The sequence below is a fragment of the Aristolochia californica genome, unplaced genomic scaffold (genome assembly GCF_029961685.1).
Source record: "Aristolochia californica isolate CCGP_79_NKW_82.1479 unplaced genomic scaffold, dmAriCali1.0.hap1 SCAF_8, whole genome shotgun sequence".
In the NCBI taxonomy this organism is placed as follows: Eukaryota; Viridiplantae; Streptophyta; class Magnoliopsida; order Piperales; family Aristolochiaceae; genus Aristolochia; species Aristolochia californica.
In genome coordinates this window covers 7,021,414-7,091,666 of record NW_027182279.1, presented here as the reverse complement: position 1 = coordinate 7,091,666, position 70,253 = coordinate 7,021,414, and the positions used below count along the sequence as shown (strand labels likewise).

At 36.1% G+C, this 70,253-nt stretch overlaps 3 protein-coding genes across 5 annotated transcripts; all 3 read left to right on the top strand.

The window, feature by feature from the left end:
* The first annotated feature begins 22,186 nt into the window (after positions 1 to 22,186).
* LOC137939487 (uncharacterized) lies at positions 22,187 to 23,533 on the top strand. 3 transcript variants are annotated; one of them, XM_068784763.1, is made up of 3 exons: positions 22,187 to 22,500; positions 22,590 to 22,966; positions 23,061 to 23,533. In XM_068784763.1, exons 1-3 carry the CDS (start codon positions 22,288 to 22,290, stop codon positions 23,470 to 23,472), a joined length of 1,002 nt encoding a protein of 333 aa, XP_068640864.1. In that variant the 5' UTR covers positions 22,187 to 22,287; the 3' UTR covers positions 23,473 to 23,533. The 3 variants fall into 3 exon arrangements, with proteins under 3 accessions (XP_068640864.1, XP_068640863.1, XP_068640865.1); XM_068784762.1 differs by having other exon boundaries at positions 22,584 to 22,966; positions 23,061 to 23,532; XM_068784764.1 differs by having other exon boundaries at positions 22,584 to 22,966; positions 23,041 to 23,152.
* A 3,543-nt stretch (positions 23,534 to 27,076) lies between these two features.
* On the top strand, positions 27,077 to 33,678 carry LOC137939517 (uncharacterized). Its single transcript, XM_068784804.1, has 5 exons — positions 27,077 to 27,517; positions 27,611 to 27,744; positions 32,957 to 33,104; positions 33,183 to 33,289; positions 33,411 to 33,678. Exons 1-5 carry the CDS (start codon positions 27,238 to 27,240, stop codon positions 33,450 to 33,452), a joined length of 711 nt encoding a protein of 236 aa, XP_068640905.1. The 5' UTR covers positions 27,077 to 27,237; the 3' UTR covers positions 33,453 to 33,678.
* A 17,914-nt stretch (positions 33,679 to 51,592) lies between these two features.
* Positions 51,593 to 52,554, top strand: LOC137938243 (uncharacterized). The gene is made up of 2 exons (XM_068783235.1): positions 51,593 to 51,997; positions 52,177 to 52,554. Exons 1-2 carry the CDS (start codon positions 51,593 to 51,595, stop codon positions 52,552 to 52,554), a joined length of 783 nt encoding a protein of 260 aa, XP_068639336.1.
* Positions 52,555 to 70,253: the final 17,699 nt, after the last annotated feature.

Genomic DNA, 70,253 nt, shown 5'->3' with positions numbered 1-70,253 from the left:
CATCATGTCATCCCACGTTCTCATGGTGGGTCCCACCAGATCATGCAACCATGGTGGGTCTCACATTGTAACAATTAAATCTGGTCTGGTCACTATAAGATTAATGAGTTTTCCCACAAGTCTATGATATTTCCCACATCCACATCTTCACCAGAGCTTGCACACAACTTAGTGTTAGCATCCATAGAAGTATATGTTGGTCGACATCCCATCATCCATGTGTCTTCTAGCAGATCAAAAACATATTTCCTAGAAGATAAGATAATCCCATGTTTTGACTAAAAGTCCTCAATACCCAAAAAATATTTTAGAAGTCCAAGGCCTTTTGTTTTGAATTCCAGGCATATATTTGGTTTGACTTCTTTTATTCTTTTTTCATCACTTTCTATTAAGACAATATCATCTACATAAACCGCCAGTAATACACTTCCCTTCAAGGTATTCTTTACAAAGACAAAATGATCAACTGAGCATCTATGGAATCCAAAACAGAACATTGTTTGGCTAAATTTATCAAACCAAGCCCAAAGAGACTATTTTAAACCATATAATGATTTCTTAAATTTGCATACCGACTCCCCCTCAACCACAAAACCAGGTGGTTGACGCATATAGATCTCCTCCTTAATATCACCATTTAAAAAAGTATTTTTACATTGAGTTGATATAGTGACCAAGAAGAATTTGTAGCAAGTGATAATAAGATTCTTAACAAATTTAACTTGGACACGGGGGAGAACATTTCATCATAATCAAGTCCATAGCATTGAGTGTATCCCTTTGCGACTAGACGAACTTTAAGACGGGCCAGAAAACCATCTAGATTTTGCTTGATGGTAAAAACCTATTTACAACCCATGAGTTTCTTCTCGAAAGGAAGCAACCCCAAGGTCGATGTTTACTTCTCATATAAAGCATTCATTTTCTCTTCCATTATTGCCTTCCATCCTGGATGTCTTAGAACCTCTTGATGAGACTATGGGACTGATGTGGAAGAGACATATGAGAAAAATTGACAACAAAAAGAGGACAATTGATGCTGAGAAACAAAATTTGACATAGGATGAGAAGTCGGTGGCCTAGTGCAAGTCCTAGGCACCTTTGACAGATCTATGGGCCTAATATCAAACTGTGGACCAAATATGATAGGGGAAGATGTGCTTACCTCAGAGAGATCTTTAAACTCCACAGGTGTGGTATCGGCCGCTGCTTTAGGGGGGGTGAAGTAGATCCACATCAAGTGGCACAACAGGTCTAGGAGTTGCCTAAACTGATGAAAGACTTGGGAGGATCATCTTTGAAGAATTAAAAATGTGTCCTAAAAAAGTAACATCCCTATAGATAAGTACCTTCTGAAGAGAAGGATTATAGTAGATATAACCTTTTTGGGTACAAGAGTAACCCAAGAAGATACACTTAAGAGACTTAGGATCAAGCTTACTCTTTTGAGGGGATGTGACCTGGACACAACATTTGCATCCAAAGACCTTTAAGGGAAGGGAGATGGGGTCTACATAAGGAAATAACAATGAATATGGAAATTTATGATAAAACACTGAAGAGGGCAGTCAGTTTATAAGAAAGCGGGTAGTGAGAATTGCATGGGGCCAATAAAAATAGGGCACATGCATCTAGTAGTGAAGGCCATGGGCTATCTCTAAGAGTTGTCTATTTTTCCTTTTGACTACACCATTTTGTTGAGGGGTGTAAGCACATGGTGTCTGATGGATAATGCCATGATCCTGACAAAATGATCAAAATTCATCGAAGAGGTACTCTTTAGCATTATTGGAATGAAAAACTTGTATTTTTTTACCAAACTGAGTGTTCTCCATGGCATGAAAGGACTTAAATATGGAAAAAAATGTCAGTCCTATATTTAAACAAAAAAATCCATGTGATTTGAGTGCAGTCATCCCCAAAAGTAACAAAATACTTATGAAATGTTTAAGATACTCAATGGTCCCCATACATCGAAGTGAATTAATGAAAAAGGAGCAACACCTTTAAATGTAACACGAGGAGAATATGTAGTCCTCTAGTGTTTGCTGACATACTTCACATTTTAAACCAGACAAGGTTTTCAAAAAAAATAATAATTGTTGAGGTGTTGCTACTGATGAGTGTTCGAATTGGTTGTGCCATAATCTTGCCTCTATCTTAGAAGAGGAAAGTACAGTCATCGAAGACAAGTAATAAAGACCCCCCTGTTCATGACCTCCACCAATCACCCTCTTCTTTGTTAGATAGTGAAAAACACAAGAAGAAAGTGAGAAGGTGATGGAGCAATTGAAATGGTTTGTGAGTTGGCTAACTATAATAAATTTAAGGGAAACAAGGGAACAAACAAGACATCTGTAAGCGGAAGCAAAGGTGTAATAGATGAGGATCTCTTCCCAAGAACTTTGGTTTGGGATCCGTTAGCTATGGTAACATACTTGTCTAATAAACACGGAGACATGGAATGTAACAAACTTTTATTACCTGTGAGATGCTCAGAGGTCCCTAAGTTAATCATCCAAGATGAAGAGGAGGAAGTGGTAGAGATCATATGTGAAGCAATAGTAGCAGCTGCAGTAGAAGAAGATGTAGGAGCCCATAAGAGTCTTCATTCTTTTCAATAATTCATAGTCATCACCGGTTACAGTCTTCTTGCCTTTATGTAACTCAGATTTGTCTTCATTTTTGTCACTATAAATTGAGGCCTGATTGGCAATGGCCTAATCTGGTTTACCACGCAGCTTCCAACAAGTTTCTACTAAACGATTCAGTCCACCATAATGAGTGCAAACCCGGTTATCAAAGCTCTAAGGACCATAGCAAGTGCTACCACCTCTTGCTCGGCCTCCTCTGTAATTTTTATTGTGCCCTTTAGTGGTAGAACATGTACCCCTATTGCCTGAGTACATAGCATATGACACCTCAGTGTGAGAGATGGAAGAATGGTTTGGTATCCGAAGTAAGGTGGCACTTATGTCATTGAAGGATGGAAGTGTCAAGGAACTAAGAAGTTGAGTTTTGGCCACCTCAAGCTATGGTTTGATATTTTCTAAACAGATAGCAGTTGTTAAGGCTTCCTACTGCTTTTCTTGAATCAATATATCATTGGAATAGGGATGAACAATTTTTGACTCCTAAATCGGCCCCCGAAAACGTGCCAAGAACTCATGTAGGTTGTCCCCTTTTTTGGTATTGCACATGCTTTGGACAAAATCATAAAATTAATGTAGGTTCTCAGTACTTGAGTATAATTTGATACAGGTGTTTCGTATCTGTTTGGTAGTCTCAAGGTGGACCAAATTATTACCCACATACTCCTCCATGCTATTTCAACCAACTAATCACAAATGTATCATTATTTAACCACTTAATATAGGAGTTGCCCTCCTCATCTATTAAATTTATGGAAAAGAGAGAAACTTCATTGACATGATGTAATTTGAATACATGAACCCCTATTTATAATAGAGGAAAGTAGTAGAGTCCAATTACAATTAAACTACCCTTGTTCTAATTACACCCAAACTCTAACACTTAAAAGATAAGTCCTAACATAAGTAAATAACTCAACATAAATAGAACACTAACATAACTAAAACACCTTTAAACTGAAACTCTTCTGTGAGACCTGCTGGCATAATAGTTTTGGCTCAGTAAGACTTTTTATTGTGAGAGTCATGTAAGACTCTTCCATATTTGCTCTTCAACAGTTCCCCTCAAGTTGGTGTTTATAACTCCAGCTTGCAATGAAAAAGATTCTTGGTCTTCAATTTTCTTTTGCCGAAAAAAATTCTTCATTGATGGAAAAACTTCGTCTTTTGTGCTCCCCCTTTCTTGAATATTTTGGTCACATAAAAATTAACACAACATATGGAAGAAAATACCTCTTTCTTGTACTTCTTCTTCTATTTCTCCCCCTTAAGTTGGGAGGTAATGGCAGTGATCTCAACTTGACATAAATAACATAGATGTAGTAATAATCTCTTCCATCATGGTGTCCAAAAGATAATTACGAAACTGGTCACAGACTCTCAAACGGTAAAAATGGGTGATAAAACATAAGTCGAAACCAACATCAAAGGATTTTTTACAAAAATAATGCTAATAATCACTAAAGTGGGTAATGCCTGTCATTCACAAGAAAATGATAAAAAACCAAGGGTACCAATAAAAAGTCTCTATGGACTTAAAAACACCCATGTATATATAAAGGTAAATCAACCGAAGCAACACACAAGAGGTTGGCTCAAAGGGGTATGTGAGATTCAAAAAATGATGGTAGGATAAAGGTAACCGAAAAAAGGGTTATGTGGGATATTTTCCTGATATTTTTTTATCAATAAAAACAATTCAAAAAGTGGCACAAAAAATTCGGCTTAAATTCGGATTTTTCAATGCAACAGGATACCAGAATGACCTTTGATTCTTCCAATATGAATATATCCTTAAGTATAGATCAGTTTGACATAAAATTTTCTCCTTCTGAAACTACACTTAAATACATTTAATCCAAGTATAACTTCGCGTCATAAAATATACTTATTTTGAGATAAAAAATCTGATAGATCTTGGTCTCTTTAATCTGGCCGAACTAAGTCCTCTTTCTTCTTTTGCCAACATTATCATTGACTGTTCCAAGATCAATATCTCCATATAAAAAATTCATATCGAGAATTGGTTGAATAGGTAAGAAAATAAACTTACATATCTTTCTTTTGGTATATGATTCTCCATATAAAGTCTCGTTCTTGATAGCATAAAATGGTTCGAAAGTTGCACCTTGCTGCTCAAACCTCTCTTGCAATCTGATCTTTGTTGCTTCAAATATCGATTTCACTTTGTAGATAACTCCGATTGCCAAAAATCATTTTTCATTGGAAATTAGACTCGAATATCTAAACTGCTACAGATAATAGATCAAAAAAGGATCACATTATCTCTATGGGTTGATTGTGTCAACTCACAAAATTTCTCTGATACCATGTTGAATTTATGGAAAAGAGAAAAAACTTCATTGACTTGATGTAAATTGAGTACATGAACCCCTATTTATAATAGAGGAAAGTAGTAGAGTTCAATTACAATTAAACTACCCTTGTCCAATTACACCCAAACTTTAACACTTAAAGACAACTCCTAGCATAATTAAATAACTCAACATAAATAGAAGATTAACATAACTAAAACACCTTTAAACTGAAACTCTTCTATGAGACCTGCTTGCATAATAAGTTTGGCTCTGTAAGACTTCTTATTGTGAGAGTCATGTAAGACTCTTCCATATTTTCTCTTCAACATCTTCAATAGTTAGAGATGGTTTGGTTAGATGTCCAAAGAGATCTCGCGTAATGAGAAATCTCCTAACTGACTGTGACCAACTCAGGTAATTGGACAACCCCCTCATGGGTATAGTGATAATTTCGAGAAGATCAGCCTTACTTCCCTTGTGATCTTTAGCCATCAAGAATGAAACCAGAAACATTTCACTTATACAATGAGAAGCTGAGGTTCAAAAATCAGAATTTTAAGAAGAAGGAAAAAATAAGACATCAAGTCTTAATTATGCATTAAGTCACGTCTTAGATGAGTGAGTAAGCACCTTGAACCAACCTAGTCGATAAATTAATCCAAATAGGAACCAATTCAAGAGAGGGAAAACCAAACCGAACCAAAAGAGTGGAACAAAATCAAACCAATTGAACCAAGGGAGTTGATTTTGTGAGAACCAACCTAAATGAGAATCAACTCAGGAAGGAGGAAGAAGCAACCCAAAACGTTGGTCGACCCAAATGTAGTTCTTGCATTAATCCACTAATCAAGTACTAAATAAGGTAATCACAAGCTGACCAAGATCAACTAGGTAGGAAACTTCCTTACTTAAGGAAGAATATCCAATCAAGAAATCAATTCATGAAGGATCTTCCTTCAAATCATCCACTTCCAAAAATAAAAATGGAAACCTTCCTTTAGTGTCTTATATGCCACTTCACCAAAAAAATCTCAATCCTATCTTGCCTTAATTATTTTAGGCAAGGAAGGATCAAGACAAGGCATGTGAAATTATACCAAACTTCAAGAGATCTCAATCAAATTTGAGGACCTTCTAAAGAAGGAACATTCCTTCTATAATCCATGCGCCAACTAACCATTCAACCCCAACCTTTTCTTTCTTTTTTTCTCACGAAATTTTAGGAAAGAAAATCCGTAACCAATATTAACATAGAAGTACTTCCAATGTGAAAGAAACACGTATCTTTCTCAAAAAAAAAAAAAAAAAAATCCTCTTGTGTCAATGCAAACACCTTCACGAGTTCAGAAAACAAAAGAGCTTGAACTATGATATCAACCTTCATTCTTAACAACCTTCAACACATGTAAATATAGCCTTTCAATAATTAAAAAAACATGAAACCATCAATGGAATAGTAAGACTTCATTCAAAAAATAAAGAACCAAAATTCCACAAGTTGTATCAATCTAAAAACTGATCTCTTTTCCTTAAGATAGCAAAGATTAAAAACATCGATATCAACCAGGCTAAAGCTAATATATAAGATGTTGTAGCTCTATATTTTATAAGAAAATCATTCTTAATAAACTTCCAACTTTCCAAGATATACACCAACATTCATCTCAAGGAAAAAAAAAAACTTATCTTTGTGAGCCAAAAAAGGTTCAAAACCGAACATTGTTCAATTCCTCAACTCCACCAAGAGAATTGATAAAAAAAAAAACTTGATCAACCACCATCATAATTTCATGATTCCAAACCTAAAGCTTTGATAACATGTTAAATTTAGGATCCCATGAGATTTGTAGTAAACGAAACTTGGTTAAGAGAGAGAGAGAGAGAGAAGGAAGAGTTGCACGAGTGGAAGGAGAAGGAGAGAGTTAAAAGAAGGGTCAGCCAAGAGAGAGTGTGAGAGGAGGGAAGGAAGATTAGGTTAAGTGATTCCTATTCTTCCCCCTCAACATGTATTTATAACATTGTACTTCTTACAAATTACATCAATGCCCTTTTACCCTAAGAAGGGAAGAAAAAGGAAAAGAAAAAAAGACATTTTACATCATTGTCAATATACATAGGTTAAATCTTTCAACATCTTTCTTGTGTTTAATGATAATTCGACATGGTGAATGGAGACAAAGGGTAGACAAATCAGGGGATCTCTAAAATTGCAAAGAAGAACTATACATGGAGCACAATGGTAGATGAGAAAATTCTTGATTTTTTTATTTAAGCATATCTAAAATGGAACTGGTAGAAGAAATGATGGAAAAATAAGAATATTTATGTTGTTAACAAATTCAGTGAATGTATGAGTGCATGCATAATAAAAAATTATGTAGTTGCCCAAATGAAGATTTTACAGAGACAATATAGATACTAGAGTATTATTAAAAGTCAAAGTCGATGGGGTTGGGATGATGTTGAAGGATGGCCAATAGTTCATTGACACGTGTGGAATGAATTTGTTTAAGTTAGACTAGAATGAAATTCACATTTATTTTTCAAAATAAATTATCTTGTAGTATTATTTAAGTAGTTTATTATACTTCTACATTTTTTATTTTAGAAACACGAGTAGGTGAAAAACTATGAAGTAAAGTGCTTCCAATTATATAACATAGTTGCCACAATAGTTGGGAAATCAGTAGCAATAGGTACAACTATGCTGATAGGCAAAGATTGTTATAGTTTTCATGAATTTGACTCATTGCATGTTGATAATGTGCCCATAGAGTACATGGACAATATTGTAGAGGATGTGATAGGGCTTGGTCCATCATAACCATAAATTGAAACAACACCATCAAGTCCTAGTCATCAATATTCAACATCTTCTTTTTCTCTTCGTCAATGTCAAAGGCCACGTCCTCATGCTGAATCTCAAGAAGCCATATCTAATTGCCAAATTTTGATATGGTAGTCCTCTCACTAGGTGTTTATTTGTTAATTTGTTTAAAAAATCTATTCCTATGTGTCCTAATCTCTTATGTCATAACCAAGATTGATCAATTTTTGCACCCAAACAAATGACACTACATGAGGGTAAATCAACTATATTCACAAGATAGAAGTTTTTATTTTTATGTCCTTCTAGAACTAGTTCAGCGTTTTCGTTCTTTACAAAGCTTTGTCCTTTTTCAAATGAGACTTTGTTACCTTGGTCAAAATATTGACTACTACTAAGTCATGCATCAACCCTTCTACATAATAGACATCAAATACGAAAGAGGTTGAGGTATCGATTTTACCAATTCCTTTGATAATACCTTTGCTATTGTCTCCAAAAGTTTCATGACCACTATCTTTCAGTTTGTGTTGTATGAGCTTCCTATCACTAGTCATGTGAGGAATGAGAGTGAACTTTCTTGTGTTCTCCAAGGTGTAAAAGCAATGGGAGTGAATTAGTAATCTGAGATAGTTTGTGAAGCACAATAAACCATCATGTGTTTATTGTATGGATGTTTATATGTGCATAGAACTTTACTTTGAAATCATTTCAACACCTTGTATAGAAGAAATAATAAACACAGTTAAGGGCTAAATTAAGAGAAATTGAAAAAGAAGTCAAGTTTGTTCACCCCTTCTATGTTTGTTGCTCATTGGACCTAACAGAGGTAAGGGAAAAAAAACTGATGCTAATATGGGGCATGGATATGTTTTGTATCCTTGCCCCCAAGCCCGATCTATGGGGTCTATTTACATGGTTTACATTAAAATCACATATAGATTTAACACAAAGAAAAGAAATATTTTCATTGTTTGTGTTGTTAAAGGATAATTTAATTGATATATGTAGATTTTTACCTATATTATAAAAATTGGCCCAATCACTAACCCAATAACGTGATTGGGTCTGGTTCAACCCTGTTAAATCAGGTTTGACCTCTAGTTGACCTAACCCCCTCTAGGTTTGTTCCTCATTGGACCTAATAGGGGTAACGAAAAAAACCTCATGTTGATATTGGGGCAGGGACATGTTTTTTATCTTAGTCCCCAAGCTTGATCTATGAAGTCTATTTACATGGTGGACTTTAAAATCATAAATAGATTTAACAAAGAGAACATATTTAACATAGGGAATAGATTACTACTAATCATTATGGAATTTATGTAATTTTATAATTTATTATTTTTCATACACACCATATGAAAGTGTGGTTGAATTTTGAAAACATTAATGAGTTTTTATGGAGACAAACTTTCAGTTTCACTAGGGATGGGTTCTCAAGAACTTGACATTGTTAAGTTTTCAAAAACCTGTTCATGCGCACCCTAGATAAGACCCATACACCCTTCATAAATGGATCACATATACATGAACTAATGAGTCTTATGCTCTTATTTTAAAGGCTATTTTGTTTTAAACAAACCAGATCTCACTAAAAGAAATACCGAGAAACAATTTTGTTTTGAGATGCGTTCACACGCTTAGGGGTGGCATCGAGTCGAGTCGAGCCGAGCTAGGCATGATTTAAATATTTTGAACTCGAGCTAGAGCCGAGCCTTGCCTCGTGCCTAAAATTTTAATCTACCTTGAGCCCAGTAATTTTAATCGAGTTGGAGCTCGAGCTCTAGCTAGTTTAAAGCTCCAACCTACATTTAAAACTTTACATAAAATACATATCAAATAAACTGTACATAAAATTATGTATAAATTTTACTTAAAATTGGGCATGACCTCTGTACATAAAAGCAAATACATAACCTATTCTCCTGAGATGTAACAGAAACAGTTCAACTTTCATAAACTTTTGCTCAAACAAATAATCCATTCCTTTACAAATTTCATAGAACTCTTAGAGAAATGTTATAGGTTCTATACGATGCTAAATAATGTAGAAACCCAAAAACAAAAACAAAAAAAATCAGAGAATATCAAGAACCATGAATATCATGTTCCCTTTTTTTAGGATTGTTACATCTTAATACTCCTAATTTTCAGAATAGGAAATAAAATGACATTTCATTGTAAACATATCAATCACTATAGAAACTTCTAGACTTAACAAACCTATGACACATAATGATGTCATGTCCTCTTATAAATGTCAAGTGCTCTAACAAGATCTTGTTGCTACATCTCAAAAAACTGCCTAAAAGGTTAACAACTAAATTATAAACAATATCAACAGAGCAGATTGTACATGTATGGCAAACTATGAATTCCAATTCTAGTCAATTAAACATCATTGTGTGGACTATTTCCAACTCAACTGGATGTGTGCTCAAAAGCCCATAGCTTGATATCTGGTATTTTAACTAAAGTTGGTTTTATCACATTAAAGTTACCTCTTTGACTGAATGGGTTTTGGGACTAGGTGGAAATTTTGGATCAGATGTTGTATTTCTATTGCATCATATTATGTCCTTATTAACAGAAAATCGTGCAATTTTTTCAATGCAATATGAGGAATCATATGAGGTGACCCTTTGTCGCCTTTTCTTTTTACTGTCATCGGGGAGCACCTTGCATCTATGGTCCGGTTCGCTAAATGCTTGGGTTGGCTTAATCCTATCTTTGATGACCCAAACCAAGATATTCTGCTTTTGCAGTATGCAGATGATACTATACTTTTTGGAGAAGGTACAATGAATCAGATCTCCCACATGAAAGCATTGCTTAACCTTTTTGAACTTTCTTCTGGACAAAAGGTTAGTTGGGCTAAATCATCCATATTTGGGTTCAATATTGACCCCTCGGTTTTAAATTCTATGGCAAGTTATTTGGGATGTAAAATTGCATCCTGCCCCACTCTATGTACATATTTGGGACTTCCTCTGTCACTTCTTTTGCCCTCTAAATGTGTTTGGCACCCCGTCATCGAGCATCTTGAAGGCCGATTCGCTTCCTGGAGAGGAAGATTTTTGTCCAAAGCTGGTAAGCTTGTACTTTTCAAATCTTGTCTCCATGGTATTCCTTCTTATTTGCTTTCCTTGAACCGTTGTCCTGCCTCAGTTCAAAATAGAATTGAATTCCTTAAGAGGAGTTTTTTGTGGGGTGGGCCAAATGGGGAAAGAAAATATAACCTTGTGAACTGGGTTGATGTCTGTAAACCAATTGTAATGGGTGGCCGTGGGATCCGGGATACTGCAATAACAAATTCTGCTTTATTATTCAAATGGATCTGGAAATTTAATATGCAACCGGCTTTGATATGGCAGGATATTGTTGCGGCTAAAGTAGAAAAAAAATTTGGTTGGTGGACAGAAGGTGGAAGATATTATAAGTTATCACCCGTGTAGAAAAAAATTGCACAAATTTTGCCAACATTCAAAAATACAGTCACATGATATACTGGTACGGGTTGTCAGACAAAATTGGTGGATGGGCCCAAGAAACTTCAATATCAGCCATTGTCAAATCTTTCTTCTGGAAAGAAACAAAGATGTGACTATAACCCCTCAAGGAATAATTCCTGGTGAGTGGAACTTGGATCTTTGAAGAGTATTGTCAAATGTCGAAGCTCTTGAAGCCGCAAATCTTATCATGGGTCTATCATCAGTATGACTCAGAAATGCACCTGACTCTCTCATCTGGACTCCATGCCAACAAGGTACGCTTTCTACTGCTTCTGCCTACAACTTCCTACTCTCTCCACTCAACTCAATCCAACCATTCCACTGCCATTGCGTGGTCCTTACTTGCACCCTCTCGAGCGAAGTTTTTTATTTGGATCACATGCTGAAACAAAATTTTGACATCCGATTCGTTAATTCGCCAAGGAACAAATATTCTAGACCCCCTTTGTCCTTTTTGCCAAACCACTTCTGAAATTGCTGACCACATTTTGTTATACTGCGATTATGCCCATACTGTTTGGACCAAACTCATTAAAAAAATAGGTCTACAATATTGTCCTTCTCAAGATCTCTTATCCACAATCGTCATTGTTCCTAAGCTCATCTTCCTAAGCTCTGAAAGTTACTTATCTCATGTTGCGTTGGTCATATCGTCTGGGCCTTATGGAAAGAGATAAATAACAGGAAATTTAATAGAAGCTCCCTTCTGAGAAATATCTTGATTGATAGAATTGTGGGACATGTATCCTCCTGGATACTCATGCGGAAAAAATTTCAAATTTTAAAGCGATCAAAATTGCAAGAGAATTGGCGACTTATAGCAGAAAAGTCTTACCCATCTAACCTTCCCCCCGGCTATGGAAACTTGGTCTCCACCCCCAATGGGACATTTCAAATTAAATTTTGAGTAGCGCTTTTGCCTTCCCTAGGCCTGCCAGATTTGGAGGGGTTATCCATGACAGGAAGGGGAATCTTCTTCTTTTATTTGTTGGGCCGATTGGAGTATCTAACTCAACTACTGCTGAGCTTTTTAGATTGTATAATGGTTTAAAAATTTTCAAGCAACAGTTGGTGGACCCTCTTTGCATTAAAGGAGACTCAAAAGTCGTCATCAATTGGTGCAAGAAGTCGTCTAAACCTCCTTGGCATCATTGGGATTTGTTTGAGAATATTTGTAATTTAATTTCTCAATTGCAGTGTAATTGAAAATACATTCCTAGATCCGCTAATCACCTAGTAGATATACATGCTAAATTAGGTGTTTCCCTCCAACATCTTGTTGTGGAGGAAGGTACTTTTTAGCCAGGTATTATACTCTTTCCCTTTTTCTCTAGCAATATATAGATACCTTTTTACTCAAAACAATCATTAAAGTAGAAACCAGAAATCCATTTTTGGTTTTGAACTTGTAACTTAGTTCAAGAGGTTACCATGCCAACCCATCCTAATCTGAAAAAGCTAGCATATTACATATGATATTTCATATGTATTCATATCCAGGTCAGTAATAGGTTGAATTTTTAGTTGGACATAACATAAAAAACATTTTGTTAGATTATCAGTTTCTGATAGGTTGGATATTAAGATGTTGATTACCATTCAGCCCTATAAAGATATGTTACAAAATGAAGCTATTACCAAACCTCATTCTCCAACAGACAATGGAGTGTTCTACCATGTCGACCAAATTAAGAGTATCATCATTAATGGCATTGAAAAGTTTGACAGTTTCACTAGCAACTTGTAGGAAGATAATAACATTAGAGGGTTAGATACCAGAAAAATATGCTTGATAAATAAAATAATTGAGAAAGATGTGCTCACAATTGAGAGCGCATATTGGATCACATTATTAAATACAACTGATCCCTCTGGCTTCAAAAATGCAAGAAGTCAGAACAATATAATAATTGCAATCACATTAGACCAATAAAGGAATGATTCATGCTATATTGGTGTTGCTAAGAATTTGACATAGAACTCTCCGCCTTTGTTTTTTATGAAAGCCAAAGTAACAACTTACTACCTAGCAAGAGAGAATACGAAAAAGCAACTGTTGCAAAGCAGGTAACTGCTCCAGCAACTCTGTGCTGTAGAGTCCCTTAATTCGCTGCCAAGGATAGCTCATTACAGGCATAAATTAGTTCTTAACCTGTTAGTCTGCAATGTACTATTAATTTAAATATGCCTACTAAATCTCAAAACTCACAATCTCAACCACTATGTTCACATTCGCAACCAAAAGATAATCGCCAAGATACTGGCAGTCTTTATTCTGAACCATCTAGATCAAATCTTCTATTTTTGGCAAAGGCAAGAAACAATATAAGTAATATTGGAATACAATAAATATTTCGCAGATCACATCGTATATTAGGGAAAAATTTTTAAAAGAACTTGGACTGGCTGAAATTTTAGAAGAACTCAGACTGGCAGAAATTTTAGAAGAACACGGAGTGGTAGAATAAGGTTGAATGGAATCAAATTTTAAAGATCAGCTTACTTGTGGTATATTTTGTGACTTATGTTGGCAATGCCCAAGTCGTCAAGAGAGACAAAGATTTGATGACGCTGAAGATGAACATGGTAGAATAGGTTGAGGAACGCTTGGAATATGAAAAATCCCCTAAAAATAGGCAAGATTGCTTCGATTCTATTTTTTGTTGTTGAGAGAAGATTGGATTTCATACTTCAACCGGGGGGGTTAAGCACCTAGCCAATACATCCCAAAAGACCGGCCTGTTAGGAGCGGAAGACATAGGTACTTAACCCAGGACCATAACATCACACCCCACCTTCACGAGCCGACGACCACGACGGTGCAATGACACTGGCCTGACAGCGATAATACCTAGACGCGACCTACCAATATTTTAATCCAGCCTTTGCGCCCGTGCAACGACACTGGCCTGACCGCGATAATACCTAGACGCGACCTACCAGTATTTTAATCTGGCCTTTGCGTGTCCCAGGACTCAAACTCGCAACGTGGGAGCCCGCTCTGATACCAAATGTTAAGCACCTAGCCAAGACATCCCAAAAGACCGGCCTGTTAGGAGCGGAAGACATAGGTACTTAACCCAGGACCATAACGGGGGGGGTTAGGCATGTGGGGTTGTTTTCAAGACGAAACACCTCTTCACGATTCTAAATACCCAAAGATGAAAAACCTGAATTCAAAGCTCACTCCCGTCGCTGTCGAGTCTCGAAAGGGTTTTAATTTGGGGGGGGGGGGGGGGGGGGGGGGGGCGGGGGCGTTAGTCTACAATGAAGCAGAGATGAATTACGTGCGCATTACTCTATTCATTCGATTAGGCCGTTAGTGGTGAATGAGCGCCTCTTCATTTGAATCATGCCAAGTAATCTTCTTTCAGGCCTATTTTTCAAATCGTTCACATGAAGATTCATGCGGGGCACGTCGTTCGCTCCCCCGATGAAAAATTTTCCCTCATTTCGCTCTGTTCACCCTCTCTCTCGGCCTTCCTCTCCCAACTATTTTTTCGCCAACTCTCTTCTTCCTCTCGTCTTCGCATTCCCTTCAGCTTCTTCTTCCTTCTTATTTTCTTCGCATCTCTTCTCACTTCATCATCTTCGCATCTACACTCCCTGTCTCTCTCGGCCTCCCTCTCCCTTTTCCCTCTCTCTTCTCCCTCTCTTCTCACTCTCGGCCTCCCTCTCGCTCCTCACTTCCCCCCACTCCCCCCCCCCCCCCTGAGTTCATTCGATTTAACCCATTTCGGTTTCAATTTCCTTCGATTTTGGCATTTTAGCTTTGATTTCTTCGATTCTAGCTTCGATTTTCTCCAAATTTCAGAAGGTAAGCCTAAACCCTAACTTTTTCAATTGATTTAGATTTTTAAAAATTTTAATTTTTGTGCGTAATTTGTATTGATTGTTGCATAATTTTGTCTTTATAGGGTTTAATTTCTGGATTAGAGTTAGGGTTTAGTGGATTTAGGGTATTTTTCAAGGTATTTAAGGGTTTAGGGTTTAGGTTTTATGGTATTTTTAGGGTTTTTTTAGGGTTCTTGGTTTTTGGGGTGATAGGGTTTAGGATTTAGGGTTTTTAAGGTCTAGGGTTTAGTGTTTAGGGTTTGGGGCTTTTAGTGATTTTAAGGTTTAGGGTTTAGGTTTTGGAACTAGGGTTATGAAGTTAGGGTTTTTGGGTTCTCGATTAGGGTTTAGGGTTTGGGGTGTTTAGTCCGGTTAAAAAAAGGTTGAGTCGCCTACACGAGCGTCCATTAGCCAACAAAACCCGACCCCCCATCACAGATGAGGTACGTTTTATAGTGACTGTGAATTCGGTGAATTTGAACTGGATGAGTGTGTTTTTGCATTGTTTAGTGCATCTGCAATGGAATTAGTTTGATTAATTTTGAAATATTTTAGAATATTGTTAAATAGTTTTTAAGTGCTATGGAATGATCTTGCCATGTGGTGAGGAGATTTTAGTGTTATAAATATCCACCACATAGAATTTTTTTGTTATTTGTGTTTCTGTGTGTCCCTAGTTACTATGACAGGTAAAGGTTGTCTGATGAAATTTTTTCCATGAGGACCATCTTGGATTTAGATTATAATTGGTTGGAAGAAGACAACAAATTTCTCAATCATATGACATCTGGACCTTCGAGGATGACAATAAAATGCTCAATCTCTTGGTTGAGCAGGTCAATTTTGGGAACAGGATGCCCAATGGGGTTTGGAAGCATGAGGTGTACATGAAATGTGTCAATAGGTTCAATGAAGACGCAGTTAATAAAAAATTGTTGATCAGCTCAAGAATCAAACAAGATCATGGATGAAAACTTACCAAATGGTAACGAGCTGTCTCAACACTAGTGGGTTCGGCTGGGATACAGCCACACAACAAGTTACTGCATGTTATTCTCTATGGCAAGACTACAACAAGGTCAGTAAATTATGACGTACTGTAAAACATTTTGTATGTTTTCCGCATTACTAGAACTCTATTCCAAGCCATCTAAAGAATGTTTTATTCTTGTAGGAGCATTAAGATGCTGAAAAGTATAGACAACAACGCTGCCCCCTTTATGACAAGTTGTCTTGGGTAGTGGGAAGCTCAATAGCCATGGGGACAATAAGTCAAACTAGAGTAGACATGTGCAATGATGTCCAGCATGAGGAAGGAAATTCACCCTTGGATGTGCTTCAGGATGTCGATTTAGGTAGGGATACTCTATCAACATTCTTTAGCGAGAATGAGTCGGCACTTAATCAGTCTCGAACTGGTAACTGGTCAACTTCAACTGTCGTAGAAAGAGACCCGAAATGTCCACTGATGACACTTTCATGTTCCTTGATACAATGAAGGAAATTGCCGTAGTATTGTGTGATGCTATCAAACCTAAAGATGGTAAAGTCAGAGAGAATTAGTTCGAAGCCCTCACGGAAATCCCAGACCTGCCGGATGAGTTGATGTTTCATACTCCACAATGGTTGGATACTGTTGAATTTATGGAAAAGAGAAAAACTGTATTGATTTGTTGTAATCAAAGTACATGAACATATATTTATAATAGATGAAGGTAGTAGAGTCCAATTACAAAAAAAACTACCTTTGTCCCAATTACACCCAAATTCTAACACTTAAAGCTAAGTCATAGCATAATTAAATAACTCAATATAGATAAAAGACAAATATAACTCAAACTAGAACTCTTCTAGGACGTGACCATAAGATAAAGATACCTTTGTGAGTCCTTCTTGATCTTCCAACTTATGTGATAAGGATATCAGCTCATGGTAATCATGGTGAGTCCTACTTCTTATGGGCTTGGGCCATCTTGTGGGCCTTCCTTAGTTGTGTGGCCTATCTTATAATACTCTTAGATATGTGGGCCTTCCTTGGTCATGTAGGTTAGGCCCTATCTTCCAACACTCCCCCTCAAGCTTGGGGTGAGAGAACATCAAGAACTCCCAGTTTACTGCAAATGATGTATAGAATCTTTTTGTATAAAATGGCAGTCCTCCAATCTTCCAATACTCCCCTTCACGCTGGTGTTCTCTTCCATGAGGCCCAACTGGCCAATTCAGGGGGGGTATAACATAAATATAATAATAAGTTCCTCCATCATGGTGTACCAACCGTTGACATTTGATATTTTTGATGGTGTATTAAGCTCCTCCATCATGGAATCCCAACCGTTGACATTTTTTATAATTTTGATCGGGTATTAAGTTCCTCCGTCATGGAATCCCAACTATTGACATTTGATATTTTTGACGGGGTATTAAGTTCCTCCGTCATGGAATCCCAACCATTGACATTTTTTATATTTTTGACGGGGACAAATAAATAATGGTATGATGCCACCTCTTCTTCAATAATAATGTCCCCAATGAGACATAATAGTTATAATTGAATATAATACTACTATCTTCCAACACATATAACACGAACCAAATAATAAACTTTTATAAAAAAACCCATAAAATAATCCGATATAAAAATTTCTTCTTAGATGCATAAACTTCATTTGTGCTCCCCCTCTCTTGAATATTTTGGTCACATAAACTTTATTGACAACATCTGGAATAAAATACATCTTTCTTGTACTTCTTCTACAACTGCCCCTCAAGCTGGGAGGTAATGGCAGTGATCTCAGCTTGAACCAAATATCATAGATGCAGAAATAATCCCAAATAATATAGATGTAGTAATAATCCCTTAAACCGGGTAGAATTGAGATATTTTTCTGATATAGTAACTCAAATAGTGATGCAAAAAAATAGGCTTAAATTCAGATTTTTCAATGCAATATGATACCAACATGACCTTTGATTCTTCCGATGAGAATATATCTTAAAATATAGATCAGATTGACATGAATTTTTTTCCTTCTATAACTAGACTTCAATAAATTTCATCCAAGTAGAACTTCCCTTCATAAAATATAATTATTAGAAGATAAATAATCTGATATATTTCGGTCTCTGTCATCAGGCCGAACTAAGCACAATTTCATCTTTTTTTTCCAGCATGACCATTGGCTCTTTCAAGATAAATATCTCCTAATAAAAAATTCAAATCGAGAATTGGTTGAATAGGTAAGAAAATAAACTTACATATCTTTCTTTTAATATGTATTTCTTCATATAAAGTCTCATTCTTAATAGCATAAAATACCTCGGAAGTTGAAGCTTTCTGCTGTTGCTCGAACCTTTTTTTCAATCTGACCTTTGTTGCTTCAAATATCGATTTCTCTTTGTATATAACTTAGATAAAAAAAATTGTTGAATAAGTTAAAGAATATACTTACAGATATTTCTTTTGATATGTATTTCTCCATATAAATTCTAGTTCTTGAGAGCATAAAGTACCTAGGAATCTGAAGCTTTCTACTGCTGCTCGAACCTCTTTTGCAATCTGACCTTTGTTCATTCCAATATCGATATCTCTTTGTAGGTAACTCCGATTGGAAAAAATCAATTTTTTTGAAAAGTAGACTCAAATATCTTTCCATCAATATATACTTTACGACATGAAAATCTCAATATAAAGCTGAAAAATGTAAAAGAAACTATAGGAGTAGGGACTGAAAAAAATACGAACCTAGACTTAGGATTTAGGGTTTAGAGAAAAGGATCTCATTATTTCTGTGGGTTGACCAAGTCAACTCACAGAACTTGCTCTGATACCATGTTGAATTTATGGAAAAGAGAAAAACTGTATTGACTTGTTGTAATCAAAATACATGAACCTCTATTTATAATAGAGGAAGGTAGTAGTGTCCAATTACAATAAAACTACATTTGTCCTAATTACACCCGAACTCTAACACTTAAAGATAAGTCCTAGCATAATTAAATAACTCAATATAGATAAAAGACAAACATAACTTAAATTAGAACTCTTCTAGGATGTGACCATAAGATAAAGATGCCTTTGTGAGTCCTTTTTGATCTTCCAACTTATGTTATAAGGATGTCAGCTCATGGTAATCATGGTGGGTCCTACTTTTTATGGCTTTGGGCCTATCTTATAATAATCTTAGATATGTGGGTCTTCCTTGGTCGTGTGGCCCATCTTATAATACTCTTAGATATGTGGGTCTTCCTTGGTCGTGTGAACTTGGGCCCTATCTTTCAACATAAAACTAAGAAGGACATGTTTACGAAGCTGACAATGGAAAAACGGCCCAAGTGGCTTAACACATTGTTATAGTCAAATGTAGTAATGAGATTTAAGTACACTATCTACTTTGGGAGGAGTGTTTTGAATTTTAATGATGTTTTTTTAATTATGACATTGTAAGACTTATCGTTGATAGATTATGAATGTCGTTATGGTTAAGATTTGGACTTTTATGATTGTTGGGTTCTTATTGTGTGGATGGAGATTGTGGATGTGTAATTGGATATGGTTGTGTAAAGGTGTGATTTAAATTAAGTGTTGATTGAAGATAAATGTATGTTTATGTTTATGACTTTTAGGAAGAAACAAAAATTATTTTTGTAGTCGTCATTGTGCTTGTGGTGATTGTATTTGCAGGTTTCCATGGATATTAAGAAAGACAAAAAAAGGATTGTAAGTTTGTTAGCATTCACATGTAATTTGTACATCATGGGAATATACTATCTCAGCCATAGGAATAGACATGCACCACGTCCTCATGGGATTGGTGGTCTGATTTATTTGCAAAAGGCATTAGAGAAATCACCTGTTAAATTTTGAAAAGTTTACAGGATGAATTAAATTGTATTTCATAAATTAACAAAGCTACTTTATAGTAAAGGATTTTTATTACCCACAAAGACCATCTCAGTAGAAGAACAACTTCTATATTTTCTCCTAATTGTTAGTCAATGACAATCGTATAGTGTCACTGTAGAGATGTTTGATAGATCAAACTGGACTATAAGTAGGTATTTCAATAAGGTGTTGAACACTATTGTCAAACTTCAATTTGATTATATCAAACGGCCTTCAGAACGCACTCACTTGAAGGTTTTAAATAATCCAATGTTTTATCCGTATTTTAAGGTAACATCACTTGGCCTCTAATGAAAATTTTTAGATTAATATACAAAGTTACTTTGTATTAATTGAAATGATATAATTAGGATTGTATCGGGGCTATTGATGAAACTCATATCAAAGCAAACATCTCACTTGAAGAATAACAAAAGTTCTGGAACAAAAAGGGCTATCTCTCACAAAATGTGATGGCAACATATACAGTTGACATGCAATTCACTTATGTACTTGCTGGATGGGAGGGATTAACAGTTGATTCTCGTGTACTGAAGAACGCATTGACTTGATAAGATAGACTCTTTGTACCTAAAGGTAAATAATATTTTTTGTTCAATATCTTTTTATCTATTATTATCTTCAATTATTTTAGGTGGAATATATTTTGTATTGTCGGTAAATATTATCTAGTTGATGCTGGTTATGCAAATATGCCAAGTTTTTTGGCTCCATATCGAGGAACTCGTTATCATCTACAAGAATTTGAAGACAACATTCCTAGAAATGATAAAGAGTTATTCAACCGAAGGCACTCATATTTGAGGAATACTATAAAAGCTCAATTTCAAATGTTGAAAGGTGCTCCTCCGTTTTCTCATAAGATCCAGATAAAATTTGTAATAGCTTATTACATATTACATAATTATATACGTAAAGAGGATTACAATGATATGTTTGAATTGGTAGATGATAATTCAGTTGATGAGCTTGGTGGAGGAGGTGATGAGGTTTGATTAGCAAGTGTAAATGAGGATGAAGATAGTGATGATCTTGCGGATGAAAACAACCTATCAACAAACATGCGGAGACGACGTACATTAGAATCCACAAGAGTCGCACAATTTCGAGATGCCATAGTGACTAACATGTGGAATGATAATTGATGGTTGTATCTTATTGCTTTTGAACAATTATTTTGTCGTTCGTATATACCAAATTAGTAAGTTGATGATTTTAATATTAAATGCACGAACTCATTCTTATATTCCAAGGCATAAACGTTTGCTTTTATGCTGTACATTGTGAATTAAGAGTAACTCGGTTCATTTTCAAGCATGTTTTTTAAGTTTTAATTTTATATATATATATATATATATATGTTATTAATAATTTATCCTAGTTTATTAATAAAATAATATATTTATTTATTTACTATATTCATTAATTTTATTACTATATTAAATTATAAATTTAAGACCGGTAATTAAAATATTGTTAAAGATCATTTGATCAATTATTTTGGTTTAATTATCTCATTTTTATAATTAATTAAAATAATTATTTTTTATTTTGTAAAAAAATATTATTAATTAATAGTACGTAGAAAATCCATCTTCTGTTATTAATAAAATAATTTTTTATTTATTCAGTTCAATTAATTAATTAATTAATTAATTAATTATATTCTCTTATGTTATTTTTTATTTAAATTTTTTTATTAATTTATTCTAGTCATACGTATTTATTATATTAATTTATAATAAACTGTAATCATTAAGTAATATAATATAATTTTTTATTAATTAGTTTATTAATATATTTTAATACTATACATTAAATCACTTATAAGTGTAGTAACCTTATTTATTTTGGTTAATTATCTATTTAAGTATATTATAAAAAGTTATTCATTCTCTTATTTATATCTTATTTTTTATTTGAGACACTAATACTTGAATCTGTTTTCCAGTACACTTAAACTTGTCCAAGCTAATACCCAAAGATAAATTAAAGTTGAATCAATTCATTTAAGGTGAATTAAAATCTTAAATTCATTTTCAAGTTTATTGTAAACTAACCCCTCGTTAATAACCAATTATCATCCTTGATGAACCCAATGCCCTACTTCATCCCCGCTCGCCGTCCTGTCGGGCCAGTAAGACTTGTTGTTGACTGATGATCTTCAGATTCGCTCAGAGTTGTCCGGTCGTCAACAAATACATCCAAATTTTGCGAACCCACTCGACCATCGACATCGATGGCCGCCGTTGCAGCGTCACTAACCTTGTCACAGTACGTCCAAGTTTTCTCGAACAGAAGATTGCCCACAGTTGCGGCTTCACCAAACCGGTCGCCGAAGATAACCGTGCTCACGACCAGCCACTGCTCGCCGCAACGAAGACTGTTTAACTTTACACCAAGCCCATCTCTTAAAAGCATTCAGAATCATCAAATTGTTCGTTTCTCTAAGGTAATGACTTCATTTCATAATGCTTCTACTTTCTGGACTCCTAGTGATTTACACTATATGGCAGTAACTTCTTTATCTTCTAGAATCAGGATCCACCTGTAAATTCAACTTCGTGTGTTTCTTTTACACCACGAACATGCTCGGGGACCGTTAATGTTCGGGATGAAGTTGAAATTGCCAAGATTGAATCTCATTTTGTCGAAGTTCTCCTGCGGATCGCCATTCGGGTTTTGCCATATTTTTGGGTGTTTGTAGTGTGTAGGGCAGCTCACGCTGCCGCGGGTTCTATCCGGGCATCCAACTTCGGTCTTAAGGTGGCAACCGCCCTCCGCGGGTCTGGTTGGCCGGACGAGGCTGTGGTCTTCGCCCTTGCTACCCTTCCTGTGATCGAACTCCGTGGAGCCATCCCTGTTGGATATTGGATGCGTCTTAAACCTCTTCAGCTTACCGTCTTGTCGGTTCTCGGGTCTGTTTTCTCTTCTTCACTAAATTTCCTGTGCATCTGCTTTTGATGTTTTGTTTTAAATTCACATTTTTTAGTTCTTTACTTTAAATCGCAGTAACATGGTTCCGGTGCCCTTCATAATTCTCTATTTGAAGAAATTTGCGGAATTTTTAGCCGCGAAAAATGCCTCTGCGTCGGCACTTCTTGATTTGTTGCTTAAGAAGGCCAAAGAAAAGGCTAGCCCGGTGGAAGAATTTCAGTGGCTGGGATTGATGCTTTTTGTGGCAGTGCCTTTTCCGGGGACTGGCGCTTGGACTGGGGCAATTGTTGCATCCGTTCTTGATATGTCATTCTGGTCTGCCATGTCTGCCAATTTTTGTGGCGTTGTTTTGGCAGGTCTTCTAGTTAATTTGCTTGTAAACCTTGGTCTTAAGTATGCTCTGGTTACTGGCGTAGTTCTCTTCTTTATTTCCACTGTGATGTGGAGTGTTCTTCGAAATATTAAGAAATCACTCTTCTCAAACTAATTAAAATGATTAGACTGGTATACTTTTATTTCGAGATTGTTGTTGTCAATGTTCTTTTAGCTTCCCTGTTTGTTTGTTTGTTTTGCCAAAATTGGTTCTGATGATTAAGATAATTTTGCATTAAGGGAGGATGCATATTATCCCGACATGGGTACTTTGTCCACAATCAAAGGCTTCCATATTATATTTTACACGGATGCAGATACCTAATGCTAATCCTTGAACTGTCTGATCACACATTTTTAACCATGTAAAGATCTCATCAGTTGGAAAACACTGTATGCTTTAGACTTTGCATGTCAACCACGAGCGGTTGAATTTATTTACTCATGTCATCCTTCTGACAGTTAAGAGTGTTCGATGATTGACATGTTTGCCATGTTTTCACATTGTAGCAATGTTGCACTATCAGTCATAGGTTGATTTCTAATTTTGTGTTAGACTGAATTTTCTTTACGTGTATGCAAAAAGCAGTCTCAATTGGATGTCTGTTGAAGTGTAAACCTGTCCTATAAAAAATAGTCTAAAAGTAACAAGTCGTGAATTTCAGTGGAACTGTAAATCAAATAGCACTTAATAGGGATAACATGATCGTTCATTTCTAGTATTTTTTTTTTTGTTTTTTTTTTTTAAATAATGTTCATTTCTACTATTGATATACTTCATCCTTATTCCACTATTTTCATTTCCACATGGGTTTTCAGTAATTTTTTCTGCTAAATGTTGTCTTATAAGATTCATTTTCTCTCAACTTTGACATGGAATAATACATATGAAAAACTAAAATCTGAAGTGAACCATGCACTGGATGAACTGATGAGTATTGCACTGTAATCTTCAATCATACATGAACAGGATAGGCCGTAGGTAATACATAACGTGAAGGTGAATCTGATTGCTCCTTTCATGTCATGATGAAACTTTTTTATACGGTCTGATGCATTTGGTGAAGTACATACTCTATCAATGTATTGATGAATAAACATGGGATGTCAAACAACTAAAATGAGGTAGATTTACAACTCTTCTACTGACTTACATTCTACTTGGCTCATGATTTGGCAACTATCATTGGGAGAATACGCTTTAGGGGTATTTTGGTCACTTATGTTCAGGGGTAGTTTGGGCGTATGTTCGCTCTTCTATCTTGGCTCATTACTTGTCTTTATATGTGTTTACTTTACTGTTTTATGTACTGAAAATTGAGTAGATACATATGTAGAGTATGAAAGGGCAATGATGTCCTTGTACTCGATTTCTTCTTAAATAACATTAATGAAGGAAGAGAAGTCTGAGTTCAACCCCTAACTTTGCTTCTTTCAAATTGCAGCAGCCTCCTTCTGCCGCCTCTGTCTTTCTCTTCTTCTTTCTCTTATTCTCTCACCTTAACCTCTCAAATTCTGTTACTTTTCAACCTTATTAAGCATTCTTGATTGTTTTACTTCGAAATCCAATTTGGGTGTTTTCTCTGTTTCTGAAACTGTGACATCAAAAGACTGTTATTCATTCCCCCCTTTACGTCTATCTGTAATTTTTACCTGTTCATGTCATGGTATTGTTGTTATTTTAAGATAGCTTAATCAGGACATGTTGTGTTATTGTTGCTTGTTAGAAATGTTAGTCTGTAGTGTGGATAGTAGCTTCAGAAAATGTCATTGAGTCAGGCTGTAGGTCGTTTACTTCTAAGTGGCTACAGATTGGATCCGTGGGGTTTAGGTGGATAGTCAGAAATGTTAGTCTGCAGTGTGGATGGTAGCTTCAGAAAATGTCATGAGTCAGGCTGTAGGTCGTCTACTTCGAAGTGGCTACAGATTGGATCAGTAGTGTTTAGGTGGTTAGTCAGAGATGACATTTGATGGAGGTTTGAAAATGGGACAACAGCAAATGAGGTGATAGAATTCCATTATGTCATTGAATTGGAAATAGGATACATGCCCAAATCTATGGATTGTGAATGTTTTGTATCATCATGCGAAACTTTGCCTTAATTATCTTAAAGTTGCTTTCTTTGTTTGCGCATTAATTATACAACTCAATTCTGTATTCCTATGTAAGATTTTTCTAGAAGGAGACGAGTCAAATTTCTATCTGAGTGAAAGTTGCTTCCTCTTGTTTGATATGTGCAGTGTTCAATTTTTTTGGAAGTACATCACTTTAACTCTCAGCACTATTTCAAAAAAAAAAAATCACCTTAACTCTGTCATGGATCTCAACATGGCAAATCTATGTCTCAGATCAGCCATCTTCTGAAGAAAAAATTGACATCCTGTTATGGGCCTGTAACATATGAAAGTGATGCAGAAGACAAGAAAATGAAGAGAAGTAAAGCTTCTTTCCTCTTATGGACTTTCAAAATCCCTTTTCATGGGAAGTCTTTTTTGCACTTGTTATATTGGATCTATGAGTGTCTGAAACTAAAGCTAAAAAAGAAACAAACATGAAATAAATACTCTGTTTTCTGGATTAATCGAGTTGATGGGTAGCATTAGGTTGCATGTAATTTTTACTGTTATTTATATGGTCTCAGGAAGAATTTTCTATGATTGTCTGTCTCAGGCAATAATCTTTTCAAAAAGGAAAGTTCAATCAGTAGGACTTTGAATCTTGTAGACAACTAAAAGTTGAGCTCGACGAAGGTTACACAAAGCTTTCATAGTTATTCAGGATTTGGTTAGGTTTCAGGAAGAGTTTTCCAAGATTGTATATTCTCAGGCAATGATATCCGGCAAGTAAAGTTCTAACCAGTAGGACTGTGAACTTTGTAGGCAACTAAAAGATAAACTTCATAAAGGTTACACAGTTTTTATTAGTTGTTGAGGATCTGGTAATGTCTCAGGAAGAGTTTAGTAAGACTGGATCTAGTAGGTTTTCTCCGCGGCAGATTTTCTCACTCAGGTTGCATGCCTTAAAAAGATGTTAATGCTGGTTTCCTGATATTATCCGGTCATAGTTGTGGCTTGCTTTCTTTTTCTTAGCTTGATTTTCCTACTACATTATAAGGAGAAAGGAGATGGCTGATGAGCACCTTGAAACACCAGTGCATACTGCACTAACCTTTGCCTTGTGAAGTCTAATGAAAAGGTTTTAAGTCTTTCGAAGTCGATCCTAGGGTAACTCCTTTGGAAGTCAAAACAGAAAACCATCTATGTCAATATCATTTACTTATGGCTATCAGCACAAAACCTATTTACTGTAAGAGTGTTGGTTGCGTTGTTATGTTGGAGAGGCACAGACAATGAATGAATAGGGGGAGTTCTTATTCATTGCCCTTGCTGCTTGGCTGATCTGATTTTAGAGCATTCATATGATTGGATGAGTAGGCTTGAGGCGCCTGATGACATTTTTTTTGACTTAGTTACTGTGAAGTTTGGTCTAATTTCATCTCAGAATGATTAGTCTAATTTAGGAAAAAAATTTTAATTAATAAATGTAATATTTTTGTATGTATTAATCTATGTGAGATTATTCTTCTCAATAGACTATTCTAAATAGATAATTTAATCTATATAAGATTATTTTTTAAAAATGACCTTGTTTCGTAAGTCGGCAGGACCATATTCCACGCCCGCTCGACTTTCCGCAGATTCGGTAATGTTTTCATATTCAAATTGAATAATTATTTGGGTTTGGGCGGCTTGCGGGCTGATGATCCCTCGAGATGCCTGAAAAGCCAATGCCCCTCGGCCCCTCTTTTATCTCTATTAGACTAGATCCAAGAGCCACATAAAAAGGGTAGCAGACAGAAGAGCAGAAGCAGGAGCGACCATGGCAACGCCCGTTTGCTATTGCCATCATCTAATCACACCATCGACCTCCTCCTCCCTCCCGCCCTTCTCCCCACTATTGCCTCCAAGAATACGTTTCGACTTCAACAAATACTTGTCGAGCAGCAGAAGAAGAATTTCTTCCTTGTCTGCAAACAGATCTATCCGCGCGTCCAGCAGCAGTAGTAATGCTGACTCTTCTTCTCCTCAGTGGGACTGGTTTAAACCTACCCAAGGAGCTCCAGCGCCGTCCCTCAGCGACGTCATCTGGCCGTCAGCAGGTGGGGCTTTGATTCATTTTTGGTTCTGGAGCTTCTTCTTGTGATGCGTACTATTGAATAAAAAATTCGGTATGATTGTGCTTTCGTACACAGGGGCATTTGCAGCCATGGCTGTGCTGGGGAAGTTGGATCAAATTCTGGCAACCAAAGGCGTTTTCATGACAATTGCTCCTCTGGGTGCGGTCTCTGCAGTCCTGTTCGCTACTCCTGGTTCTCCAGGTGCTCAGGTACTGCTTCAATTTCTTCATTTTTGTCGTCTCCTTTGTTCCGTTTATTCCATGTACTATGGATTGATTCTGGGCGTTAATGGGAGAACCTGATTAACATACCTCGATCTAGCGAGCGGTAGAATGTTTGCTGCAAATTGAGATGGGAAAGCGTGAAACAATTCGCACAAAGGGGTTTTTTAAACTTTAAAAGATTCTTTTAAGGGGTTTGAAAGTGTGCCTAATGAAAGTATTGTAGAAAGTAATTTTTTGTGTTAATATATATGGTAAAGTAAAGTGGAAAGTACATACGAAATTTACTAATAAAATATTATAATAAATTTAACCATATTTTTATTTAACTTTTTTATTAATAAGTTAAGATTGATTTTAACTTGTCTAAATTAATAAATAATTTAAAATTACATTAAATTTACTTATTTACTTAATTAAATAAAAATACTTAATTTTTAAATTTTTATAATATCCAAATGTTAATCAAATTGTTACTTTTTAATATCTAAATTCTCACTCTTAAATAAAAAAGAGGGTATTTTATTATACAAAATTACTTTTATAGATTTAGTTTTATAAGATAGTTTTATTTAACTAAACTAAAATATATTTTAACTTGTTTTAAATTAATAACTGATTAAAAATAAATTAGGATTATTTATTCAATTAAATATATAAAAATAAAATAATTAAATAGATCTTTACTTTTATAATATCCAAATGTTAATCAAATTGTTTCTTTACAATATCTAAATTCTCACTCTTAAAACAGTCATTAAATATAATATTATAAATAAAAAAATTTATATAAATTAAAAAGGGTATTTTTAATATAAAATTACTTTAATAGATTTAACTTTTATTTTAGATAGTTTTTTTACTAAACTAAAATGAATTTTAACTTGTTTTAAATTAATAAATATTTTTTAAAATAATTTTAACTTATTTTAAATTAATAAATATTTATCAAATAAATAATTAAATAATTAATTATATAAAAATCAAATGATCTAATAAATACTTACTTTTATAATATCCAAATACTTAAATCAAATTGTTACTTTTGTAATATCTACATTTTCACTATTACATGATATCTTTTGTTCCCAATACATATATTGCAAAATGTAGTAATGTATGCAGAAATTGGGACCACAATCTTAAAGATGAGATATGTTCTCGACTCATGTAGATTAAGTAATCTTGGGTACCCAAATTTGTTTGGATCCTAGAGCTCTTATTAATGTAGTTAAGTTTATGCTACCATTGTGTATCCAACTTGTTTAACCCCTTTGATAATAGTGATGGCATCCACAATAGTGACATGCATCATTGCAAAAGAACTCTTTTTTGGTTTTTGTTACACTAGCTCAAATGGGTATTCAGAGTGAGAACAACTACACTTAGTGATCCTAGAGTGATCAAACTCTAGTTTGCCCCATATTTCCCTAGTTGATTTATAGGATAACAGTGAATCAATTGCTTCATGGTATGCTTGGGAATCAATTTGTCATTCACTTTTCGAGATGGGAGATGGGGCCATCATAAATGAACTCCTACATTTCGAAACTCTCTAACTAAATGAATACATTTGTTCTATACTCCCACAATATTGATCTCTATCCAACATTGTAGGGTCAAAGGGATCATGGCCTGTTAAAAATATAATACTATCTTAAGTTGCTATTTTATTACAATCTAAAGGGAGAGTGGTTAATGTGTTGACAAATTCTGAACTGAGATCTTGAGTATGTAATGTGAATACTAATTAGGCTATCAGAATACATTTGCTTTGATATCACTTGATAGCTGGTAATGAAGAATAAGCTTCGAGGGGAGGGGGTGAATAAGTTTGTTGGTTTTTTCGTTGGTGATTAACACTGTCACTTTGAGGTTTTGTACTCACTCATTTTGTAAAATCAAATGTTTAATTTTGATTTTAAGTTCAAAGTCCAAGACAGAATGATAAATCACACAAAATATAGAGTATTTATAGTGCTTCACAACTGGAACTCGAGTTACTACTAATCTACTCCCAAGGTGTTTGCATTTCAAAATTAATTCACTATGTTATAGAGCGCAATAACATTTACCATTAATTGTCACAAAGGCCAATTGCAATGCTACACACACAAGGATTGACATCACATAATTAATCATAGTAGCCTATTTACAATGCACACCTTCATATAGATTTACAACACTTAATTTTTTCGATATAGACCCATAAAAAGATTTTTTTAGCAATTAATTAGGTATTCTTGTCTAGTCCTCCAAAAGAAATTTTCAGTAGCTCCCTAGGCACTCTTGCATAGACCACCAAAGGGAATCTTCAATAGCTCACTAGGCATGCTTTCCTAGATCTATATAGGGATGTCAACAACACCGAGACTTACTAGACCCTCTATCCTAGACCACAAAAGGGGTGCTACTGTAGTTTTGCCTACACAAAGACTTATTGTAGTCATAGCGGCAATCAAAGCTTTCCAACTTATATTGTCAAAGGGATTTTAACAACCAAGTAATACAAGTTTGACCCACAAAAGGCTTATAAAAAATTATTCCTCAGTGACAAATGCTTCTTTATACAATTGAGGGTAGGGGCGGTCTTGTTTGCACAAGGCTTGACCAATGTTTGCAAGGGTCACTTGCTTACAATTTAATCTTTTACAAAAGTTTCTCAATTAAGCAGATTTTATAAACAAGCACAAATAGATAAGCACAACCATTCCTATGTGCCTACCCTATGTAAATAACAACTCAATAAATCCTTAAGGGCATGTTTGGAACTCATAGAAAAGAAAAGGGTAGAAAGTTTTTTTTTTATTTTTTATTTTTTATTTTGACAAAAAAAAATCACCGAGAGAAGAAAATAAGATAGAACGTCATTTTCTCTATTAGTTAATAAATTTTATCTCACAAAATGATGGAATTTAGAGAGAAAAAAAAAGAAATAGAAACTTGAGAGAAAATTTTAATCATGAAAATTTTAAAATATTACTAATTTTCTTTTCTTTCCATTTTGCGTATATATCTAAACAAGTGAAACTATATTTCTCTAATATTTTCTCTCTTGTTTTCCATGGTCATCCAAACAAGAGAATTTTTTTTTTCTATTCTCTTTTTCTTCCTTTTCTTTTCTCTCCACTTTTTGTGTTCCAAACACAGCCTAAATGACTTGATTTTAAAATTTTAAGTTCATAAAAAATCTTGGATGGGATACACTCTAAGCAACTTAATGTAATACTTTTTTTTTTCAAAAATTCAGGCTCCACAAGTAATCATTTGGAGAAAGTAATTTAATTTAAAAGTAAGAGACCCTCGGTTAAGATTTACTTTACCACAAGTATAATTAAATGATTTCAAAATACATGCTTATAGATACTTCGATTTTGATACAACTCTAGATCTTTAAAACAATGTTAATGCCACTTTAGGTTCTCTTATTACAATAAATAATGTGATATTAAAGTAATACTACAAGGATTCTAGTTAGGATTATGCTAAATAAGTAAAAAATTAGTTTCAGAAACATTTAGCTCCTTGGAAGGCGGCTTCTCAAATCTTTAAATTTGAACTACAAGATCAATTTCAAAGTTTAGAAATCTTTGAGAGTGGTGGTGGAAACCTTAACAAGTCTAAAATTTTTGTGCGGAAACAACTTAAATAAACAAGTTCTTAACTTTTAAAAATTGAATTGTTGCGCATGGAAAGAGACACTTCGTCATTTTGTGAAGGAGAAAATATTTAAAATTTTGTTTGGAGATACTACTCATATAGATAGGTTACTTAGAGATTTTTAGAGACCTATCTTTATCGAATTAAAGCCTTGAATCTCTTTTTGTAGCTCTTCTGGGTTACATCATTCAAACGCATGAGGGTCATTCGATCAGTCTTCCATAATTGGCCTTTTTTTACTTCAATCGCTCAACCATTTTGAATTGGCTTTTCAAACGAGGGATCAAGTGGTTCTTTATAACAACTTTTCCCTTTCATTGTCATTCGAATGAATCCTTGTTGGACAAACTGTCTTTTTGGTTGTGTCTTATTTTCTTCTTTTCTCTTCTAGCCTCTTCTGGGTTGGCCGTTCAAATGTTTGGGCAAACGGTCTTTAACCAAGTGCATTCTTTTTCCTTGTCGATCAAACGGTTGGCTTCACATCATTCGAATAGATGATTTTACCTTGTTTACTATGCTAAACATTTTTCTCATAATTCAAATGCTAGCTTGAATGATTTCTTCATCAGATCTTTCTCTCTTAACCAGTTGAGCATGTGTTGCTAGGTTGGTCAAATACTGTGTTGTCTGGTTTGAGTTGCTTATACTCATTTTTAGTAAACTATTCAAATGCGTCTTGGTGGTCGAACCATTGTGTTGTCAGAACTTGCTTTTGAGTTTTTTGTGCCGTCAAGCTTACTTAATTCATATTATTAATTGTTTAAGTGTTTGTTATAATTAAAGTTAATGAGGATCTTGAGACAAACACTTGTTCCACTACAAATACCTCGAAGGTATATGTAGTTTATGAGGTAGGTGGAAAGCAACATTGTTAAACCTAAGCCGATCATCGATCAAAATAAGTGATCAGGATCAATTGAACAAAGGTTAACCAGGTTTGCCTTGTTGTTGATGTTTGACGATGATGTAAAATTTTTATAGTTTTAAAAATCGGGAAGGGGTGGGATTCCCCTCCCCACCTTGAAAGACTAGTTGAGAGGGGGGGCTCTACCCTCTCTCATTTCTTTTAGAGGCAAGGGATGAGTCTTTGCCTTCCTCAATCAATAGAGAGCAAGCTGTCTTCCCTTTCCTCTTGTTGATAAGGAGGCATTCCTACCCTCTCTTTCACCTTGTGAAACTCTTATATAGGCCACTTTGATTATGGAGCAATTGGTCAGTTTGGTTTTGAGTATGATAACATTTGAGAAAGTACATGTAGTCTTCCATCCACCCCTGCAAACTCCCCAATACATTTTTAAAGTTTCTCTTTTAGGCAATATATTAGGGTGGGTGTTTTTCGTATATGATGATTTGAAGAAATCCTTGGATGCAGTCTAAGATTAGTTGAAATTGTATAAGCACGTAACGCTTATGGAGGCGAATAAGCATCTGCCATGTAAGAATAAATATGTTAGCGAATCACATATTAATTTTTTTTTTTTTTTGTTGTATTCTAAATTAAATTCTAATTAAAAATTTGTTGGTGGTGGAGATTGTATAGAAATACAACATGTTTGTGGCTCAGATTGGCTGCGCTGCCATCGGTGTTTTTGCCTTCTCCCTACTGGGAGCAGGCTGGCTTGCCCGAAGCACAGCTCTTGCGGCCTCTATAGCTTTCATGATCTATACCCGCTCCACCCACCCACCTGGTAAGTCCGAAATAATAGACCCAATTGAGGATTCTCCACAAATACTGATTTTCATGGTGTTTGGTATGATGTGAATAGCTGCCAGCTTGCCTCTCTTGTTCATCGATGGCCCCAAGCTACAGCCATTGAGTTTCTGGTACGCTTTGTTCCCTGGTGCAGCTGGCTGTGTCATCCTCTGCATCATTGTAAGCCATTCTTCTCTTCTCATTTCATCACATTTTGAGGTTCTGATCAGCTTTTTGTTTTGCTTCTAAGCCTGTCTGCTGATTTTGTTTCAATCGTTACTTTTGGGTTGGACCTTGGCAGCAAGAGATGGTAGGCTACTTGAAGGACAATTTCAAATTTTGATTACTTTCTATGAAGAAGATAACAATACTGAAAAGCTTTGGTTATTCAATTATTTATCACTTCATATTAATGACTCCAAAAAATAACTCCCATTGAGGTTCAGCCAGGGAGAAGGAGAGCAGTGAGCTTGGAAAATTGCTGTTATTTGCTTTCCAAGAGAATGTATTTTCTTATTTGTCATTTTTGTATTTGGGTCACTTTTTATAAGACAATATGTTCAAGTCTATTGTTTGTGGTTCCGGGGAAATGCTCGCTGAAGAGAGAAAAGGTTAAGAACCTAAAAATACTTACAAAATAATGATAAAAAAAGAAATATAATGAGCTAGAAAATTTTAAAACTTGACAATTGGCTATTTCATAGTCAATAAGAAATGTCATGAGTCTAAATTAAACTAAATACATGACATAATTAAAAATTGTCATATAATATTTCATCCTAATTTGAATTACAGAGTTCAAATGTAAATTCAAATGTTAAGCTTACCTACAAACAACTAATAATTGAGTCGAATTGTAAACATGGGACAAATTCTAGTTGTATGGTAATGAGAAGTACAAATTATACATAATTTTATATTGTCTTAAGTGTTAAGAAAAATTATTGGTTTATAAAGTTGAACAATAGGCCTTTTAATTGGTTAGTCATTTTGGGATGAAACAAGAATCAACCTTAATAGTGTGCTAGAGTAGGATGTCTACCTAGACTTTGGCCCATTATTGTGCTAGAGTATAGGATGTATACCTAGACTTTGGCCCATTATTGTGCTAGAGTATAGGATGTCTACCTAGACTTTGGCCCAATATGCACTATTGGGGAAGAAATCGGAAGAAATGGAGGCGGCCGATTGGAATTTGTTGGATCGACAAGTTCTGGGGATTATTCAGCTAACCCTGTCGAGATCGGTTGTGCACAAAGTCAGCAAGGTGAAGCTGATTGCGGGTCTCATAGAGACTTTGTCAATTATGTATGAAAAACCTTCAGCAAATAACAAGGTTCATTTGATGAAAAAGTTATTCAATTTGAAGATGGCAGATGGTACGTCTGTTGCACAACATCTGAATGATTTTAATACAATCAAAAATTAATTGTCATCTATTGAAATTGAGTTTGATGATGAGATACGTGCACTAATATTATTGGATTCATTGCCAAATAGTTGGGAAGCCATGAGAATGGTTGTCAGTAATTCTACAGGTAAATCAAAGTTGAAATATGATGATATTCATGATTTGATTTTGGTTGAGGAGGTGTAAGAGGGATTTAGGCGAGACCTCGGGTTCGAGTAACACTATTGCTACTACCGTTGCAAAGAGCACATCAATTTTGTGGCATTGCAGGCTTGGCCATATGAGTTAGAAGGGCATGAAAGAACTTTTGTCCACATGCAAACTACCAGAACTGAAATTAGTTGATCTCAGTATGTGTGAGAGTTGCATTATGGGGTAACAAAAGAAGGTTAGTTTCTTGAAAAGTGGCAGAACACTGAAGAAAGAAAAACTAGACCTTGTGCACACAGATGTGTGAGGACCTTCCTCAGTGGCATCCCTTGGAGGTTCTTGTTACTATGTTAAGTTTATTGATGATCACAGCAGGACGGTATGGGTTTATTTTTTGAAGCATAAATCTGAAGTATTTAATGTGTTCAAAATTTGGAAGGCCATGGTTGAGACAGAGACATGCTTGAAACTGAAATGTTTGAGGTTTGATAATGGTGGTGAGTATATTGATGGTGGGTTCAAGGAGTATTGTTCTGCTCGGGGTATCAAAATGGAGAAGACCATTCCTGGGACACCACAACAAAATGGAGTTGTTGAACGTATGAACAGAACCATAAATGAGCGTGATAGAAGCATGAGGTTGCACGTTGGATTACCACCTACTTTCTACGCAGATGCAGTCAGTACTGTAGTCTACTTGATAAATAGAGGGCCACCAGTTCCGTTAGATTGTGGATTGCCTGAGGAGGCCTGGAGCGGGAAAGAGGTCAAATTTTCTCACCTTAAACTTTTTGGTTGTCTTTCTTATGTTCTTGTTGATTTTGATGCTTGTAGTAAACTTGAGGCTAAGTCAAAGAAATATTATTTCATTGGCCATGGAGATGAGGCATTTGGCTATCGTTTTTGGGATGATTAGGGTAGGAAGATTATAAGAAGCAGGAATGTGATTTTCAATGAGAAAATTGTGTACAAGGACAAGTCCAGTACAACTGCTGAAGCAGCTCCTCAGGAGTCCGAGTTCGTAAGATTGGATGACCTACCAGAGGCCACAGTGCAGTGCAGAGATGTGAGTGACGGGGAGAGTGGGTCCAGTGCAACCATTCCTATTATTCCGCAGTCAAATCTAGAGCCGTCCACTCTTGCAGCTGCAGTTCGTAGGTCAGTTAGGACTATTAGTCCTCCACAACATTTTTCACCTTCTTTGAATTATATTCTGTTGAAAGATGGTGGAGAACCGCAGAGTTATGAAGAAACCTTGCAAGATGAAAATTCTAGCAAGTGGGAGTTGGCCATTGGAGTTGACAGAACTTCCACAAGGGAAGAACCCTGCTGATATGTTAACAAAGGGTGTTACCCTTGAGAAACTGAAGTTGTGTGCGCAACTTTAGTTGGTCTTCTAGCATGAAGACAGAGGCAGTGGGTTGCAGAAGTGAAGGATATCATGTTAGAGGAAGAGGGCGATACAGTGGGTGAACCAGTCTCCAAGTGGGAGAATTGTTGAGTACTGTGGAGCTTGGCCCACACTCGAGCGGGACACGGAGGACCATTTTGTTTTCCCTAGCATGTATTGTACTCAAGAATTGAATGAAGGGCCTTTCTTATGTTGATAATTTTTCTCCCTTGGGACTTGCAGAAACAGAGGTACCTTTTCTCGGGATTTTTAGTATCTGCGTCGGTGTGGCCAGCAAGAAGAAGCAGTCAGAAGCTTTGTTCTGCTGCCGGAAGAGGCAAGTCGACGTCGTTGTCATCGCCGTTTCTGGTGCTGCTGTGCGAAGCTGTTTCTGCACAGAGGAGCCTCAAGAGGCTGAGAAGGGTGACGCTATTTCTGAATAGAGGAGGCTCGAGAAGCTTCATTTCGCTGCCAGAAGAGGCAAGTAGACACCGTTGCCGGTGCTGCTATGCGAAGCTGTTTTTGCATAGAGGAGGCTTGAGAGGGTGAGAAGGGCGACACTATTTTCTGAATAGAGGAGGCTCGAGAGGTTGAGAAGGGTGACGTCGTTTCAGAATAGAGAAGGGCGACGCAAGATGACGTTTCTGTGAGAGACAGTGTCATTGATGTGAGTAACTCGTAGTTGCTGTGAGAGACAGTGGGACGACGTTGTTGCTGTAACTGAGAAGCCTCCTCTTGTATTGTGATCCTCATAAATAATAAAATCCTCTACAGCTCCCGTGGACGTAGGCAATTTTTTGAACCACGTAAATTTGTGTCGTACGTGATTACCTTTATTGTCATCATCGTTTTTACATAACACCTCCTCCCTTTCTTCTCCTTTTTTCATCTCAAATCATTGCCCATTTTGATACCATGTTGGTTTTAGGGACAAGACATAAACACAAGACATCTCAGGAGAAGGAGAGAAGAGAGGAATTCTAGGTCTTGGGAGAGAGGAAAGAAGAAACCAAAGGAGAGAAAGAAGAGGAAAGGAGGAAGATGTGTATGGACGAATTTGAGACAAGAGGAAGAGGCTTGAATGCTCTACCCTATACCTTGAGGTTATATTTATAGTTGTGTGAAAGTGTTTGCAATGACTATAATGCCTTTAGGACTACATATTTCAAAAGAAAAAAAGACATAAGAGGACATACACCTGCATGCATAATTATAATTCTACGATATCTTTATGAAAGTTTTCCTTATTTACTAGTCATGTCACCCCTACACACGTGGGTCTCTTAACACAATTTATACGTAAAGAAGAAAGGCAAGGGTATTAAAAATTCAATATATATGTGCACCGGATATGACATAAACTAGGGCTAAACTCAGCATTTTCAAGATAAGACCAATGAAGGGTTTTAGTGTTCCAGGAATTAGAAATCTTTAACATTTAAAAGCAATTCAACTATCCCACTACATCTAGTGCCCATCTTCTCCATATAGTGGTCACAGCACCCTAACCATCCATCCATCCATTTCCTAGTAAGTGGAGTTCTTCCTGAAAAGATCTAAATACTTCCTGATGGCAATCGATACAGATCTTTTTGTAGTGTCAGATCACAAAGCTGTTTTTGACTCCATCAACATGGCTTTATGGAAGAGGAACCCAGGTTAAGTTAATATTGTTGGCCGACCCGATGGAGCTTCTGGATCTTTTTTTTTGTGATGTGATATCTGTTTCATCTTCTTCCTTGGTCGACTTCGGGACCAAAAGTATCAAGCACTTGTTGCTATCTGCATCACCATAAAAGAAGAAGATCGTCGGAGATCACTTTGCTGGCCATTATCGATGAAAATCCAAACCCACATGGCTCATCATTGTTACCTCTCACATTTTCTGTTTCATGTTCAATAATGACAACATGACATGCAGATGATCCAAACAAGAAATATCATTAAAGTGTTTCAGAGGGCTCAGGTGCTCCACTTTTCATGAATAGCCAAGTGTGACAAACCCCACCATCTCCAGTTAGTTGGCTTCCAATTCTGGGTGTTTTGGAATGCCATCCGGTCATTTTCGCTTTTAGAGCTCAAACGTTTCCACTCCATGAATTTTTGTCGGGCCATCTTCTCACTTCCGTGATATTTCAACTTTTCAACACAGACACAAAGTTGAGGCCAAAAATATGATCGTCCCTGGGATTCGGGATCAAATGCTTCCGGCATCACCACTTTGATAACATTTTGACGGAATCTCTCTTTCACCCAAGGGACAGATCTCCATTAGACTTCTTGCACCTGTGTGGACCAATAGGAAATCGCAGTGCTGTCTTTGCTGCACAGTTGCTGCTAATGGCCTAGTGTCATTCATTGCTTTACAAATCGTACTCTTTATTTACGCGAACCCCAGAGACTATTTTAAGGTAGTTGCCCACTTAGATTTGGATCTTCTGTAAATGCCAAATATAAAAGTGAACACCATGATAGATCCTCAAATATCATAATAAGATTTGCGTGTATCATATTCCTCTCCCCAAATATCAAACTGATGAAGAGAAATATCCTTGGAATGAAGAACAACTTTCGCACCTCAGACGTGACAGAGAGAAGACTGAAATGCAAAGTAATGAAGACGTTGACCACAAATGGGAAAAAAACTTCCACTTAAAGAGCTTGGAAATTTTTTACGATGTAGTGAGATTATTTGCAAGACAAGATCTCTATCTCTTTGCTCCATATGACCTGGGATTTTCAACCCCCCCCTAGTCAGCGTAACATTCTTTAAAAAATTTCATATCCAAAACCTCATTAATAAAATTTTATTTGTATAAACCCAAGTAAACTGTTTGAATATCATTTGCAAATTATTAAGATGATTTAATCGACCTAAGAAAAATATTAAAAACCCATTAATTCAATTATATATTTAATACCCATTATTCAATGTTTTCACTTAAATAAATAATAACCAAATAAATCATTAAAAAATATGTTTTTAGCTAACTATAATTCATAATTTTGCCTCTTTTCAAATATTTTTTTTGTACCTCACTTGGTAAAAACTAGCTATCAAAAGTTGTTAACTAAAATTAGAAGGAACCAGGTAAAGAATATTGTTGTTTGTTAGTGGAATCATATGATTAAAGAAGTAAATAGAATTTATAAATATAAAAAATTTAAAATAAAACACAGATAAGTAAACGGTGTTAGTAGATATCCCACTAAAGAAGGTCACAAGAAATAGTTCCCCCATTTAATGAATTTTCTCGAAATGAAATTTAGTCAATAACTTTTTTATATATAACAAAAAATTATTCAATTATTTAAAACATCATAATTTAATCAAAATCCATGTTAAATGAGAATGCATAAAAATTAAGAAAAAAATTGGTTAGAAATATTTATAAACACAAAATTATTTAAATGTATAATATTGAAACTACAACAATATTTTGAGCATATTTATATTGGTTGACTTGAATTTGCATATATAGCGAAACATGGTTATACACTAACTAATAAAAAAAAGCTGGTATGAATATATAGTATGTGATCCTTGTAGTACCATAAGAAAGTAAAGGTTGTACTTAATAAACCAATGATAGATAACATAGATTGAGAGTAACCTATTTCATGAAATAGGTTTTCAATCGGTTTTGTTTTTCTCAAGGTCTTACTATTTTGTCTTTTACGATATATTGGACGACCAATCTATTATTGCGAGCAAACTAAATGTTACAAAGCTGGCCTTTATGTGAAACATGGCAAATTATGATCGTAAACCCTAACGGTAAACTAAATTAAGCTTACCATGCACCTGACATACAAATATCGTGGATTAGAACTCACAAGTACGTATCAATCTAATATACTTTAGTGTTAGAATTCTTGAAGACCCAGTTTGTGACCCTGGATTGTTGTTCTTATAGTTTATCCCCTTGGGAGGATCTCATTTGGAATATTAATAATATATCCAAAGGCTCAACCCTTTTTATCCTAGTCCAAGGGGCCTTTCCCTCCCCCCAATGTTGATTTGGGACAAAAATAGGAGTGCAACCTTCCACATTCCTAGTGTTTGTTCTTGGAACATTTAGGCTATGTTTGGAACACAGAAAGTAGAGAAAAAACGGAAAAAAAGAAAAATAGAAAGAGAAATGAAAAAAAGAAGTTTATTTTCTCTTGTTTGGATGCCCATGGAAAATGAGAGAGAAAATACAAAAGAAAAGTAGCTTCTCTTGTTTTGATACACAGAAAAAATAAAAAATAAAATATTTTAAAATTTGGATGATTAAAATTCTCTTAAGTTTCTATTTCTTTTCTTTTCTCCGAAAAAATTATCATTTTGTGAGAGAAAATTTATTAACTAAGAGGGAAATTGATTTTCTCTCTTATTTTATTTCCTCTCAATGATTCTCTGCTGCCAAACAACAAAAAATACATTTATCTAAAATTAATTTATTAATCCACAACGATGTTCCTCTTTAAAGGTAAAAAAATAAAAATAAAGCAAATTGGAAGGAGTGTAATAAAATATGGCAAACTAGGGCACAAAGATAGATTATTAATATGTAAGGGGTGAAAATAATTACATTACTTTTTAAGGGAGAGTAATTAATCCATTTTAACACTCAAATATTCCCTTTGAAAGATAGTCTCATGTATGTCAACTTTGTGTGGACTTTGCTCTCTTCCTTTTGTGACAAGGTTTGCCTGTTTGCTCATATAGTAACAAACAGTTACCTCATATGCTCTTTGGGTTTCAACATTTAAAAAGCTGACTTCTTGTCATTATATTTAACCTTTTTTGTTTGTAGGCTTATGATAGTTATTTGTCATAAAAGCTATAAAATGCCAATAGGAAATCCAAAACTAAGATAAAATAAAATTTCGCTAATACCATAATTACTTTTAGGAAAGGAAATTGAAAGAAGTCTTAAAAGACATGAAGAAAAATATGTGAATGTGGACCTGAAAAGATTTTACACAAAATACAATTTTTGAAGTCACAAAAACAAACAATTTAGTGAAGGAAAAGGAGAAGTACATGAGTTAGATAATCTATCTTCACGTTTTGGCTTCACGTTTGTCATTTTATTTTGAGAAGTATTTGGTCATTTACCTTTTCCTCTCTAATTTTCAATTTTCTATTGCCTACTAATTCTCTTATGAATTAGGGAGATACTTATTGACAAATTTAGATTTGCTAGTACATGAGTACTAGCATCAGGTCAATCCCTTTCGATTAGCTAAAGGAGAAAAAGGGTGTGTTTGTGCCAACTAGAAATTGTAGGAAAAAAATATCATGAGAAATTTATTATATTAAAATTTAATCACTTCTTGTTTTAATATTTAATTTTATTATATGTAAAAAATAATTTATTTCTAGTGTAAATATAAATACCATAACTAATTTTTTCATTGTTTCCCATGGCAAGACAAATGCAAGAAAATCAATTAAAGTAAAAATTTACAATAGAAAATTTCCAATGAGAAAATTACTCAAATGAAAAGTAATTAGTTGCACTATTTTTTTCATAATTTAATAATTAGTTAAACCTAAACCCTAAACCTTCAACTAAGTGAAATAAATTATTCAATTTCATAATGTAATAATTTTTATGTTTGTATTTTAAATTAATTTAAAATACAATGAAATATACTTGTATGTAGTTTAAGTTACACTTAATATTTAATATTTTAAATGAATGTGGACATTTTATTAAAATAATAAAAAATTATAAATTTCTTATCAGTTTTTAAACATATCTTTAGGTAAATTTTAAATTTATTGAAATATAAAATTTTGAATTGATTTGATACCTTATTTTATTTAAAATTAAAAATTCGAAGAGTTGATACTTTTTAAAATACATATTTAAAAATAATAAATTCTAAAATATAACATAAAAATTTAAAATAAAATATTATTATGAAAAGGTCATATAATATAGCTAAAATTTGATTATAAAAATTATTTTTTCTTAGTTAAAAAATTATTAATGATACTTTTAAAGAAAATATTTATATGAAAAAAAGATATAAACAACTATTATTTAAAATTTTGATGGAACAATAATTTTATGTTTCTCACAACGTTATTATTAATGAAAATTTAAGAATTAATATGTTGATGCACATTATATATTTGATTGTATTTGATTACAACACTATTATTTAGTACTATATATTAATTCTATTAATTATACTATTTTATTACATGATATTTTATTTTTTTATTAAATTTTGTACCTTATTTTATTTAAAAATTCAAATAGTTGATAATTTCTTAAAATGCATATGTACAAACAATAAATTTAAAAATAAAATATGATTAAGAAAAATATAGTATAATATATCTAAAAAAGGAATTATTTAATTTAAAAATAATTGATGATACTTGTATGGATAAATTTTATATGAATAAAATGATATAAAAAATTTATTATGCAATTCTAGTCTAAAAATAATTTTATGTTTCACACTATTACTATTGAAAATTTAATAATTTGTACGGTGACTTTAATTGATGCACATTACATATTTGATAGTATTTTATTACAAAGTTATTGTTAAGTATTATATATTAAGTCTATTTACTTTATATTTATTAATTAATATTTAATAACTTATCTAACTAAATAATTATGTATAGTTAGAATTTAATTTGGTTTATGTAAGAAATTATAATATAGTCTAAATAATTAAGTATAACTTATAGAACATTTAGGTTAATCTAATTAACTATGTATACCTTGGCGATAAATTAAGTGTAACCTAGTGGTTAGTTAGGTGTAACTTAATGATTACTTTAGCGTAATATGACTTTAAGTTTAGATTATTGATAAATTTATTAATTTTTATAACTTATGATTATATTGTAAAGCTAATTGATTAATTAATTATGTATATCTTAGTGATTACTTAGGCATAAATTATAGATTACTTAGGTTAGCGTAACATGACTTCAAGAGTAGGTTATTGAGTAATTAAATTTGTCAATAATATATACTTAAGTGTGTGATTAGGTTATTATTTATCTTTATTTTTGGAATCAATTTATATTAAGTTATTTTTATCTATTGAATATTTAAAAAAGAGAAATAATTCATGCTAGATTTAGGATATCATGATAAGTACTCAGGCAAGTGAGAGAGAGGAGAGAAAGAAGAAGAAAAGAAGAGGAAGAAGGAGAAGAAGAGGGACGGTTAGGGAGATGGAGAGAGAGAGAAAGAGAGGGTTTGAGAGAAAAGAGTAAAGACGTATTTGAGAGAGAAAAGGGAAGATTTAATGATCTACCCCTTGTTTTGAGCAACTGTTTATAGTTTGTGAAGGAAGGTTACAATGATTACGTTGCTCTTAGGGCTACGCGCTCTCAAAAGGAAAAGACATAAGACATACATCATCTTCTCTAATTATACTCTTGTGCCATCCTTACCTTTTGCCATCTTTTTGACGTGGGAAAGTATTTACCTTAATGTCCCTTTGAGATGTCTTTCAACAGTTCATTGATAGTTGTAATTTGAGTATACTCACATCTAGTTATAATGGAAGAACTACATAGAATCATAATGAAATTAAACTAACCAAGTCCCAGTTATACCCAAATAGAATTTTTAATCATAATCAAAGTAAATAACTACTCAAAGATAAATCCTAGAACAATTACACAACTTTTAACTAAATAAAAATTTATTAAACTTCCTCCTTAGCTACAAAACACTACCATGAGACATCTTTCCATGAGAGACATGTAAGACACTTCCATATTTATTCTTTAGAACTTTCCCTCATGCTGGAGTTTGTCACTTTAGCTTGTGAAGAAAATTTTTCTTGGTCTTCAACATTTATTGATTGGAAATTTTCTTTATAAATGCCAATTCTTCATCTTTTGTACACTCCCTTAGATATTTTGGTCACATAAAATTTGATTACAACAATATGTGAAATTCTTCATTGTAGGTTACCTCTTTCTTGTACTCCTTCCACTTCTCCCTCTCGAGTTAGGAATCATTCTTTTCTTTGTCAAAAATAAATATGAGAGAAGAAAAATAACCCCTAGTTCAACGACAAAACTCCATACACCAGTTTGAAAAGGCCGCTCAAATTTAAAGGTGAACCAACCCAAATTTAGAGTAATAAAAAGAGTACTTTCTTTGTAAGTGTAGCACAAAATTCCACTTGGGTAAAAAGATTAAAAATTAATTTAAGTTGGGGGTTGGGTGCACTCCTATTCTTGTAGGTAGTGAGTTCTTTGATATTGCTTTGAATGGATGAAAATAAAAGATGATTAATGGAAGAAATACCAGAGAAACGCAAAGATAGTAGCACCCATACTTCAAGTGGAAGAGGGTAACAATGTAACACTCATACTTCCAAAAAAGAAGGAGGCCTCATCAAATCGATAGATTAATGAGAGTGACCACTCTTGACACAATAAAGGGGCATGCCTTTTGAAATTTTCTTAAAGGAATCATGTAACATTAAATGAGAGCAATAAATTTACGACAATTGACCAAAAAATGTAAATTTTTGGGGAAAGCTCAATGGCGCATAAGGGTAGTAAAGGGAGATAAATAAGAAAACTTAGTTAGCATAAGAGTCAATGGAAATAAGTTAGTAAAATAAAATAGAACACTCCTATAAAAAAATGTGAGAAGAATGCACTTCTTCTCCCTTGTTTCTCTTTTCAATCTAATTTAGGGTTTCATGCGGGAGGCAAGTTCATTTTGTCTAAAAAACTTTATTGAAGATGAAATTTGAAAGGAATTTTCATCCATAAGTAGTGAACATATGACATACATGTTAGGAATTAGATGCCCTAATTCCAAACTAATGAAAGCAATAATAATAATCGTAGAAGAAGAAAAACAAGCACAGACAAAACAACAAGATTTATACAGGTTTGCCTCAAGGTGAGACTACATCCTATCTTCCGCTGCTTTAGTAAGAAATAGTTTTCTTGATGAAATAGTTTATAAGAGAAATCACACACACTTATAGGTGGTTTTTCTCTAACCTATCTTGGCTACAACTGATGATCTTACTCCAGGTGATAAAACCTTGACAATAGAGCCCCGAAATATAAAGAGAAAATTAGGGCAACTATCAACTAAGCGTAAGGCATTAATTAGGCTTCACAACTTAACAATCTCCCACTTGGAGATAATCCATCATATATATCTCTTCTGTAGCGGCAACAACTTCTCAATCCTTATAGAGAAGTCCAGCTGAAGTTGCACACAACTTTAGTTTATCAATCGTAACAGTCTTTGTAAACATATCAACCGGATTCTGACTCCCTTGAATCTTCTCAAGTTCTAATACTCCATCCTCAAGAGCCGATCTAATGAAGTGGTAACACACTTGTATGTGCTTTGTTCTAGCATGATAAGCAGGGTTCTTTGCTAAATGAATAACACTTTGACTGTCACAATACAATACAATCTTCCCATGCTTGAGACCTAATTGTTCCTAGAAAGACTACAACCATACCATCTCTTTTCGAGCTTCGATAACAATGACATATTCTGCCTCAGTAGTGAAAAGAGCCACTATCTTCTACAACTTAGAGACCCAACTAACTACTGTACTACCCAACGTGTATACATATCCAGTGGTACTCTTCCTGCCATCAACGTCTCCAACCATGTCAGCATTTACATAACCCTATAATCCCAAGTCTGACTTTTTTAACATAAGGTTGAGTCTGCAGTGATTCTCAAATACCTGAGAATCCACTTCACTACTTCCCAATGTTGTTTACTCAGATTACTCATATATCTACTCACAATTTTCACTACATGAGCTATATCTAGTCTAGTGCACACCATGGCATATATGAGACTGCCAATAGTAGAAGCATAAGGCAAATTGGCCATATAGGCTCACTCTTGCTTTGTAGAAGGTGATTGCTCCTTAGATAGCATAAAGTGACTAGCCAAAGGAGTACTCACTGGTTTTGCATCATTCATGTTGAATCTTCTAAGCACATTCTTCACATATTCTTCTTGAGACAATTTTAAGACATCAATATCCTTAGTAATCCTCATCCCAAGGATTTATTTTTCAGCACCCAAATCCTTCATTGCAAACTTCTTGGATAACTCCCTTTTCAACTTATCTATTTCCTGTTTGAAAGCACCTGCCATCAACATGTCATCAACATATAGCAGTAGAAAGATGTAGGAGTCATCAAACTTCTTTCACATAACAAAAATGATCCGGATAACACCTCAAGAAACCAATACTACTTATGAAGATGTCTGACTTCTTATACCACTGTCTCGGAGCATGTTTAAGATCATACGAGCTCTTTTGAAGTTTGCACACCATTTTCTCCTTTCCTTGTGCTTTGAAACCCTGTGGCTACATCATGTAAATTTCTTCCTCCAAATCACCACGAAGAACAGTTGTCTCTACATCCAACTGCTCTAAGTGCAAGTCTTCATTTGCCCCTAGTCTAAGCACTGTTCTGATAGTAGTCAATTTTACTACAGGAGAGAAAATTTCAGTGTATTCAATGTCTTCTTTTTTTTGAAATCCCTTTGCCACTAGTCTTGCCTTGTACCACTTATTGACATCATGTTCATCTTTTATTTGATACACCCATTTATTCTAAAAGACCTTCTTCTCTTTTGTTAACTCGGTCAACTGCCATGTCTGATTGGATAACAATGAGTCCATCTCATCCAACATGGCCAACTCATCCTTGGTTGATTCATCAAGCTGCACGGCTTCCTCATAACTCTCTGGTTCACCTTTATCAGTCAACAAAAAATATAATTCAATGCAAGGGAGTACCTTTGTGGTGGTCTACTAGTTCTGGCAGATCTTCTGAGTTCAGTCACAAGAATGTTTTGATGTATTTTTGGGGGTATGTTTTCTTGGTCTTCTTGAGCACTATTCTCCATCTCAATAATTGGAAGATTTCTCAATTGAATCACTTCAGACTTCTTGGCTTCATCACTTGTGCTTTCAGACTCTATTCTCAACCTGTCTTTATACAAGACACCTTCATTGAAGATCACATCCTTTCTCCTGATAACCTTATGACTTTGGTCATCCCAAAAGCGATAACCAAACTCAGTACCACCATAGCCAATAAAGAAACATGTCTTATATTTAGCATCAAGTTTACTTCCAACAGCAGAATCAATATGAATATAAGAAACACAGCCAAAAACTTTCAAGAAAGAAAGGTTTACCTCTTTGCCGTTCCAAACCTCTTTTGGTATTTTGCAATCCAATGGTGTTGAAGGACCCCTGTTGATCAAATAGGCAGCGGTGCTAATATCCTCTGACTAGAACATATTTGGCAATCCTGCATGTAATCTTATGCACCTAATACGATTGTTCAAGGTCATGTTCATCCTCTCAGCTACACCATTCTGTTGAGATTTTCCAGGAATGATCTTCTTCATCTTGATTCCATTAACAACATAGTACGACTTGAAATCATCATCTATGTATTCTCCCCCATTATCTGACTACAACCACTTCATCTTCAAATTTGTCACATTCTCAACCATTGCTCTCCATCTCTTGAAGGTATGAAAGACTTCATACTTCTTTTTTAGGAAATAAACCCATACCTTTCTGCTTGCATCATCAATAATTCTCAAATAGTTGTTAGAACCACCAAGGGAAGTAATAGTTGAAGGCCCCACACATTTGTGTGAACCAACTCCAATTTTGCTTTCTTTTGCTCTCCAGCTTTAGAAAAGCTAACCCTTTTTTGCTTGGCAAAAATACAGCCTTCACACAAATTATTGTTTATAGTTTTCAACCTTGGTAGCTTCCCTTTAGACTGAAGCACTTCCATTCCCTTTTCACTTATGTGACCGAGTCTGTAATGCAACAAATCAGAATCAATAACAACATCGGCAACTGCAACCGTGTCTATGCAACTAGAAGTGATGTAAAGACTTCCAGTTTTAACTCCTCGTGCAACAACCATGGCTCCCTTAGTGACTTCCAGGCAACACCATTAAAAGTCACATTATGACCTTCATCATCAAACTGGCCTACTGAGATCAAATTACCTAATAGTTTTGGCACATGTCTCACCTTGTGAATTTTCCACACTGACCCATTCGACATCCTCAAACTAACATTACCAATATCGACAATATCCAAAGGTTCTCCATCAACAAAATATACCTTCCCGTGATCTCCAATGACATAATTCTCCATGATCTTGCGGTGTGCAATGGTGTGTAAATAAGCTATTGAATATAACACCCAAGAGTCAATAGGGCTATCAATCGATAAGAGTGAAACATCTTGTACTTCTTCAGTCACCGCATTTGTAGCATTGATTTTTTTTCAACCTTCTTCGTTGCTCTGCAATTCTTCTTTATGTGACCAGACTTGCCACAATTCCGACACTCCACATTCCTTCTGAATTTGGACTTGCTTCTTCCATTCCTTGATTTCCCTCTACCGTTGCCCTCGTTGGAATTCCTCTCGAAGTTTCCCATTGCCTGCAGAGTTGCTGACCGCACCCTTTATAGGCTCCCAACAATTTGGCAGAGACGCCAAATGAATTGAAGCATGAACATCAACATCAAATTTAATTTTAAAATAGATCAATTGATTGACAATCGTGCTAAACTCATTCAAATCCGTTGCCATTGATGTATTTTCTATCATCTTTAAATTGAAGAGTTTTTTCACGAGATGTACTTTATTATTTGTGGAAGGCTTCTCATACATATCCAACAGAATCTCCATCATCCCCGCAGTGGTTTTCTCCGACACCACGTTATGAGCGACGTTCTTTGAACGTGTTAACCAGACTACTCCCAACACCTATCTATCAAGGAGATCCCACTAATCATCTTTAATTCCTTCTGGTTTCATTTCCAGAAGTGGTGAGTGCAACTTTTACTATATAGATAATATTTGATCTGCATCCTCTAGAATGCAAAATCCATACCATCGAATTTGTTGATTCTAACTCCCGATCCTTCTCTACCAGCCATTGCTCTCTATCATGAACCAAAGCTCTGATACCACTTGTTAGGAATTAGACGCCCTAATTTCATACTAACGAAAACAATAATAATAATCGTAGAAGAAGGAAAAACAAGCACAAAAAAAAAACACAAGATTTATAGAGGTTCACCTCAAGGTGAGATTACGTCCTGTCTTCCACCGCTATAGTAATCACTATGAAGATGAAATAGTTTACGAGAGAAATTGTACACACTTATAGGTGGTTTTTCTCTAACCTCTCTCAACCGTAACTAATGATATTACTCCGGGTGATAAAGCCCTAACAATGACACCCCTAAATAAGCAGCCAGGCAGCACGACAGTTGGGTTTATCACTCCAATAGAAGTCAGGATTATCAATCTCAGTGGCTAACGGTGACAAGGTCACCACTGTCGGCTTCTGTTCAGTAGTGCCCTTTACTATTGAGGGTCACTCCTTTGTGGAAGATTCTTTGGTCATACCACTGGCTGGTTTTGACCTAGTATTGGGCATTAAATGGCTGCAGCGATTGGGTCTGATCTTATGGGATTTCCAATCCCTTACCATGAGTTTTACATAGGACAGCCATCAGCTCACCCTCCAGGGCACTAGCACCCAGTGCCCATGCACCATCCAGACACTTTCCGTGGGTCCTTCAGAGCGGGATAACCTAGCTTCATTGTTGGCCGAATATGTCAATTTATTTCAGGAACCTACAGCCCTCCCGCCTATAGGAGCTTGTGATCATAAAATTCGTTTGAAGATGGGCACAAAACCAGTGGTAGTGCGTCCCTACCGCTATCCACATGTGCAAAAAGATGAGATAGAAAGGCAATGCCAACAAATGCTCCAACATGGTATTATTCAGCCTAGCCATTCTCCCTTCTCGTCCCTAGAATTGCTGGTGAAAAAGTCAGATAAAATCTTGAACTTTTGTGTGGATTACCGTGAACTCAATGCTCGCACCATCAAAGATAAATTTCCAATTTTTGTGGTAGATGAATTATTGGACGAGCTACACGGATCTCAATTATTTACCAAGCTGGACTTGAAATCTGGGTAACCATCAGATTTGGGTTTACTCGGAGGATGTCGAAAAAACTGCCTTTCGCACCCACCATGGTCACTACGAGTTCTTGGTGATGCCATTTGGGCTATCCAATGCCCCATCCACCTTTCAAGCGCTTATGAACGAGGTATTCCGCTCTTTCTTATGGAAGCATGTCTTAGTTTTTTTTTACGATAGACTGGTCTATAGCAAAACTTGGGAAGCACATTTGCACCAATTGAGACAGGTTTTCAAAATTCTCCGAGCACATCATTTATTTCTCAATAGAACCAAGTGTGACTTCGCCACTTCCGAAGTAGCTTATTTGGGGCATGTGATCTCTACCTCTGGGGTGAAACCAGACTTCAGCAACATATAGGCTGTCATGGAATGGCCCACACCTCACTCCGTCATAGCTTTGAAAGGGTTCCTTGGTCTCATAGGGTATTATAGAAAATTTATAAAAGAATATGGTCAGCTGGCAGCATCGTTGCACAATTTATTGAAGAAACATGCCTTTCAGTGGTCTCAGTTGGCGGACTCATCGTTTCACCAATTGAAACAAGCATTAGTGTCAGCTCCAGTTCTTCAATTGCCCAACTTTATAGAAAATTTCATAATAGAATGTGATGCATCCGGGGGAGGCATAGGTGCCGTCTTGCAGCACCAGGGACACCCCATCGCTTATTTCAGCCGCCACCTCGCTCCTCACCATCACAAGTTAGCCACTCACGAAAGGGAACTCATTGGTTTGGCCGAAGCCATGCAGCATTAGAGGTCGTATCTGTGGGGCAGACCTTTTATGATCCGGACAGACCACGGTAGCCTCAAATACTTATTGGAGCAGTGCCTTACTACCTCCCCACAACAACATTGGCTCAGCAAATTAATGGGATTCAATTTTCAGGTGGAATACAAACCGGGTTATCTCAACAGTGGGGCAGATACCTTGTCACGCAGAGAACTGGGGGATTCACACCTGCACGCACTGAGCCACCCCAAGTCCCTATTGCTGGACACAATCTGTCAGGATACTCGCCATCATCCATATCTCCTTGCCTTATAAGCTCAAATCGAGAACCATTCCAAGGACACTAACTGGACACTACAGGAAGGTCTCGTTCTCTATAAAGGACTCATATATCTTCATCCTTCTTTGGCGGTCCTTCCCAACATTATTGCCTCCTTTCATGACAGTACACAGGAGGGCCAACGGAAGACATACTTCCGCCTTAGTCGGAATTTTATTGGAGGGGTATGAAGCGGGTCATTGTTGATTATGTTGCTGCGTGCCAGGTCTGTCAGTGGAATAAATCTAAATCCTTACAACCGGCCGGCTTGCTACAGCCCCTTCAACTTCCTTCACAAGTATGGACAGATCTCTCAATGGATTTTATCGATGGGCTTCCTCCTTCTGCAGGGAAATCTATTATTCTTGATGTGGTAGACCGGTTCTCAAAATATGCACACTTTATGGGCCTCAGCCATCCTATATAGCCACACAAGTCGCTAAGCTCTTCATGGATCATATTGTCCGGCTCCATGGGCCTCCGGAGACCATCACTAGCGACCGTGATGCTATATTCACCAGTAAATTCTGGGGGGAACTATTTAAGCTCCACGGCTCCAAGTTAGCCTTCTCTTCATCATACCACCCTCAGACAGACGGCCAGACAAAGGTAGTAAATTGCACACTGGAGATGTATTTGAGGTGCTTTGTGGGGGACACTCCGCGGCAGTGGGTTCGTTGGTTAGCATGGGCAGAGTATTGTTATAATACGTCATACCACACCGCACTGGGTACTGCCCCCTTTCGAGTCGTTTATGGACGAGACCTTCTGCGTCTACAATCTTATGAATCGGGGTCTTCTCAGGTAGCAGTACTGGACCAAGCGTTAGCTGACAGAGATGAAATGCTTGCTCAGGTCCGCCTTCAGCTAGAGCGTTCACAAGCCACTATGAAGCACACTTATCAAAAAGGGCATCGTCCCCTTTCCTTTACACCCAGAGAATTTTTTTGGCTCAAACTTCAACCATACTGCCAACTCTCTCTTGCAGCCATCAAACGCCATGAGCTCTTTCAAAATTTTATGGGCCATTCCAGGTTCTTCACTGTATTGGCACTATGGGTTATCGCTTGAAGCTTCCACCAAACGCCAAGCTACGTGACGTCTTCCACGTCTCCCTCCTCAAGCCGTTCAAGGGAGACTCTCCCCTGCTGCATACCCCTCTACCTTCGCTCAAAGATGGCCAGTCTATGCCCACTCCAGCACAGATCCTTCATGCCAGGCGTGTTAATAACTCATGGGAGGTGCTTGTTCAGTGGACTGACGCAGAATTGGTGGAAGCCTCTTGGGAGACACTCGAGTCCTTGGAGACTCTATTCCTCACTTTTGAGATTGAGGACAAGCTCTTTCTTCAAGAAGGGGGTGATCTTATGGACTCCATAGCATCAAGAGTGGCGAACCGGAGAAGAGGATAGATGGAGTAAAGTTATATTTCAGTATCTTAGGGTTTAATTATAATTTGAAGTTCAATAAGAGTCTAATTGTAATTATGGAACCTTTGACGTTTTCCCTAATCTATTTAGGGCGTCAGGTGAATGAAGAGAGACAAGCATTTGTCAATTAGTATAGACGAGATCGGGTACTCTCTCCAAATAGGCCTAAAGGTGGAGCTCCTTCAAAAGCTTACGTTCCTACATCATTGGGCGTTCTAAAACTCCCAAAGCCTTCTCTTCTTCGTCAGCCAATTTGGAAGCCAGAGGAGATCGCCGGGTGACTCGATCCATGGCGAGAGAACCTAACAGTAGTATTGGCAAGGTGCTTAACAATTGGTATCCGAGCGGGCTCCCATGTTGCGCGTTCGAATCCCGGAGGGGGCGACCTAGCGGAAGAGGCAACCTAGAGGCCAGATTAAAATTACTGGTAGGTCCTTGTGAAAAGCCCTGGGTAGGGCCAGTGTTGCTAGAGAAGGCCGTCGCTAGAGTGGGTCGTCGCTAGAGTGGGTCGTTGTGGCCACCATTTTGATAGTTTTAGCAGCTACAGACAGAGAGGCACAACAATGGCACAACCATCCTTCTTTGTCAAATTTGAAGTCACTAGTTCCATCGCTTAGTTCTCTTTCTCAATTGTCATGTGAATTTTTCGAGCTTGGGAAACATCATCGATCTATGTTTCGACCCACACAAAACGATATTGCTTCTTGATTAGTTAATGTCCTAAATATTTCTCAAACAAATACTATGTGATTTTTGTGGATGATCATACCGGTGTCACATGGTTATACTTGATAAAAGAAAGGTTTGAAGTATTTCTATCTTTAGTGCCTTTTGTACCATGGTAGAAATCCAATTTTATATATTGGATATTTTAGTTTGATATTGAAAATAAGTATTTCCTGTCTCAGTTTCAATCCCTATGTCAACAAAAGGGTATTATCCACTAGTCCTCATGTGCTTATACCCCCACAATAGAATGGTGTATACGAAAGGAAAAATAGACATCTGGTTGAGGTCGGTTGAACAATAATTCTTTCTATGAATGTTCCTCAATTTTATTGGCCATATGTAGTTCTTACTGCTTGTTTTTTTAATTAACCACATGCTCTCCAATGTTCTTCTTGGTTAAACACCATTTTCTATGTTATTTCATAACTCATCTCCATTTTCAATAGAATAAGTTCTCTCCCAAGGCAGTTAAATTTATTGTTAGGAATTAGAAGCCCTAATTCCAAACTAACGAGATTGTGGAAAAAAAAAATATTGAAAAGCACAACAAGATTTATACAGGTTTGCCTCAAGGTGAGACTACATCCTATCTTCCATCGCTACAGTAATCCACTATGAAGATGAAATAGTTTACAAGAGAAATCGGACACTTACAAGTGTTTCTCTCTATCCTCTTGGGCAACAACTCAAGATACTCAGATTAAGATCATATAACCGTAATAGTACCCCCCCCCCCCCCCCCCCCCCCCAATTTAAAGAGAAAGCTAGGCAACCTCATTACAAGAGTGAAATTCCCAAACTGTCCTTAATGAAACAACAGTCAATATATCATGGATCAGATAGGGGCTCCGCCCCCGCTCTCCCGGGAGGGGGGACTTCTGTTATGCACCTAGCCAATACTACCCAAAAGACTGGCATATTAGGAGCGGAAGACATAGGTACATAACCCAAGACCATAACATCACATCCACGCTCGTGAGAACCGACGTCCACGGCGGCCCACTTGCGATGACCTACTCTAGCAACGGCCCATGGTGCTGGAACACACTCAGGTCACCCCTTTCGCATATGGCGGTGGCCCATTGGTGTGGGAAACACACTATGGTCGCCCCTTCTGCTAGGTCTCCCTCTCCATAGTCGCCCCCTCTGGCATTCGAACTCGCGACATAGCGCTAGCTCTAATACCAAATGTTATGCACGTAGCTAGTACTACCCAAAAGACCGGCCTATTAGGAACGGAAGACATAAGTACATAACCCATGACCATAACAGCTTCCCACCCCCTTCCAACCCCCACAGTGATCTTACCGTGAAGGTTAATCCACAACCAACTCAACGTAAGGTGTTTATTAGCCTCCACAACTTAACAATCTCCCACTTGGAGACTAATCCGTCATCAATATCTCCTCTGCAACTGCAATAACTTCTCAATCCATAGAGAGAAGTCCAACTGAAGTTGCACACAACTTCAATTTCTTGATCGTAACAGTCTTCGTCAACATATCAGATCAATTTTGACTCCCTTGATTCTTCTCAAGTGCTAAGACTCCATCCTCTTAAGCCGATCTGATGAAGTGATAACGCACTTGTATATGCTTTGTTCTGACATATTAAATAGGATTTTTGCTAAATGAATAAAACTTTGATTGTCACAATACAACACATTCTTCCCATGCTTGAGACCTAATTCTTCCAAGAAAAACTACAAACATACCATCTCTTTGTTGGCTTCGATCATGGTGACATATTCTGCCTCAATGGTGGAAAGAGCAACTATCTTCTACAACTTTGATACCCTACTAACTGCTGTACCACTCAATGTGTATACATATCTAGTGGTACTCTTCTTGCCATCAATGTCTCCATCTATGTCAGTATCTACATAACCTTGTAATCCCAAGTCTGACTTTCTGAAACATAAGGCTGAGTCTGTAGTGCCTCTTAAATACCTGAGAATCCACTTCATTGCTTCTCAATGTTGTTTGCCTGGATTACTCATATATCTGCTCACAACTCCCACTGCATGAGCTATGTATGGTCTAGTGCACACCATGACATACATGAGATTGCCAATAGTAGAAGCATAAGTCACATTGGCCATGTTGGTTCTCTCCTGCTCTGTAGAAGGTGACTGCTCCTTAGATAGCCTAAAGTGACTAGCCAAAAGAGTACCCACTAGTTTTGTATCATCAATGTTGAATCTACTCAGCACCTTCTTAACATATTCTTCTTGTGATAGTTTCAAGACATCAATGTCTCTAGTAATCCTCATCCTAATGATTTGTTTTACAGCACCCAAATCTTTCGTTGCAAACTTCTTGAACAATTCCCTTTCCCATTTGCAAGCACCTGCAATCAACATATCATCAACATATAGCACTAGAATAATGTAGGAGTAATCAAGCTTGAGACCAATAATACTAATCAAGGTGTCAAACTTCTTATACTATTGTCTTGGGGCTTGTTTAAGACCATACAAGGTCTTTTGAAGTTTGCACACCATTTTATTCTTGTGCTTTGAAACCCTATGGTAGCATCATGTAAATTTCTTCCTCCAAATCACCATGTTGAAAGGTTGTCTTTACATCCAACTGCTCTAAGTGAAAGTCTTCATTTTCCACTAGTCCAAGCATTGTTCTAATAGTATTCAATTTCACTACCGAAGAGAAAATCACAGTGTAGTCAATGCCTTCTTTTTGTTGAAAGCCCTTTACCACCAGTCTTGCCTTGTACTGCTTGCCGCCATAATATTCATCTTTTATTCGGTACACCCACTTATTCTACAAGGCCTTCTTCTCTTTTGGTAACTTTGTCAACTGCCATTTTTGATTGGATAATAGTGAATCCATCTCATCCTTCATGGCGAACTACCACTTGGTTGATTCATCAACTTTCATGACTTCCTCATAACTCTCTGGTTCACCTTTATCAGTCAAAAGAATATAATTCAGTGCAGAGGAGTAACTCTGTGGAGGTCTGCTAGTTCTGGAAGATCTTCTGACTTTAGTCACAGGAATATTCTAATTTACTTATGGGGGTATGTTTACTTGATCTTCTGACTTCAGTCACAGGAATATTCTAATTTACTTATGGGGGTATGTTTACTTGATCTTCATGAGCAATATTCTCCATCTCAATTGTTGAATTTATGGAAAAGAGAAATACTTCATTGACTTCATTAACTTCTTATAATCAGAGTACATGAACCTCTATTCATAATAGAGGAAGGTAGTAGAGTCCAATTACAATAAAACTACCTTTGTCCCAATCACACCCAAACTCTAACACTTAAGGATAAGCCTTAGCATAATTAAATAACTCAATATAAATAGAAGACAAACATAACTCAAACCAGAAATCTTCTATGATGTGACCATAAGATAAAGATGCCAGCTCATGGTTATCTTTGTGAGTCCTTCTTGATCCTCCAACCAGCTTGTGGTTATCTTTGTGAATACTTCTTCATCTTCCAACTTATGTGATAACGATGTCAGCTTGTGGTAATCATGGTGGGTCCTACTTCTTATGTGTTTGGGCCCATCTTGTGGGCCTTCCTTGGTCATGTGGCCCATCTTATAATACTCTTAGATATGTGGGCCTTCCTTGGTTGTGTGGGTTGGAGATCATCTTCCAATAGGCAGGAACAGTCGTGGGCCGACGATAAAATTTAATTGCAGTCATCTTCTTCTTCTTGGGCAATGATGGGTCGTCTTCCCCCACTGCTGAATAGAGTGGCAACTTTTAGACAACGAGTTTCTGAAATGGCAACAGGTTGGCTTCCACGTATAATTGGAAATTAGGATGATCAGAGAGACAACGTCTTCAGACGAAAATTATGGAAAGATGTCTCGGATTTTAAGCAGCAACAGTGGTACGATCTTCTAAAAATGCAACATACTGGTGCCAGCAAAGTGACTAGATCCGGTAGAAACTCTTGACGGAGAAAAAACTCTCGCTCACCAAACGACCAAGATCGACAATGGCCAAAAAACGCACATCGGCTTTTCTTCACGACAGTGGAAACGCATGATACTCTATTGCAATACCAGCCACCAACGCTCTGTGCAAGCAACTCATCGCGAATCAATTAGTTGAGAAGAACAACAATATCTACTTGTTTCGTCGGCTGCTACAAATGGTGGGAAGACTGAATGATAGGATGATAGAGGATATGGGGCTGAATGAAGCAAACTACAAATGACACTAAAAAAAACTAACAGTAATATGACAGATAAAAAAAATAATAACACGAGGAAAGAAAAACAATAACGGGTTTCTTTGAATATGAAAACCTTAGATGGGAGTGCTGAAAATCAAAGCTCTGATACCATGTTGATTTTCAGGACTCCATGGATTTAGCTCATGGAGAAAAAGAGAGAGAGACCCATAGGGAAAAAAACTGGAGAAAGAAGAGGTTATGGACTTGATGTCCTAACCCTCCCCCTGAAGCTCTATTTATAGATTAATGAAACTACTTTACTACAATAATACCCCTGAACTTAGGGTTTAGGGTTTTAACCTTGGAACTTTAACCTAATTACATAAATGCCATCTATATGAGATGACTCTTTATTTACCATCCTACCATCATTGTATCGGCCTGAGGGGCTTCTCCTTGATGATATTTCTTTTAATATATAGTTCTCCATATAAAGTCTCATTCTTGAAGGCATAAAACCACTCAAAATTTGAAGCTTTCTGGTGCTACTCTAACCTCTCTTCCAGTCTAACCTTTGCTTCTCAAAATATTAATTTTTCTTTATAGAAAACTCTGATTGCCAAAATTCATTTTGCGTTCGAAGTTAAACTCAAAGATATTTATGTTAATATATAATTTTTAATATGAAAAGATCATTATGGAGGTACGAACAACAAGAAAACAATGGGTATAGGGACAATTAAAGAGAAAAATGATAGAATACAAACCTAACTAATAGAGATAATAGATCAGAAAATGATCAAATTATATATGTGGGTTGACAAAGCCAACTTATACAACTTGCTTTGATATTATGTTGAATTTACAAAAAAGAAAAAAAATCCCTAACATGATGTTATATAAGTACATTAGCCCCTATTTATAATAGAGGAAAGTAGTAGAGTCCAATTATAATTAAACTACCTTTGTCCCAATTACACCCAAAATCTAACATTAAAAGATAAGTCCTAGCATAATTAAACAACTGAAAATAAATAGAAGACTAACATAACTGAAACACCTTTTAATTGAAAAATCTCTTGTGAGACCTCCTTCAATAATAATTCTCGCTCTGTAAGACTTCTTCAATATTTTTACTTTGCAACATCTCTATTATAAATAAAGACTCATTGTACTCAGTTAAGAACAAGTTAGTGAAGTTTTTATCTTTTCCAAAAATTATAAATGGTAACAGAGTCGGTTCTATGAGTTAACTCGGTCAAACCATAGAGACAATGTGATCATTTTCTGATCTATCATTTCTAGTAGTTTTGGTTCGTATTCTATCTTTTTTTTTCATGTTGTAGTACCTGTTATTTTCTTGGTGTTCACACCTCCATACTAAAAATTTCATAATATACATTATATATTTAAGGAATTATACTCAATTCTATTTTCCAACTCAAAAAATAATTTTAGAAATTGAAGGTTTTTAAAAAGAGAAATCGATATTTGAAGTAACAAAGGTCAGATTGTAAGAGAGGTTGAAGCAGCAGTAGAAAGCTTCAATTTTTTTAGCCATTTTAGATCATCAATAATGATACTTTATATGAAGAATTATATATCAAAATGAATATATCTAATGCTAGTTTTTTTACCTATCCAACCAATTCTCAATCGGAGTTTTCTAGAGGGAGATATCCATGGTCATGTTGGCCAAAGAAGAAAAAGTACTCAGTTCGGCCTGATTAACTAGTTCAAAATCTATCAGATTATTTCTCTCAAAATAATTATATTATGTGAATAAAATTTATCAAATTCTAGTTTTAGAAGGATACATTTTCATATCAATTTGATCTATATTTAAGGAGATATTCACATTGGATTAGACAAGGGTCAAGGTACAAAATGAAGAAAATCAAGAGGTCATAAAAGATTCAAGAATGAATATTTTTATTTCGAGTTAGGTATCAATTTAAATTTAGTTGAATCCATTTTCTTTAAAAAAAAAATTCTTGTTATTTTGAGCTATATTTTTAGAGATATCGATATTAGAAGTATCAAAGGTCTGTTATGCCGAAAATCTCTCTTTTTTTGCCTATTTTCTCTCTTATTATCTCTCCATGCTTTGAGGTGAATTGAGTTTTCTTTTCTCCTAAAATTCGAATTTTTTATCCATATTTCTCTTCTAATCAGAGTGTTTTGGTCAGACTTAATCACTCCATTATGTGCTCATTCAACGTATATCTTGCTTCGATGTAGCTTTCAAGTTTTGTGTTTTTGTTACTTGTTGTGTATCTTCCGCATAGTTAACTCCAAAATATTTTGGTCACCCCAAAAAAAGTTATAGTTGGTCAAATTTATTAAGTTCTACTATTATAGTCTCTCCCTAAGTTTTAAAAAAGGGTCACTTTGGAAGTATGAATGTTGCATAGTCACCTCCTTTCGGTTAAAGTTATTTTCCTCTAGTATTTTTTCAATTTATCATGTTGTGTTTTTATCACTTCAACCAAATGCCTAGACCCACTACCTAAAAGTATTGGAGTGTGCCCAATATCCAGCTTGAGTCAAGTCTTTTGTTCTTCACCAAAGAGGTTATTTGTGTTTAAGCTGACCTTAAAAAGTGAGTAGTATCTTATTTATGCAAAAATTTGGACCATTTTTTTCGTATTTAAAATTGAGCTGAGTGTGTTTCAAACTATGACCATTTTGATTGGTGTACGGTGCTTTTTCATACCTCTAGGAGTGATTTTCTTCCCCCATATTTTTTTTTGTCCAAGCAAGGTTTCTATGTCCTTTTTATCCTTAGCTTGATCAGGAGAAGTAGAAGAAGAAGTACATAAAAGAGGTATTTTACTCCACATATTGTGGTAACTTTTATGTGACCAAAGTACTCAAGAAAAAGGGAAAGCAAATGATGAAGATTTAACATCAATGAACATTTTGGCGAATGAATATTGGATACAAGAATCCTTTTCATTACAAGTTGAAGTTATAAACTTCAACTTAAGGGGGGGAGTGTTGAAGAGTTGGTATGAAAAAGTCTCTCATGACTCTCACAACAAGAAGTCTCACAGAGCTAGAATTATTAAAGTGGAGTTTTATAAGAGTCTCACAAGAGGTCTCATAGCAGAGTCTTAGTCAAAGTTGTTTTAGTTATGTTAGTCTTCTATTTATGTTTAGTTGTTCAATTGTTCTAGGATTTATCTTTAGTGTTTAACTTTGGTTGTACTTGGGAAATTTTACAATGTTGGACCCACCATGGCCCCACAAGCTGGTGGGATCCACCATGAGCTTGAGAGGTGTCAACAAGAGTCATACAAAGTGGCTCTAGCTAAGAGATAAGGAACATGTGCTGGGATTAAATAGAAGATTTGAAGATCAAGTGGGACCCACAAAAATACCATGAACTGGTATCTCTATCTACATGAGGTGGAAGAACATGTGGGACCCACAAGATAAGACCAAGAGCTAGCTCTCTATCTTGATTCACGTCCTTAAAGAAGATGTTTGTAGTTGAGTTAAATTAGTCTCTTAAATAGATAATGTAATCTTATCGTAATAGGCTTATCTTAGAGAGTTCTATTTGGAACGTAATTAGGTGTCCTAAGGTTAGTTGTACATGGACTCTATCACCTCCTCAACTATAAATAGAGGTGATTGTAACTCGGAATTATTCAAGCAATTTACTTCTTTTTTTCTCCTCTCTTGTGTGAAGTTCTCTCTCTCTAATCTCTCTTATTTTCCTTCTCTTCTCTCTCTACCCGAGAGCTTTTCTCTTTTTCTCTTTTTTCTCTCTCCCTTTGCTTGAGGTATTATTCATGGGGTCCTAAATTCAACAAGGTATCATAACTACCAATTTAGGATCCCTATTATGCTCTATGAAGATGTAATTAAAAGCTGCTCATAGAAGGCTCCTTATGAAGCAAGATTGAAGCTCATGAGATAAGTATTTATTTATCATATTATTAAATTTATGCCACTTGTTTTTGGTATTAAGAGGTGGTTTATAGATGTCCTTATGCATGTTTTCATCATATGAAATTATGAAAATATATGCAGCTTGGATTATCTTTGATTAGAAGAGATTATCAAGATAGTTTTTGTTGGTTGCACAATACTGTGACCGAGACCAGTGCATATTGGAATTTTTTTATAAATCTGTGGGAAAAAGATTCCCGGATAAAGAAGGATGTTATTGACCCTTTTATGAGTCATTATCCATTAAAATTATTTACTTAGCTTTTATGCTAAGCATCTCCATTAACCAAGTTGGTTAAAGCCTTCCACTTGGTCATATTTTGATTACTTGATTGGAGAACTATTTTACTTGATTTGCCTACTATGGCTGAAGATAATATGAGTCACAAGAGTGACATACTCATAATAACCATTGTACCCTTATGGGAGGGGGGGGGGGGGGGGGGGGGGGGTATCAAATTTTAGTAACTTGTCCACATCGGTTTCTTATCACAAAGGACCTAGTTGGTCATCTCACCAACCGTGGACCACATATTAATGAGGATGATATATTCTATACCAAATGGTTAAAGGAGGATACATTGGTTATTAGTTGGCTTATCAACAGTATGGAAGAACATGTCTCCAATAATGTCATTCATCTAGAGATGGCTAAACAAATTTGGGAGACATGCGCCAAGTTGTATTCAAGCTCTGACAACTTACAAAGGCCATATGATATTTTACAACGGATGCTTACCATCAAACAAGGAGACAATATAAATGAATATTTGGCCCGATTTCGAGGCTTTCTTCAAGAATGAAAACATGCTCAGCAAACCTCTACATATATCTCTGTCCAAGATAAACAGAAAGAGGCCTTGATAACTGCCATATACCTTGCTAACATTAAACCGCATCTTGAAGTTGCCAAGACTCACCTTCTTAGCTGTTCTGCGGTTCCCACTTTTGATGATGTATGTGCTACACTTCTCCGCATTCTAGATGCTTCTCCCTCTACTATTGAAATACCATCCGTTATGTACTCTGGACATAGGAGAACACCATTTGACCAAGGCTGAGGCCGAGGCAAATTTTATAGAGGAGGAAGAGGAAGAGGTGGAAGACTGGTTTTGACCGAATAGATGGGAAGGAATGCACCCATTGTAAGGGATATGCCCACACTAGAGACACATGCTTTCATCGGAAAGAATTCTCTATATGTGGTAGATTGAACCACTCTTACGAAAGATGTTATAAAGCTAATGAGAATAAAGCTAACCAAGCTTTAATGAGTGATATAAAAGAAGTGCGGTCTACCACAACAACTGCAAAGCATACTTTTACTGATAAAGACTATGAACTATTCCAAAAAATGAAGACCATGATGGGGTCCTCCCCAAGTACTTCTTCACCAACCGCTACCACCACCACTTCAGGTATGTTTTCTGCCTCCTCTTCATCCTAGATAATTGACTCAGGAACCACCGAGCATCTTACAAGTAATAGACATCTACTATACTCAGTTTCTCCATGTCTTTCACATAAATTTGTTACCATTTCTGATGGTTCACAAGTTAAATTTCAAGGGAAAGGATCCACTTCTATTACAACATCACTTCCGCTCACTGATATCCTTTTTGTTCCTACTTTCCCTTTGAATCTTTTATCGGTTAGTCAACTCACCAAACATTTTAATTGCTCTATTACTCTCTCACCGACTTCATGTGTGTTTCAGGATCTTACAACGAAGCGGGTGATTGGTGGAGGCCGTGAATAAGGGGGGATCTACTACCTAGATGTGCCACAAATAAATACTGCATCCACCTACGACCTTGAAACCAGATTATGGCACAGCCGGTTGGGACATCCGTCCGCCCAATCTCTTCATCATATTTTTCCTAAAGCACAGTCGGACCTTCATTGTGATGCATGTCAAATGAGTAAACATCAAAGGTCTACATACTCACCTCGTCCAAAAATTAAAAGCGTATTTTTTTTTTCATTAATTCATACTGATGTCTGGGGACCCTTGAGTGTCTCCAACATTTCTCAAGTGAAATATTTTATTACATTCATTGATGAATTCACTCATACCACTTGATTAATTTTGTTTCAAGAGCATTCTGAAATACCATTGATATTTAAATCTTTTCATGCAATGGTATTCACTTAGTTTGGGCAGAAAATTAAAGTCCTTCAGTGGGATAATGCCCAAGAATACACATCCAAAGACATTGACTCGTTTTGTCAAAAAAATGGCATTATTCATTAGACATCATGTGCCTACACCCCTCAACAAAATGGTGTCACCGAACGGAAGAACCGTTATATTCTTGAGGTAGCTCGGGGTTTACTATATGCCATGCAAGTTCCATACTTTTATTGGCCGCATGCAGTTCTTACCGTATATTTTCTTATAAACCGGTTACCCTCTTCCGTTCTTGGTAAAAAAATCTCCCTACTCTTTATAATTACCTGATGATGATCCCTTTTCACTAACCTTGAGAGTCTTCGGTTGTCAATGGTTTGTCTATATTTCCTCCCCAAAACACAGTAAACTTAATCCCAAATCTGTGAAGTGTATCTTCGTAGGATACTCTTGCACACAAAAGGGTTATGTTTGTTATAATCCTTCTCTTCAGCGTTTACATGTGTCTAGGGATGTCACATTTTTGAATACTCTCCATATTATTCTGATAATGGTCCTCCAGGTTTATCTTCAGTACCAAGTTCTCCTCATCCGGTTGTGCCCCGTGATGCAGAAACTACTCAACCCCTAGAAACACTGGCTGACACCACACTTGTTGAGTTGTTGGATCTTACAGAGGTAATTCCATCTTCTCCAATTATTTTTGGCCCAGAATATGATACTCCTCCTATTGCAGGTAGCAAAGAGCCCAGATCATGCGCCATGCCTTCTACTTCTCATCCCATAACAAACTTTGTGTCTCATCATCGTCTATCCCCTGTTTGTTGTCAATTTCTATCAGTTATTTCCTTCGTACCTATACCACAGTCCTATTAGGAGGCTCTCAAACATCCAAGGTGGAAGGCGGCTATGGATAAAGAAATGCAGGCCCTTGATGAAAATCAGACATGGGCTCTAGCCCCACTTCCTTCAGATAAGAAACTCGTCGGTTGCAAATGGGTTTTTACTGTCACACAATCCGAATGGGTATGTGGCTCGGTTGAAAGCTTGCCTTGTTGCTAAAGGCTATACACAAGGTTATGGCATTGATTATGAAGAAACCTTCTCTCCAGTGGCTAAATTAAACTCGGTATGTTTATTATTATCTTTGGCAGCTAATTCTTCCTGGCAGGTCTATCAACTTGATGTCAAAAATGCTTTTTTGAATGGGGATATAAAGGAGGACATTTATATGCAGCAACCGCCTGGGTATGTGGTTGAGGGGGAGTCTGTATGTTGACTACACAAATCTATTTATGGTCTCAAACAGTCGCCTTGTGCATGGTTTGAAAATTTTAGCCAAGAACTCATACGGGCCGGATTTCACAGATGCTATGGAGATCACTCTGTCTTTATTAAAGACACACCGAACTGCAAGATAATTCTAGTCGTATATATTGATGAAATTATTATAACTGGTAGTGATCCTGAGGGCATCCAAAAGAAAAAAGAAAGGATATGTACTAAATTCAAGACAAAGGATCTTGGACTGCTCAAATATTTTTTGGGTATTGAAGTACTACAATCCAGACATGGAATTATATTATCTCAAAGGAAGTATGTCCTTGACCTACTGGAGGAGACCGGAATGCTGGGATGTAGACCAGTAAAAACTCCTATGGACTCGAATACAAAATTATGTGCATGTACTAGAGAAGAAGTAGATGTCAAAAAATATCAAAGATTGGTGGGAAGACTTATGTATCTCTGCGTAACGAGGCCAAATATTTCATATGCAGTCAGTGTGGTAAGTCAATATATGCACAAACCACAACTCAGTCATTGGCAAGCATTAGAATAGATATTAAGATATCTGAAAGGAGCACTAGGAAGAGGGATCCTCTATAAAAATCATGGACACTTCAACATCGAAGGATTCTCAGATGTAAACAAAGTCGGATCCCCAGATGACTGAAAATCTACTTCGGGATATTGTACGATGGTTGGAAGAAAATTGGTTACATGGAGGAGCAAGAAACATAATGTAGTTGCAAGGTCTAGTGTAGAAGCAGAGTACAGAGCCATGACACACACAGTCAGTGAACTCCTATGGATCAGATCTCTCCTAACTGAACTGCATTTTTACAAAGAAGCTCCTATGAATCTACATTGTGATAATCAGGCTACAAATCACATCACATCAAATCTAGTCTTCCAAGAGAGACCAAAGCATATAGAAATAGACTACATCTTCATACGAGAAAAATTCATCCCGGCATCTTATCTCTCCAACATGTATTTTTACAGAACAAGGTTGCAGACATTCTCATCAAAGCAATCACTCACAAAATTTTTTCCAACGTTTGCAACAAGCTGGGCAACTACGATGTTTTCTCACCCCTAGCTTGAGGGGGAGTGTTAGAATTTGGGACCCACCATGGCCCCACAAGCTGGTGGAACCCACCATGAGCTAACAAGAGTCCTCATACAAAGTGGCTCTAGCTAAGAGATAAGGAACATGTGCTCGAATTAAATAGAAGATTTGAAGATCAAGTGGGACCCACAAAGATACCATGAGTTGGTATCTCTATCTACATGACGTGGACGATCATGTGGGAACCACAAGATAAGACCAAGAGTTGGATCTCTAGCTTGATTCACGTCCTTAAAGAAGGTGTTTGTAGTTGAGTTAAATTAATCTCTTAAATAGATAATGTAATCTTATCATAATAGGCTTATCTTAGAGAGTTCTAGTTGGAATTTAATTATGAATCCTAAGGTTAGTTGTACTTGTACTCTATCACCTCCTCAACTATAAATAGAGATGAGTGTAACTCGAAATTATTCAAGCAAGTTAATTTTTTTTTCTGCACTCTTGTGTGAAGTTCTCTCTCTCTAATCTCTCTTATTTTCCTTTTCTTCTCTCTCTACCTGAGAGCTTTCTCTTTTTCTCTTTTTTCTCTCTCCCCTTGCTCAAGATATTATTCATGGGGACCTAAATGCAATAGGAAAAGGGTAGCTTAATTTTAATTGGATTCTACTAGTTTCCTCTATTACAAATAGAGGCTCATTGTACTCAGTTAAGAACAAATTAGTGAACTTTTCTCTTTTTATAAATTCAACATTCAACATGCACCAAATCCTCAACTTTCACAAATATCTTGTAATAAACTTTATATGTGTTACAATGTGGGGCCCACTATGGTGCTCAATCTGGTGGGACCCACCATGAGGATGTAGGTCATCAAGAAGAATCCTAGAGGACTTGGGACACCAAGAAGAGTCCTCTCCCAAAGCAAGCTCGAGTAAAGAAGTCAAGAAGAACAAGCTGAGTTGATTTAGAAGACTTGAAGATCAAGTGGGGCCCACAAGATCTCACGAGCTGGCACAATTATCAAGGTGCACTAGAGAATCATGAGGGGTCCACTAGGATAAGGCCACGAGCTGGCTTATCCCTTATATTCGCGTGGATAATAAAGAACTCCTAGTTCTACTTCAATTAGTCTTCTAGGAGTTCTAGTTTGAATAGACTTACTTATATTGAAGAGTTAGAGTTAGAATGTAATTAGGATTGAATGATAACTTGTATGAGGACTCTACCTCCTCCTCTCCTAAAAATTGAGAGGTTGTAATTCGGAATTAAACAAGCAACACATTCAATCTCGAGTTTGGTTCTCTCTCTCCCTCTCATTGCTTGGCGCAACTCATCCTTTCCCCTTTAATTTTTTCTGCTCTACCCAAGAGCTCTTCTCCCCTTTTCTCTCTTTTTATTTCTTCTTTCTTTTGCTCGTGATTATGGAAAAGGGGTCCTAAATTCAACATTGTATCAGAGCAACATATTAAGATTGCCCTAGAAAAGTGATGATCAACACCACTCAAAGAAGGATCTTGTGAAGGAAGACTCACGGAGTTTTTTATATTGAAAATTATATATTGGCGGAAAGATATTTGAGTGTAATTTCCAAAGGAGAATTATTTGTTCCAAACAGAGTTATATACAGAGAGATATAAATACTTGAATGAGCAAAGGTCAGATTGCAAAAAGGTTTGAGCAGCAGTAGCAATCTTCAAATTCCGAGATATTGATCTTGGAAGAGTCTATGGTCATTCTGGAAAAATAGGAGAAACAAAACATAGTTCAGCCAGATGACAGAGACCAAAACCTATTAGATTATATATCTTCTGATAATTATATTTTATGAAGAGATGTTATACTTGGATGAAATTTATTTAAGTCTACTTTCAGAAGGAAAAAAATTCATGTCAATCTGCTCTATATTGAAAGATATATTTGAATTGGAATAATCAAAGGTCATGATGGTATTCTATTGTATTGAAAAATCCGAATTTATGCCAATTGTTTTGCGTCACCAATTTTTTTTTTTTTTTTGTGGGATAAGATTTCCCATATATTAAAGATTGTTATTGAGCCTCTTATGAGTGGTTTTCTGAAGAAAAAAAATATAATTAGCATTGATGCTATATTTACATATACCAAGTTGATTGAATAAGTGCTACTTGGTGAAATTATTTGAAGTTTTTTTTTGAAAAAGAAGAGCCTATCATGGCTGATGAGAATATGAGAAAAAGAAGAGGTTATAGTGTTGGCCGAACGAATGATATTAAATATACTCATTGTAAATTTTGGGGCCACACTATAGACCAGTGCTGTTATAGGCCATGCACTTACTGTGGTAGATATGGCCACAATAAAGAAATATGCTACAAAGTGAATGACAAGTCAGAATCGACAAGGGCGAATCAAGCCCTCATAAGTAATGCACAAGAAAACAATCCCCCAGCTGCACAAAAAAGTATTACTGATGAAGAGTATGAATTATTTCAGAAGATAAAGACCATGCTAGGGTCTTCTCCTAGCCCCTCTACCACTACTGCTTCAGGTATGCTATCAGCCTCTTCTTCATCCTGGATAATTGATTCAGGAGCCTCCGAGCATCTTACAGTTAACAAAAATTTATTACATTCTTTTTCTCCGAGTCTTTCACAAGTTTGTCACCATAGCTGACGGTTCTCAAACCAAAGTCCAAGGAAAAGGTTCAACTTCTGTCACCCCATCACTTCCGCTCAATGATATTATTTTTGTTCCTTCCTTTCCTTTAAACTTGCTCTCTGTGAGTCAGCTCACAAAATATTTTAATTGCTCGGTTACCTTCACACCTACTTCATGTGTTTTTCGGGATCTTATAACGAGGTGGAGGCCATGAACAAGGGGGGCTCTACTACTTGGATGTGCCAAAGGTCAATATGGTGTCTATTACTGAGAATAAGACACGATTATGGCACAATCGGTTGGGACATCCTTCCATACTATCTCTTCATCATATGTTTCCATCTCTTAAGATAAGGTCAGAATTCAGTTGTGAGGTATGTCAGTTAAAAGTAACATTCCTTTTTCATTGATTCATACTGATGTTTGGGGGCATTTGAGTGTCTCTAATATTTCTCAAGCCAAATATTTTATCACTTTTATTGATGATTTCACTCGCTCAACTTGGTTGTTTATTTTCAAAGAGTGTTCTGAGATACCATCTATTTTTAAATATTTTTATGCGATGGTACTCACACAATTTGGTCAGAAGATAAAAATCCTCAGGTCTGATAAGGCCAAAGAGTATATTTCAAAAGACCTTGACTCCTTTTGTCAAGAGAATGACATTGTCCATCAGACATCATGTGCCTACAATCCTCAACAAAACGGTGTAGCCGAATGGAAAAATCGTCATATTCTTGAGGTAGCTCGAGGACTTTTATATGCCATGAAAGTTCCAAATTTTTATTGGCCCTATGCTGTCCTTACAACATGTTTTCTTATAAATCATCTACCATCTACTATTCTAGGGAATAAATCCCCTTACTCTAAACTTTTACCACATGATGATCCATTTGCATTACCATTGAAAGTCTTTGGTTGTCAATGTTTTGTTCATAATACTTTACCTAGACACAACAAACTTGACCCTAAATCTATAAAGTGTATCTTTTTGGGATACTCTCGAACACAAAAGGGTTATGTTTGTTATAGTCCCTTTTTGCAACGTTTATTTGTGTCTAGGGATGTAACATTCTTTGAAGACTCCTCATATTATTCTGATAGCGCTCCACCTGGTATGTCATCAGTACCAAGTTCTCCTCGACCGGTTGTGCCTCGTGATATAGAGATTGTTCAGCCCCTAGAGATAGTGGCCGATACCACACCTACCGAGTTGTCGGATCCACCAGAGGTAAGTCGTTCATCACTAGTCATTTTTGGTCCTCAATTTGATACTCATCCTATTGCTATAAGAAAAGAACCTCGTTCATGCACTCAACCTTATACTTTTCATCCTATCTCTAATTCTGTGTCTCATCATCGCCTCTCACCTCTATGTTGTCAGTTTCTTTCTTCTATTTCCTCCATATTTGTTCCACAGTCATATCAGGAGGCTCTACAACATCCAGGGTGGAAGGCAGCAATGGATGAAGAAATGAAGGCACTCAATGAGAATCATACATGGTCACTGGTTCCTCTACCTACAGACAAAAAAACCGTTGGTTGCAAGTGGGTTTATACAATTAAACATAATTAGATGAGACTATTGCATGACTGGTTGCTAAAAGATACACTCAAAGCTATGACGTTGATTATGATGAGACATTCTCTCCAGTGGCAAAAATGACCTTGGTATGTATATTATTATCCTTGGCAGCTAATTCATCATGGCC

What these genes read in the sequence shown, in the direction of transcription:
- LOC137939487 (XM_068784762.1), top strand. Translation starts at nt 22,288, where the DNA reads ATGGCCGCCGTTGCAGCGTCACTAACCTTGTCACAGTACGTCCAAGTT. An exon ending in AAATTGTTCGTTTCTCTAAG is followed by an intron (nt 22,501 to 22,583) that starts GTAATGACTTCA and finishes TTTATCTTCTAG; the next exon opens with AATCAGGATCCACCTGTAAA. An exon ending in ACCGTCTTGTCGGTTCTCGG is followed by an intron (nt 22,967 to 23,060) that starts GTCTGTTTTCTC and finishes TTTAAATCGCAG; the next exon opens with TAACATGGTTCCGGTGCCCT.
- LOC137939517 (XM_068784804.1), top strand. Translation starts at nt 27,238, where the DNA reads ATGGCAACGCCCGTTTGCTATTGCCATCATCTAATCACACCATCGACC. An exon ending in CCGCTCCACCCACCCACCTG is followed by an intron (nt 33,105 to 33,182) that starts GTAAGTCCGAAA and finishes TGATGTGAATAG; the next exon opens with CTGCCAGCTTGCCTCTCTTG. An exon ending in GTGTCATCCTCTGCATCATT is followed by an intron (nt 33,290 to 33,410) that starts GTAAGCCATTCT and finishes GGACCTTGGCAG; the next exon opens with CAAGAGATGGTAGGCTACTT.
- LOC137938243 (XM_068783235.1), top strand. Translation starts at nt 51,593, where the DNA reads ATGGATCATATTGTCCGGCTCCATGGGCCTCCGGAGACCATCACTAGC. An exon ending in GAGATGAAATGCTTGCTCAG is followed by an intron (nt 51,998 to 52,176) that starts GTCCGCCTTCAG and finishes GGGCCATTCCAG; the next exon opens with GTTCTTCACTGTATTGGCAC.